The following is a 72089-nucleotide window of genomic DNA, read 5'->3' on the forward strand; positions in this document are numbered from 1 at the left end:
CAAGAGAGCCAGTTTAAGGGCGGAGAAGAAGGAAGGAAAGGAAAGTCTCTGAAGCAAAATTGCAGCGCCGCGGTTTTAAAGCGCACCTGTGCATACGAACCAATATACTTGGCCGTTCTAAGCCAGCTCTTTGGCATTGTAAGCCTGCATCTGCATGAACAAAAACGCTTCCCTTTACTGAGCCCAGGCTCAAAGTGAGTAAGATTCCGTGAGTAGAAGTAGGATCTTCATGAACCATGTCAGTGCCGTGGTTACCATTCGGTAAGCGTTGAAATGTTCACCTGATTGACCACTGATACGGTTCAATCATTCCCTCAGTGCAGAAACCGAAGGCAGCGTTTTTCCAGCAAATCCAGAAACAAGTTGGAATCGTGGTGGGAGGCATCGCCCCCGGACCTTTGCAGGACGACTTTTTCGACCACGTAGAGCATGGGAGTCACGTGATACTCTACGAGCGCTACTTTCAAGACGCCACACTGGTCAGACGTTTCATCCGGCGTGGTCGCTGTCAGTTCAAGCGAGCGTGCCAGAGCCTCAGCCTGCAGCCCTTGAGCATGCTTATGCGGAAAGGCCTGAAACCAGAACTGAAAAGGACCATACCAACTCTGCATGTTAACGTGGTGACATCCACTACCACCGTACATTTTTCCTTTTAACTAGCGCAATGACATCCCTCATCCCGGTGGTACTAAAGGGCTTTAGAAGTAACACACTCAAGGTGCTTCTGTATGCTAAGCGGACCTTTGCGTACCCGAGATATAGCGTCTGAGAAACTGCAGAAGTGCAGAACTTTTGTCCTTTTGGAGGGCAGCTCTTAGGCGCCCGTTCCTGCTGCGAGCGTCGGCGTAGGCGTAATCGAGTGAATGAGCACAGCGAAGGATGAGAGTGGTGTTTTCAAAATTTAGACCCCCCCGCCCCCCATACTCCTCGAAATAGCTACTAGCACTAGATACCTTAATGCAAAAGTAATAATAATAATAAGCAACCGCCAAGGAACGAGACAAACACATGCCTGCCGCCCTGCTTACTAAAACGGTACTTTCGCAGTCTGCATATTCTTTCGTACACCGTTGTTTTGATATATATTGAGGCTATACTTAAAGAAACATCTAGTCCAAGATCTTGCTCGAAAACGCCCTTTCAGTGTACTCCAGCATGAGGGCTGTCCAGTATCGAAAGTACAAATAACTTAGAGACTATCTTAAGATATTCATTATCTTGTATCTCAATCACGATAGATTCGCAAATGCATGTATCAGTATCTGTAGTTTCGATACATCAGTTCGGTTATCGCGTGTCTTAAGACACAAGCTGCACTTATCATATAATCCACGCATTTGCCCAGAGTCACTGAGGGCTACCATATATAAGCAATTAAAGCTTATTCTAAGATGCGGAAATTTTACGTATACTCGTTTATCAGATAGCAAACCGCTACGAGGGGCCGAACCTTATAACGGTTCGGTTGGGGAACCGTACCTTTGGCCTCACCTGATTGGCCAAAATTTTGGTTACGTCACAGGTCGTCAGAGGCAGTGGGGCGGTATCGCAGTTTATGAATACGTCACGCATTGTCAATCATCTTCAAAGCGAACCGGTCGTAGGAACCGGTGAAGGGGTAGTCCGCTTTGGGTTCCGTTGCTGTGGCTTGGCTGTTGGCTTGCGATCCTGGCCGCGCGTACCGGTTGCGCGACCCCGGAGACACGTGGGAGTAGCGCGCGCGTGCGTTGGTTGCTTCGGAGGGTATTACTTGCCTTCGTCGCCTGCTTGGCGTTGCTCTTTCGGTGTCGACCACGGCTGGAAGTGAGATACGCGTTCGAAGAAGGGATGAATAATGAGTTGCACCACCCTTGCCGGCCTTCTAAGTAGACCTTTTGCAGGCTACGCTATCAAATGAAGGAGACTCGGGTCCAGTGGTCATTCCACGCAGAGGAAGAAATATTGCGCGCTGCGGTTCATCGCCACCGGTTTGCAGCTCCCAGAGGTCGGTCGGACGCGAAGCATTGATCGGAAAGGCCGAGATCTCTGCTGCCAACACTGTCCACAAAGTTGCTCTCACAATCACTGTTTTGGCCGGTAGAAGGGCTGGGTCAGCTTTCCCGTGACCTCCGCTTCAAAGCCAATGCCAAGGAGATATTTGCATGGCGAGATCGAATTCCCCGTGCTATCGCCAGCGTGAATAGCTCGCAGATCGCCGTTCAGCAATCGGAAGGGTTCAACCTAGTCTGGTTCAGCGCTTCCTTCGTTCGGCTGATAAAACTGTACAGTCAGGATGGTAAGATATTGTGGAGATCTCTTATTTGGCTGCCCTTCTTCCTCTAGTTCGGTAGTGCCACACTTTGTTCCTCAATTTGACTGCACAGCGCGCACCGTCAGCACCACACTCTTCGATTTTACTTCGCGCAGGCAATGCCGGGCTCGTATATCGTAATGTTCAATTTCAAGTTCCATTGCTTCTATCACGCGACGCGCTGTGGAGCAGATCGCAGGGATAGCGGCAGCGCAGCGGCGAGCGAGTCATGTCGGAGCCGATGACGAAGGGGAAGAAAGAAGGAAATGATAGAGTCGGCTAGTAAAGGTGTCCCTAAGAGCCAGTTCACGGTTATGTCGCGCTCGCTACTTAGGAAGTGGTGGCAGTGCGTTCCTGTTGCGTGCATCGTGCGAGCTCCTGGTAGCAGACGACATATAGCGCTGCTCTCTGCCAACTCATTTACGCTAGCGATACCGCCTGTCGGCTGAGAATGAAAAAGAATGACATTAATAAAATACTTCTGCATTGCGTAAACGCCTGGCATCACACGTTTATACTTCAGAACTTGGCGTATAATATTTAATTTATATTTTTCATTAATTTAGCAAGCTAAAACAATCTGCAATTCCTTGATTAGCTCGTCGTATAATGACGTACACTTGAGAGGTGGCACCCTCTCATATATTGGTCGCGTCCTCCCCTTCTTGCACCGCCGGCTTGGGAGTGGCACATCTAGTGACGTAAGCGGCGAAGCGAACGGTTCGTATTCCGAACCGTTATAAAATTCGGTCCCAGGAACCTAAACAACAAACACAGTATCAGGCGAGACTCCACTTCTTTGAACTTTAACGAATTTCTTTATTTATTTATTTATTTGTACATACTGCAGCCCCTATATGGGGCTATCGCAGGAGTGGGTTATACAAAAAAAAAGTCATACAAAAAACCAAGTAAACAATAACATTAAAAATTCACAAGAAATAAGGCAGATGACACAAATGAAACTCAAAATAGCAGCAACACTGAGAATCCGTACAAAAACGAGAATGAGTAAATACACTGTAACAACAAGAAAATACATAAAATCAGGTGTGGTTAACTTTTAACAGGAAATCGTTTAATGTCAGTGACCTAATTGTTCCGGGAATTAAGTTCCAGAATTTAATGGTACGTGGGAAAAAGCTGTGGAAAAAGCCCACCTCGACTTTCTTGGGGAAATAAGGGGTTGTGCGGCGGTAGCATTTCAGAATTGAGAGATAGAGTAACCGAGAGCTAAAAGCAATCGTCACTAGTCTTGAGAAAAATACGTGATCAATCAGCTAAAGTGTGGCCAATGCGACTATTAATTACCTGTTTTGCTTCAAGTGCAGAATAAAGGTCAGCCAGCGCTCAAATCGCAGCCTTGCACTATAAATTGTGTGCGTGGAAGCAGTTTTGAGGAATAGGGACTGCAATATATCTCGTGGATTGCATTGCTGTTCCACTTAACGGTTTTATAGATACTTCATATTCGACACTGCGGAAACATATCGTCCAGAAGAGCAGATCATTTTTAGCGTCCTTCCAGTGAAGTGAGCGAGCGTAGATCCAGCTGCTGCTAATTAACCACGCAGACGCTCTGCAATATAATTCCGAGATGAAAAAGCGGGCGCTAAACAGCCGAACGATGTTTTATTGCACTTTGCTTGCTCGCCTCGTTGTCCCCGTAGCCGCTGTCGCACATCTTTCTGCTAGACAGCAGTTACGTTGTTCGTAGTCACATGAGCTAAATAGACATTTGTTTCCCGATAATTTCACGGTTGCCGCCTGAAACTTGGCGGGATACTTTCCATCTAAAATGATCTGGATACCATGAACCAGAACAACATGGCTGCCTTCACGATTGGCCGGCCACGTGATAGGGTGACAGGGGAAGTGCGGAGCGTGCTTTCACCATAGGGTCAGCGCACCGACTGCGAAACGTCAGTATTCTTTCAGTAGTCGCCAATCACCTAGGTGCATTCACCTTTCCTCTACAATTTTTAAACCTCAAGGTGTTGTGCACGGTAATTATACTTACTCGCTAAGCTCTTCATAATTGATTTCACATGCTAAGATGACTTTCTGAGTATTTTTGCTACGGAATAGCGTCATTCCGTGCCAGTTCATCTTATCATTATTTCTATTAGGCGTGCATACATAAAGATTACCTTAGACAAAAAAAATAGGGCTAGCTGGAAAGTTCACCAGGAAGGGCACAACGTCTACCTTCTTTGGAAGGAAGTCGGTACACAAAGGATAACGCGTAAATCTAGAAGAGAGGTAAGGAGGAAGTAATAAGTAAAGAAGATACTCTAGAATAACATGTATCCTTATCTCGAATAATATTGAGCCACAACAGTGATAAGGATGTCAAGACTACAAGTTGAAGTCCAAATGTGTCGCCTTTAAAAATGATAGACTGGCTCTGTGAGCTTTATTACGTCCAGACGCACGATTAGGAATTTTGGGCTTTTTCTACGTCTACAGCTGGTCTTTCTGGCGAAAAAATATTCTGGACACATGAAAGCGATTTAATTTCCACAAAGCAGTGGAAATTATTCACAGACATGCACACAAGGGCCACATTGCATTATCTGCCGAACCATTCAAGATATGACATTTCGCTTTTAAAGAGGGTCACAGAAGTATGATTAACGCAGTTTTTTCCTCCCTTCTTTATATGGAATGCTTCCAAATGAAAGCAGTGAGAAACCACCTTTGAGAAAAGCTGTTTCCAAAAATCGAGTGTGACGTGCATGACTGTCATTCTTATTGTTTTAATAACTGGTCATTAGGGGTTCGCTAAAAGACACTCGTGGATTGTTTTTCTTCCTTTCAGATGAAGTTAAACATGGCTGAATTGAAGCTTTTTTGGAAAATTACTCGAAACGGCCGCAGTGGCGCAGTGGCTTTGGTGTATTGCTGCTGAGCCCGAAGGCACGCTATTGAATCCCGGCCGCGGTGGCCGCATTTCGATGGGGCCGAAACGCAAAAACGCCCATGTACCGCCCATCGGGTGTACGTGAGAAAACACCTGGTGTTAAAATCGTTCAGGGATCTCCCCACACAGGTGCGCCTCTTATTTATATGTTGGTTTTGGCACGTAACACCCCAGAATTCATTTGAACATTTTCCAGAAAAGAATGGTCGTGTAAGAGAGCCTGAGCTCACTTCTGTAGAACTGCCCTAGGTACGAAGTTTGTTTGCACCTACATATTGCACACCGGCGCCCAAAGAAAGAGAACCGTAATTTGGAAAAAGAAGATGCCCTTTTGGGCTATGTTCGGAAAGCAGCAACGCACAGAGGTGTTCCATAGAAAAGATGCACCGATAAGCGGATAGCATACTCAGGGATATTACCTTTCGGCATAGAAATTTTCATAATCAGATTTCTTTTGTTCTAACAAAAAAAAAATTACAACTTGAGCCCCATCATTGCAATATTTTGGTTCACATACAGTTCGTCGTCTTCATAGTCATAATCATCATGAGTTTATTTTTATGTACCCTGCAGGACGAAGGCCTCTCCCTGTGATCTCCAATTACCCCTGCCTTACGCTAGCTGATTCCAATTTGTGCATGAAAATTTGATAATTTCATCACCCCAGCTACTTTCCTGCCGCCCCAGGTTGCGCTTCCCTTCCCTTGTCACCAATTCTGTAATTCTAATAGTCCAGTGGTTATCTTCCTTACGCATTACCTGGCCTAGCCAGCTCCACGTTAGACCGCCGCCAGTCTTGGGTTGAGCGTCGGCGTCCCTCGGCGTAACCACGCGAACGTGCTCATGCCACTGCTCCCGTGTACGCTGTCGTCGCCTTCCACAGCTGGTTCCGATGCCGCTCGTATGCGGCATCGTATGCGTATCGTATGCACGCTGCGGTGTGAAAAGTCACGGAAGCGCTGTTCCGTTTCATTACATGCTCCAGCCCACATGACCTTTCGTGACGAAATGAACGATGAATGATTCATTGCGTGTGCGTCCGTGCATTGTGTGAACTTCTCTCCTTATCTTGCAGTCCCCTTTCCCAATGCAGAGCCGCCAACGAGACTCAGCGCTTTGATCTCACCTAGACCAGGAAATGGGTAAGCGCGTGTGATTTAACATTTCACGATGTGTCACAAGAAGGTACCGAACGAGAAAAAAGGGGGTTAACCGAGGGGCCCAACTTTTATAAGTCATATAATAAGAAACCAACAAACACTGACACCAAGGACAACATAGGGGAAATTACGTGTGCTTAATCAATGAAATAAAGAAACGATAAATTAATGCATGGAAATGAGAGTGGATGAAGAAAAAACTTGCCGTAGGTGGGGAACGATTTCACAACCTTCGCATTTCGCGTGCGATGCTCTACCAATTGAGATACCGCGGCGCCGTTTCCCCATCAACTTTCTTGGGTATTCATGTTTCCTAGTAGAACCCTGAGAGTGTTAGCCAGCGCCACCACTCACAGACCTTGGCGGCGGACGTGGAACATCGTTTCTGCCGCAGGTGTCACGAGAACGTGTTCTTTTGGGTGAAGGCAACCGGTCTATAAACCCACACACTTTCTGCCGCAGGCGTTACGAGAACGTGATCCTTTTGAATGAAGGCAACCGGTCAATAAACCCACACATGTGTGGGTTTAATGACCGGTTGCCTTCACCCGGAAAGATCACGTTCTCATGACACCTGTGGCAGAAAACATTTTGTACGTCCGCCGCCAAGGTCTGTGAGTGGTGGAGCTGGCTAACAATCCCAGGGTTCTACTAGGGAACATGAATACCCAAGAAAGTGGATGGGGAAACAGTGCCGCGGTAGCTCAATTGGTAGAGCATCGCACGCGAAATGCGAAGGTTGTGGGATCGTTCCCCACCTGCGGCAAGTTGTTTCTTCATCCACTTTCATTTCCATGCATTAATTTATCGTTTCTTTATTTCATTTATGGAGTACAAGTAATTTCCCCTATGTTGTCCTTGGTGTCAGTGTTTGTTGGCTTCTCAAGAAGGTACCATGACACACAGTGAAAAGAATAGGCGATAGTGGAAAGTTTTGTCCAGTTCCATTGGTAACGGGAAAAGACAGACTTAGTAGTCGTGCTCACACGCTTTTTGCGGGCGTTCTAATATTGACACAAAACTCGTAGAAAAATTTAACTGGCGCAGTAACCCAAATAAGTAACAGTGTTCCACATGATCAAATGCTCTTGACTAGTCCAGTGAAACCAAAACACCCGGCGATGCCAGTTGGAACGCCGTACGTGAAAATATCTGTAATCGGAGAAAGAGATGTGAAGATCGACCTGCCGACGGCACTGCAAGTTTTGACTAAACTTACATTATTCGGCAACACTATGCTTAATCGCTTTGCAAAAAGATTGGCAATTAACCTGTAGTCTGCATTTTGGAGTGTTATCGGGCGCCATGAGTGCAGATTTGATGGAACACTGCCAAGCTACAACAGTCTTATGACGCCACCTTCCCGGTAAGAATGGGGCTGGAGACCAGCTACAAGGAAGGCATCACCACAGAAAGCAGGAGACCTTTGATTGTAGCGAGGAAAGTGATCAAATCTTGCTTGTATAACGGCCTAGATTGGCAGCTGAAAGAGTATTCATGACTAGCGATGTTGCATAAAGCTCCTCGACAGAGGTTCGAGTACGTAACAGGTGGTGAAATTCTTCAGACTAAACTGCAATAGATGCACAGGAAATATTCCGCGAAGACATAAGAGAATATCGTCTGCCTTCGCATTTTGTGCACCGCTGTGAAGCATCATGAAGGTACTGTCTCGGAACTGGTTGTGCCCAAGCGGCAAGCACGCGCATGTGTAGTACAGCAGGATCGGCAGTCGGCCGATCTCGTACCAGAGCAATGGACGCAGCACGTGATGACTGCCGCGAATTGTACCGCGCCCTCAATTGAGTCACATAGTCAGGCACAGCAAATGTGAGAAGCTCCTTCTGTTTTGCAATACCAATAAGGTGGGGAGTATTGTTCAATTCTTCCACGAGGTGAAGCTTTCGTGCGCGGCCCTCTTGCAGCAGGAGCTCGTGTGTCGGGTTTGGAATAAATCCCAAGCCACGAGAACAGACCCAGAAGTAAATGAATCTTCAAGATATACGCGGAGGGCAGACACACACTCAGGATCACGCAACACTAACACGTCCATACGCCAAATGTCACACCATGTAATTCTCTTGTCAACATACCACCAAGCGGAGACAGGTTGATGGTCGGAAACGTGAGGCATGGGAAGAGGGAAACGCAGTAATAAGCAACTTTGTAGGTTGGGTGATAGCTCATCCTGAAAGTGTATATGTATACGAAGGTTATTTGTGCGTCGAATAAGAGTACCAGCAAACGATATCATATATTACTTTTATGCTGACCGATAAAGCAGTGCAAGTGAGCCTTCGTTCTGTCATCACAACTAACTAACTAACTAACTAACTAACTAACTAACTAACTAACTAACTAACTAACTAACTAACTAACTAACTAACTAACTAACTAACTAACTAACTAACTAACTAACTAACTAACTAACTAACTAACTAACTAACTAACTAAACTAACTAACTAACTAACTAACTAACTAACTAACTAACTAACTAAAACCTCAACACATATTTTCGCCGGGCAGGTGTCTCTAAAGCACACCTACCTGGAAATCTGCAAATGCAATAGCGCATTATATTTAACAGATTTCTTGATTTACCTGATTTTCTACATTTGATCTTTCGTTATGTGCCCCTAGATATGTACCCATTCCTAGACGAGTGGGTATGTGTCACTGTGACGCTGTGGGTGACATAATATAACGCAAAACTACATGAGAATAACGTTCTGACCTTTGCGGGACATACACCTAAACATTACATCACACTGCACGTTGCGTAGAATAAATGTAGACAAAATTGTACACATCACCGTTAGTTGTAAAGCATTTAGCCAACCGCTTCGCTAAAGCTTCCCTTCACGCAGATTCCAACATATACGTTGGATTTGTATATTTTTTACGTAAGTATGACCCTACGTTGATTGCACTGCGTACAATATTCCAAAAGTGCCTATCTGTTCCCTTGCGCAATGTAGCCACGATCCAATAGGTACAAGGGTCCACTTGAGAACACTGGTTGTTGGTTGTATCAGGTCTTCTATATGTTTCTATACTACAGTCTCTTTCTTTCTTTTTTTTTGCGTGGCGATCACTGCGGGCTATGTGAACTGACCTGCAGCAGGAGAATGTAACAATTTGCACTTATGACCCAATGTGCAATATTCGCGTACCGTAAGGACCGTAACAGGCGTGATTATGCATGACAGTACCGTATTTGTCTTAAAAATTCCGATACGAAATGATTCTTGCAGAAAATTAAGCCTGTAAGATCGCCGCTGTGCATTGCGTGAAATATTCGAGAACACAAAGCACACTTAATCTATACACCTGAAACCTCTGTGTATTCAAACAAACCATCCTAGCAAGTGCACTAAAGCACTGCAGGGTACACACTTGCAGTTGCAACATGCACTTGAACCGCAGACAAGTGCCGCTTGTGTGACCCGCGCTGCAAAGGCGATTTTAACTTCTCTGCGAGACACTGGTCTCAGTAAGATTACTTAATTTTTTTATGTGTTGTAGCGTATGTGTTAGGGGTAGTATGTTAGTGTCATGTTATGCGCGTGTTAAGTGTTTGTGTGTGTATCATCGCATTCGCGTGGAGCAGCATTCTCTAGCCGTTCCGCAAGGCAAAGCTCTCGATTTTTTCGGCAAACATGCTCTCTTCCTCAGACAGATCATTCTCTGATTAGCCTCATCTCTTCTGCTGGTTTTCTCTCTTTCCATCTGTTTGCAGTAAACCATTTTCACTTAAAACTTATTTTTCCTTTTAATCTGGCTCCTGTGCCTTACGCAACCGCTCAACGAATAGCAATAAGGAAATTATGGCTAGCCTAAAATGGTGTCAATAAATACTTAGTCCAGCAGCACGAAATTTTCTCCTGGGATAAATAGGAACTTGCTAAGTTCACCGGCTGATGCTTATGAACTTTTTTTTTTCGTATAAATTATAGCACTGTGCCTCAACCGCATGCAACGCTCACTGGGAAGCGCGATGTCTTTGGCGCTCGAGAGAGACCTCCCGTCAAACGTTTCTTGCGCTCGCTTTTCTAGAAAAACATGCCAAGTGCCAGAGGCCTGATTTCGACACATATTGAAATGCTGGATCGACTCGGTAGCCGACACACTAAGAAATTCAGTTTTCTAGATGATAATGTTTCTAGCGGACATATCAAGTGGCGACCTTTCTCCGCTCGAAGCATGGCCACGAGTGCGAATTTATGAGAAGCAAAAACATACGGAGCAAAGGCCAAGGTTCTTGGAAAGCGAGGAACAAGCAGAAATAGTAATAAAAATGAGGCACCACAAAGATGACGAACTGACCTATTCGACAGGCGCATCAAACACACACTCTTCAGGGCGGCTGAAACGCCAGGCCACGGGAAATACTGTGATTTTTCATTAAAAAAACAGTATTTTTCGAGACCTAAACACATATTTGCATAATAATAATGTTAATGTTTATTTTTATCTTCGCACTGGTAAAGGAAGCTGTAATTAAAAGGTGCATTTCGTAGGGGCAGCTCAACAAAGTAAGACATGATCATCAATAAAACGATCCGAATAAATTATAAGCGGCATAGGTCTCCATGTCAACTTTGCTGCGACGGCCTCGGCGCACATTTTACACCTCTTTTTTAAAAACAAGTCACTTGTTTTCTAGTAGCTGATCGGTCGCGCTCAACGTTTTCTGCTCGCTTACTGTGAAAACATGCCCATCAGCTCGTCGGTGTATGTCATAAAACAATGACCATTGTTTTGGCGTTGGCCAAAGAAGCTATGCAAGCTTTAACCACATTCAACTGTTTGTAAATGTCACTGATTGTAAATGTAAATGCCATGATTTCAATGCCAGGGTAGGCAAGAATCAGGCTGGAGACAAGTCAGGGGGGGTATATGGCATAGGCTCTAGGAATAGCAGGGGAGAGTTATTAGTAGAGTTTGCAGAACAGAATAAGATGCGGATAATGAATACCGTCTTCCGCAAGCGGGGCAGCCGAAAGTGGACGTGGAGGAGCCCGAATGGCTAGACTAGAAATGAAATAGGCTTTATACTCCGCGCTAACCCTGGCATCATACAAGATGTGGACGTGCTCGGCAAGGTGCGCTGCAGCGACTATAGGATGGTAAGAACTCGAATTAGCCTAGACTTGAGGAGAGAACGGAAGAAACTGGTACAAAAGAAGCCGATCAATGAGTTAGCGGTAAGAGGGAGAATAGAGGAATTCCGGATCAAGCTGCAGAACAGGTATTCGGCCTTAACTCAGGAAGAGGACCTTAGTGTTGAAGACATCAACGACAATCTTATGGGCATGAATGAGGCATGTGCAATAGAAGTCGGTAGTAACTCCGCTAGACAGGATGCCAGTAAGCTATCGCAGGAGACGAAAGATCTGATCGAGAAACGCCAATGTATGAAAGCCTCTAACCCTACAGCTAGAATAGAACTGGCAGAGCTTACCAAGTTAATCAACAAGCGTAAGACAGCTGACATGAGGACGTGCTTTATGGATAGAATTGAACATGCACTCAGGAACGGAAGAAGCCTAAAAGAAGTGAAGAAGAAACTAGGAATTGGCAAGAATCAGATGTATACGTTAAGAGACAAAGCCGGCAATATCATTACTAATATGGATGAGATAGTTCAAGTGGCCGACGAGTTCTATAGAGATTTGTACAGTACCAGTGGCACCTACGACGATAATGTGAGAGAGAATAGTGTAGAGGAATTTGAAATCCCACAATTAGGAACGCCGGGAGGAGTAGAGAAAGCCTTGGGAGCTATGCAAAGGGGGAAGGCTGCTGGGGAGGATCAGGTGACCGCAGATTTCTTGAAGGATGGTGGGCAGATTGTTTTAGAAAAACTGGCCACCCTGTATACGCAATGCCTCATGACTTCGAGCGTCCCGGAATCCTGGAAGAACGCCAGCGTAATCTTAATCCATAAGACAGGGGACGCCAAAGACTTGAAAAATTATAGACCGATCAGCTTACTGTCCGTTGCCTACAAAGTATTTACTAAGGTAATCACAAGTAGAATCAGGAACACCTTTGTCTTCTGTCAACCACAGGACCAGACAGTATTCCGTAAAGGTTACTCAACAATAGACAATATTCACACTATCAATCAGGTGATAGAGAAATGCGCGGAATATAACCAACCCTTATGTATAGCTTTCATTCATCACGAGAAAGCGTTTGATTCAGTCGAAACCTCAGCAGTCATGGAGGCATTACGGAATCAGGGTGTAGACGAGCCGTATATAAAAATACTGAAAGATATCTATAGCGGCTCCATAGCCACCGTAGTCCTCCATAAAGAAAGCAACAAAATCCCCATAAAGAATGGCGTCAGGCAGGGAGATACGATCTCTCCAATGCTATTCACAGCGTGTTTACAGGAGGTATTCAGAGACCTGGATTGGGAAGAATTGGGGATAAAAGTTAATGGAGAATACCTTAGTAACTTGCGATTGGCTGATGATATTGCTTTGCTTAGTAACTCAGGGGACCAACTGCAATCCATGCTCGCTGACCTGGAGAGGCAAAGCAGAACGGGGGGTCTAAAAATTAATCTGCAGAAAACTAAAGTAATGTTTAACAGCCTCGGAAGAGAACAGCAATTTACAATAGGCAGCGAGGCACTGGAAGTCGTAAGGGAATACGTCTACTTAGGGCAGGTAATGACCGCGGATCCGGATCATGAGACTGAAATAATCAGAAGAATACGAATGGGCTGGGCTGCGTTTGGCAGGCAATCTCAGATCATGAACAGCAGGTTGCCATTATCCCTCAAGAGAAAAGTGTATAACAGCTGTGTGTTACCGGTGCTGACGTACGGGGCAGAAACCCGGAGGCTTACGAAAAGGGTTCTACTTAAATTGAGGACGACGCAACGAGCTATGGAAAGAAGAATGATAGGCGTAACGTTAAGCGATAAGAAAAGAGCAGATTGGGTGAGAGAACAAACGCGAGTTAATGACATCTAATGCCCCGTTCACACTGAGACATTCGGCGTCTGGAGCGGTGCCCAGTTCGGCGGAACCCAGTTCGGCGGCGGCGAGATCCGCCGGAATAGCCCCTTCCGCGCCGATCGCTCCCGTACCGATTGGTCAGCGCCGCCGCGCGGCGTTGACCAATCGGGGAGCGTAGTGTTCCTGCATATATACAGGAACACTAGGGGAGCGCGAAACAGAACTTCCAAAGATGGCGGCCGAGTCTCACGTTATGTCACCGCCGTCTCTTCGGCGAATGCTTCTGCGCGTCATGCATCGCCAGAAAGGTGCTTGCCAACAGGCCGAGCAGTACTGCCTCTTCTTGCTCGGGGTTCATCATTGTCTTTCCAAGTAATGGTGGAGACGCGCAACATAACACACGAACTCGACGCGAGCGCAGACAACCGCGCAATTTCGAGCCACGCGAACATCCGGGATATCCCGCGCTTGATTGGAGGTTAGCACTTTATGGGGCAGATGGCGCTGTATGTCTTTCCGGCGGCGCGGTCCGCAAGCAGTGTGAACTACGCGATTTTCAGCGGCAGGAGAATTCCATTCGCTGTAGACGCCGGATTCCTCAGTGTGAATATACCATTAGTTGAAATCAAGAAAAAAAATGGGCATGGGCAGGACATGTAATGAGGAGGGAAGATAACCGATGGTCATTAAGGGTTACGGACTGGATTCCAAGGGAAGGGAAGCATAGCAGGGGGCGGCAGAAAGTTAGGTGGGCGGATGAGATTAAGAAGTTTGCAGGGACAACATGGCCACAATGAGTACATGACCGGGGTAGTTGGAGAAGTATGGGAGAGGCCTTTGCCCTGCAGTGGGCGTAACCAGGCTGATGATGACGATGATGATGATGATTATGATGAAATGTCACTTTATATATCCCTGAGTTTGAGAAGAAACCGAGAATAATAAGTATTTGAATTGTATGTAATAAAGCACTCAAAGCCTCCACATTGACAAGAAATGCTTTGGATTTGTTGGCAGTAAAGGGTTAAGATGCGTGCTAAGAAGGCGTGTTCCATCACTTGCCTACGCGTGAAGTGAGGGAGATGGGCCTTAAGTTATTGAGTTATTACCGCTCTACGTGTAGGAAATAAAATGTATCTCCGCCGTGTCTTCGCGTTCTTTCCCGTTTCTAGCCTACCAGAAGCTGTGGTGCAGTAGCGTGATTTCTGTCGATTCTACTTCCATCAATATGTCATCGTGCTGAACATTCGCAACGGTGTTATCGTTCCCCGCTATCATATGAGCCAAGTATCGCAGGTGTAACCTCAAATATTTTCCGCGCTGTAGCGGGCTCCCAGTGCATCACTATTTGCTGTTTCATAACGTTCTACAAATTTATTTATTTTTCGTTTTACTCCCCTGAATGCGCTTTAACGAATTCTCGGGACTCGCCTACCACGTCTAAGGATCACGTTCCTTGTGGCATTTAAAGACGCGCGCCCACTTGCGACGTCTATATTTTTTTAGTAAGTGTTCAGGTGGTACGTGGACAATGTTTAACGTCACGAAGACTATGCGAGACAACCTATACAGGGTTTTTCTGCGAAGACTTGAACTATTATTCAAAAATAGCTGCTGCGAAATCAAAGGATGGTTCCTTTGGAGACATGCGTTAGTGGCGGATACCACGTGATGACAGGTGATACGTGGTAATTAGTCACTAACTAATAAAAATTCAATACTTAACTTTTTATCCTTTAGTTTCAACGAGCCCGTCGTAATTGAGAAATTACAGCGAGCCCTCCGCAGAAGCCGCATCAACTTTTTGATCTGTAGAAATTTGATTAGCCGCAGAACTGTGGCACGACGAATTTCGGCTATCAGATCGCGCCAAACCGAACCAGAGACGCTGCAGCGAGCACGAGGCCGCGACCCTCGAGGCGTGCACACGACACGCTTACCAGCAATCCCACCCACATACCGGTCACGCAGGCGCATTCAAACGACGCACCCACAGTCACCTGCGTACTAAGTGGGAAAAGCTTCACTCGCCACGCTTGGCACGACTCCGTGAAACAGCGGGCCAAGGCACACACAAGGGAGATACACAAAACGGAACACCGCCCCCCCCCATACATACGCACACCTAGCTCCTGCATCTCTGGGAGGCTCGCCATGACCTCCGTAAAGGGAGGAAATGTAATAAACTCAACCGTAAGCTCCGACAATGCATAAATCTACTCAACGAGGAGATAATAGCCTATTCTAAGCATCTCATGCGTGTAACCTGGCATGACACATGTGACAACCTTAACGACACCTTTTACCTGGCTACTTCATGGCGCCTCATGATCGAGGGCTCTAATCTAACCTGGACAGACAAACACAGAAACGAACAACAAGCTGAGGAAGCTCCTCGACAGCTACGACTCTCGAAAGTAACTTTTCACAAAACTCAGAGACACCCAGATAGCTACAGCATCTCATCCACGATACGTGGCTTTACACAGGACCAGAACCAGACGACCCTGCTATCACAGACCCTCGCTGAGTTCAAACAAGGTATCGCAGAAACCAAGGCCAACAAACCCCATGTCTAGATCAAATAAATATAGTCCAACTCTGGAATCTCCCAGACAGAGACTTCAATTTCTTCTTGCAAGAAATGAACAGGGTACGGTACACGGGTCAAGTGCCACCACAATGGAAAACGGCAACCGCTATCTTCATACCAAAGCCTGGCAAACCCCAAACCATCACCTACCTTCGGCCCATTTTCCTGACATCGTGCGTTGGAAAACTCATGCAACGTATAGCTCTGAATCCGATTCGCACTCATCTAGGCAGGAACAGCTACCTACCCCATTCTATAATGGTTTACTGGAAACACATCTCCACCCATGACCCTCGGCTGCAGTCGCACGAGGGCATCAACAAAGTGCACCTCCATTCAAGGCGATTCTCGCCATCGACCTCAAGAAGACGTTTGATAACGGGGTGCATGACGCCATGCTGCGAGAGATTGAGACTACGCAGTGCGGTTCTAGGTTCTACAATTACGTCAGAGACTTCTTGAGGAAACGTATATAGTTACACACAAAACGTAAGAAATGCGCGCACATTGGTGCACGAATACGCAGCATCCACGTAGTGAATCGCGAACGCGCACATTATTCGGTTGTTGCACACAGGCACTGGACGCGCACGTGTTCTTTGCAGTCCGTGTCACACTATGCACGTTCAGCACACACGTTCAGCACACTTTACGTGCAAACAAACACAATGTCAACTGCGTAAATGCTTAGCAGCAACATAACTGGAGAACCATAGACAAAGTGCAGACTTACAATGTTGGTGCCTCAAATAGCACACCATGAACGCTGAAATTAACTGACAAGCGCAACACGTAAAATAAGTGCGCAGTATCGGAGTTAGCAGCGCGGCGCGATCCACGATGCTTATCTTCCCATCAGTATCAGGCCACGTGACACTCGCTAGCAACTGGCGAATTCTCCCGATTCTATTCTTTTTTGAGTATTTCACGCTTCGTATGTGGTCAGAGTGATGCTGCGACCGCGTTTTCAATGAGATCAGCCCGCCGTGAAGGGTAGATGATAGGGTGACAAAGAAACGGAAGGCATCGCTCTAGAAAATTGCGACCTAGGTGTTCACGGCTCTACGTCCATTCTTATTTCGTTCATTAGCTTGAACTGCTGAGAAAACCAAGTGCTCAAAAAAGAGAAAGAGCAGTGGTAGACTAGGCAACCCTTTGCAGCAACGTGGCACTGCGCCGCCTGACTTTTCAAGCATCGGGTTGTCTTAGTGAATTTAGTTTAAGGAGGTCGTTATTATTATTACTTTTCCCAGTGTGTAAAACTCGCAGCACTTGTTACAGTGTGTCTGCTTGCTGATGCGATATGTTGAAAACCGTATTGAGGGCGCTGCTACTTCTACAATGACGGAAAGATGGAGTCTTTGCAAATGAAGTAGCATATAGTTAGCCAAAAGTGCATGCATCGCATGGATGAAAAACTCCAGGAAATGTGGCCAGACACCGAAAGAACGTTTTTGTTTTCATTTTTACTCCGGGAATGAAAAAAATCGGAGCGTCCCGGTTCAACTGCGGCTCCAGTCATGCTCTGATGGCGCTAAAGGTGTGCATTGTGTGAGGAAACTTCACGCGACGTGTAGATAATGAATAAACATTGCATGCATAAGGAAGACGGTGAGCGGTATGTGCGCGGCATTGCATACGCATTGAGGGATGACTTTATTTGCCCCTTTGGGGCTCAGCGATAGCCTACGAATGTACTGACGCTCGGGAAACACGGATGCGTATGGATTACTTCAGCGTCCGTGTTCTCGGTGAGCGCGGAAACATCATGGAGGGCGAAGAAGGAAGCAGCGCACAAACTTGCCGCCGGAAGCGATAGAAACCGAAATAGGCGTTGGCGGCTACTCGAAGGATGACGCTACCTAAAAAAAGCGTAAGCTGATGAAGGGCTTTAGCTCTGCTCCAGCAGGACACATGACTATGAAAGAATGTTCACTAGTGTTGCCACTTAAAAAGCGCGTGAGGCATATCGTGCGCAGAATTTAATACTGAACTCTACAGCGGTCACTTATAGCGTAATAATGACTGGGTAGAAAGAGCACTGCGCTGACACGGTCACCAACGGCAACAAATGTTTGGAGAAAAGAAATACGCTACGCAGTACGTCCGGAGATCCTCTATTGCTGATGCCCGAACAACAAGAAATGCCTGCGGGATCCTTTCCACTAAAGGTGAAGAGCAGTGCTCAAACTTGTCAGCTATAGTTGATGTGGGTTACACTATCTCAGGTAAACCATGTTTTTTTATACACGATGTCAAAAGTTTACCGGGAGCTAGATCTGAGAATAAAAATTGAATATTTCGCAGACTGGAATTCAGATTTGTTGTATGGTAAGTGCTAGTCTTGACAACCAATATCAGGCTGTACTATGTTATTGCCTGCTAGTAAAAACTGGGCTGTAGTTTGGCTTCCTCGTGGAATCCGCTTCCGGTAAATTTTTGATGCCGGCTGCAGATAAGAGAATCAGCAATAGGGATTTACGGCTCAGCGAGCCAGCGGGCCCAGTGTAGACGCCAGTGCGCATGCGCGGTACAACATACGCTGTGGCTGAGCTATAACTATCTAATATTTCATGCTTGCACGTTCGAGGCGTCGAGGGGTTTCGCGTTAGGGGTAGATCTGCCGCCACGCGTGGTGGGAGGAAAGAACAATTGACAGCCGAAAAACGGGCCCACCTTGTGGAAAATGATATCCTTGGGGTCCTTGGCACTAGTTCTTTTGAATGTCAATAGATATCTCCACAAAATATGATTTTCCGCCGAGAATCATAAGAAAATGCGGAGCTGAGGCGACGTGAATCTGCACTCCGTGGCTTCTTCTTCTCTTTCCAGGAGCTATTTTCCGGAGTGTTATTTCTACAATAATAACTACGTGTGTTTGTGGTCTCCTGTCCAACTGCCCTGTTCAATAAGCAGTTGCGAGTTCTTTTTTTTGCAATTTCTAGTGAAGTTTTCGAAAGGGAAACTATGCTTTTACAGGTGATATTCACTTCAACGTGTTGCCGTAGCCTTACGTGTGCGAACATTCCAATGCTGGCACCCATTTACGATAAAACTAGTCAATGGCATTTTGTATCTCACAGGGAGACCACAAAATCCTGGCTACTAACTCCAAAACTCGCGCGCGTACAGCAGCACGTGCGCCCCCATGCATTGCGGGACGCATGTGCCGCTCGTTAGCGTGGGTTTCTTTACTTCGTCATAAAAAATAATCAAATGAAAGAGTTTAATAAAATATGAACTTCAATGTTAAGCAGTAAATAGGCTGTACTTAATAACCGCAGACTCACTTATAGTAATGTACACTGCATCAAGAGCACCAAGATTTCACCGCCAGGCCACGCAACTTTCTAGTTTTTGAGACTTTCTTTGCCAATTTAAAATTATAATTCCTACTTAAATGGCGAACAGCGTGCTGGATGCTATCACAATAACTCATGGTCATTTCATTTTTGTGAACGTCTCACATCACATGATGGCCAGTTGTCAGTCCTTTTAAGCACTGACCGGCTTCAATTCCACACATGCAACTTCTGCCCTAATGTAACTATCTGTATAAACCAGCAAGCTTACGGCATTACGCTGGCTCTAAATTTATTTGATGCACCAGCAGCAGGCTTTCATAACGGATGCCGCGATCTTACCGCTTTCGTTGCTCCTAAATAATGGATTTGTGCGATGCGTGAAGCTCTGCCTTCAACGTGTACGCCATTTCCAGCTGCGCCCTCCGAAGTCCCTGCAGTGATGTCACCACTAGTGCAGTCTCGCACAATACCCTCGCACTGTTTCTCGGAGGGCTTGCTGACAATTCCTGACTGATCACATTCCGCGATATTTTCACTTTTAGTAAACGAGCGTTAGGAGCTGCGTTCCATTGGATTGAAGAGTGTTCAGCACGACTGCTCGACCAGTCATACTTTAACAGCTATAGTTGGCCCAAAAATGACCAATTTGGAAAACCGCTTTATCTTTCACTCTGCATTCCAAGAGGCTTTTGGGTCATTTAAACATAATCAACGCAACACGCATTCAACATCCCTAAGCTTGCTAGGATATTTGCTGTTTTACTTTTTATGTAGAGAGAATACCATCCATTATTTTTAAACTTTAATGGTGGGGCTAGTCTTTTCATTACATCGTAATTATGGCGGTATAAAGACGGCAGTATGCATAGTTGCGAGCCAGAAATGCTTCATAAGCGTTTTCCTCCGACACATATATTGCACTTGGAATCGAGATTCTCACAGGTGGGCATTCACTTTCATCGCATGCGCAGGCAAGCATAATGATACCGCAATAATGATCGATATGTTTAGCGTTGCGTTCGTTGGCGAGATTGTTTGTTTTGCGTCCATAAATGCCGTGAAAACGCCTTGTCAGCGAGGGCACCCGGGCAGCTGTATTTTTGGAACGGGGACACATCAGTCGTAGCGCGACGTGTGCGAGCGAGATATATTAAGATCTATACATAGATCATATATTAAGATATATACATAGATATGTTGATTTTAAATCGTGAGGCAGAAGGCACGACACAATAATTGTGCAAACTGTCTCTGTGTCGTCGTCCGTTAGCATGATATGGCCGAAGCTGCTCGCAATATTGCGTCACATTTACTGGCCAACGGACCAGGTACACTTTTGGCTATGACACATATAGTACTTTCAATTCCCAAAGTAGTCTCCTGTTACGGTTATCCACGTGCGTGAAGGAAGATCGCTATTTAAAGTTATTGCGCAGTAATATATGCGCTATTTGTCGGTTCTTCATATTGTCTACCGTGTTGCCGTTCCACCTTTATACTATATCCGAATGTAGACTAGACGATTACGAGCGCCATAAAGGCTAGCCACATACTCAAAGACCTCGCGCACTACGCCTGACACTTTTATTTATTTCATTACCTTCAACGCCCGAAGCCGTTACAGAAGGGAGCGGAAAAAAATACACAATTGTTGTGATTGTTGGCGGCTTGTATATACAAATAATGATTGTCCTTACTTACATTCAAGAGTTGTGTGACTGCCACGGACATCCATAAGGAATGCTAAATAATAAATTATGGGATTTTACGTGCCAAAACCACGATCTGGGGGAATTCCATGATCCGTAGTGGGGAATTCCGGAATAAGTCGGACCACCTCATGTTCAATTATGTGCATCTGAACCTACGTAAACGGGCGTTTTTGCATTTCACACCTACCGAAATACGGCTGCCGTGGCTGGGATTCGATCCCGCGACCTCCGTGGTCAGCAGCCAAACACCATAGCCACTAAGCAACTACAGCGGGTAAGAAATTTTGGCAGTTCGAGGAAGGTGACAGTCGGCACGTGAAAGAATTTGTTCCCATCCTCATTGCGCGAGAATCGGTATGAGCCGTGGAAGAATGACACCGTAGAGTGCATTGTATTTAATGTGATGGAGTCCGCGTCCAAAATTTGAGACCCGAATCACACTGTAACGGCTGACGACCAGGCATCTCGCTTATATGTGCAGCTGCCTGACAGCTGCCGGGCGCTGGCCTCGGCCACCAGGACCTACTTGACCTCTCTTCAACACTTGCCGACATTCTCGCCTTATTTCGCACCATCGGGTTTCAGATGAACTGCGTCAACAGCCAATTTATTCGTCCCGAAATTTCGCCGCCCTGTCACCGTTAAGTTTTTTTTTTTATTTTGAGGTGATCTTTTATATTAAAGCTAGTGCTGTCCTTAGAGTTCCAACTGTTTCACCTGTCACAAAATGCCCGTATTTTTGTCGGCCTCTGTTCATATTTTGGGGGATTTTTAATGGCCGCTGAAACCATAGCACGGCCGCCTGACCACGCTGCTAGAGAAGTCATTTTATTTTCCTGAGGTCTTGTGCATGTTTCTGCCTTACTGCCCTTCATCAACGTCCTGATTTCCCTGTCACTTGAATCCCGTTTTGACGACCACGATCCCACGGAAGTTGGCAATTATGTAATGGCCATGCAGTGATTGAAGCATGTGATTAAAGCCGTTCAAATAAATTCTACCGTGGACACGAGAGCCGCTTCTGCTCACTGCGAATAAAAATATTGCAATAATGAGCACCATTCTTAAGGATATACATTCACAGTCTAAACAATTATGCGGATCCCACGCACTGCGCGAATTGATGTAAGCGAAGCTTTCTGTGTCGTGTGTTTTGATTGACGTTAATTAGCGGTAATGCCGACGGCGAATGTATGATTTCTTCAGCGTATATATGTAGTGCAATACGAGAGCAGTGAGTTTATGGCCCCAAATGTTACCGTGCGATGTTTGTCTGCGTAGTACACAACATACAGAGAGCGGTGTTTGCTTGAGGAGTTGTTGTGCGCTATTGTTTGTTACTTACGAGAGGGTTGAACATTGTCATTTCTTCACATGGCACATCGCATGACGACAGACGTGTTGGCAGAATTATGGTACTCTACGTGCCAAAACACTATCGGATTATGAGGCACGCCGTAGTGGCGTACTCCGGTTTAACTTTGATACCCTGGTGTTCCATAGTGTGCTCCTAAATCAAAGTGCACGACCGTTTTTGTCTTTCGTTCCCATCGAAGTCCGGCTCCCGCGGCAGGAATCGAACCGGTGACCTCGCGCCATGCAATAGTCGTCAAGCTACCGCGACGGGCACAGAAGTGTTGATTTGACGTGCGACCGCTTCAGTAGTGTCGCCTTACCCTACGGTGATTAATTGCTGCTTTGCGTCTGCACGCCCTACGTCAGTTGTCCACATGACAAATTTGCATGGTGTTTATTTTTGAGGAATAGCAGGTACGTGCAGTACCGTGAGTTTAGTTTGCCCGCAACCGCTGTCGTGTCTGTAGTAGTAGCGTTTCGTTATCTTCTCACGCCGCCTTTTTCCTGCCGTGTATCTACCCGCTGTATGAGAACTGCGAGCGAAGAATGGCAAGGCTGTGAGTCACTCGTTTCGCGATTACCCCGGTTATACCCATTCTCCTCCTCTTCTCTCTGCCCGCTCTGCACCATTCTATCTACCTCTCCTCAGGGCTTGCATGTTAGGATAAGGGTAAGTGCGTTGACGTTCAATATGGCTATCCTCAAGTACTTTTCGCGGTCTTCGCTCACCGCTTTCTCCCCAGTGTCATCTATTACATTACTCGCTCGTGCGAGTAATGACCTTAATAAAGTATCGACCTTAATATAAATAAAGTAACGACCTTAACAAAGTATCGTTTACACGCTAGTTGACATGCTGTTCATGTACATTTCCGCAGATCAGCGGGATAGGAACGTGGCCCTGTCTTTGTTGACATATCGGTCTACAGCCTCGCTCAACCACACCGCTCATTATTCATCACTTTTTTTTTTTGTCGACAGGAGCATGCTGTATTTCCTCGGAATATACTTTCGGCTTTAGGTGTGAGCTTGCACGCCCGCTTATTCGGTTACGCTGACGGCGGCCGTTGTCGTCAGGCAGCCTCATTCCGAGCGTCGCCGTCACCAGAGAGCACAGAAGGCTGTCTTCACAAACAAGGCACAGGGATTAGAGCCCATGTATTTGCAGCATTCTGTATTTGGGAGCTGTGCACGCTAACCATTACGCTACCGCCTCCTCTACCAATGTATATTTTTCTTGTTTGATAGGTTTAATCCAAAAACGCTCATTCCTAACTTTAAAAGCAGCAACAGCTTCATATCCGCGACTAATTTGAACGATCATTTACACAAATAGTGCTTTTTTTTTAAGAAATGGCATAAGGACACCATATTTCGAGGTCATGTCGTTGTCAATACGGGCCGGCACCACGTACCCAGAAAAGGGAATCACACTGCCGTGCAGGATGCACGACGCAGGTTACTGATTGATGAAAACAAAATACGACTGGTTTTCAGTTTTCGCAACTTACTACACACACAAAGCGCCCGTCACCATGACACATTCGTTTTCGACAACAGCGACACACAATGGTGGACTGATATACTTCTTAAAGGGGTTTAATTTTATTTTTCATCGCGGAACCGCAAGCGCAGGAAGCGCCGTGCGTAAACCGAGGCTACGTACTGTATAGTCGCGCTCTTTTTCCTCTATCAATATGGCCGCCGCCGGCTTCACGCGCTCCCATAGGCGGCGGCTCGGTCTGGCACCCTAGAAGTTTAAGTATATAACCTCCTTGCGTAGAAACTATACCACGGTTGCTAATAGATTGTTGGCTTGGATATGTTCGGCACGAGGCCCAAGACGGCACCCTGTCCATTAACACGTTCTTAAGTTTCCGTTCGCGTCTCTGCCTTGAAGGGACGCGCACCGTAACATGCTGCAAAGGTTCTAGCGTTGAGCGTGTGTAAGTCGAGAACCGCTGTTCTAAACTCTCTGTTCTCTAACTTGTGCAGTAAACCCATGTTTATCATATTCCCGCAATAGCAACAGTCACGAGTATGGCAACCGTAACCGCAAGCGTGATGGCATGGTCGTAATTTGTCGCGCGACAGCGCATTGGTTATCCACAGAGCCTGCCACTGAGGAATACGCGGCGAGGTAAGGCCGATGAATAACTGATTGCCAAGACACGTTTAATACGAAGAACGCCGGGTGCCTATACTACCGCAAAGGACGAATGCTGGGTGGTGACTCCAATCATTTCCTCGCCACATCACATATCTACATTGGAATTCAACTGCTTTCACCAACTCTGGCTCATCTTCTCTCGACCCTAAACTGCGACATCGCCTGCCACCCGGACTCCAGCTTTTCCTGTCTTTGTCCTCTGCTTCTTTCCCCATGTGGTGAGGCGTGCTTCCAGCGATATTTGCTCCTCCTTTCTTTATATAAATGAAGGCATTCATTAATTCCTAAATTTCTGCAGAAAATATCGTGTCTTCAGCTTCATAACCACCCTGTCTCTCACCTGGACTCTCCCATTGCAAAACTATGTTGCTGTGTTGCAAACTAGTTGGGCCTCGCGTATGCAATTTTCTAGGAATGGCCAGCAGAGCGGCGTGCAATTTTCGGTGGGCGCCGAGACAGTATACATATATAGAGCACCTTCTGTGCCATTTCCACGCTCAGCGCTTTACTCCGTGAGCTACTATTAGCCGCTAGGGCGAAGTACGATATCAAAGTCACCTAGCTGTGCTGGTCACGGACAGCTCTCTTCGGATTCGATATGCGTCGATATAAAATATACATTTCTTTTCTAAGCCTAAGTGACAGCAATATAGGTGATGTGAGTTACGGTAGCTCGTTGGTTTGGACTGACGACGCTCTTAATGCAGCACTTTCGTCTTACGCCTGTTTTCGAACGGGAATAAAAGGCAGGAGGGTAACACACCTTCCTGAAATGAAACATTCGGAACAACTCTTTGTTTGACGGTTGGACATATGTCAAGGGCCGCCGATATGCACCACCTGCAAGTCGGTATCAGCTTGCAAAGGGGAACTCAGATGAAACGTTGTCAAGCGGATAGGCTTTTAATTATCATAAGGATATTCTTTATTGAAATTTACAGCCTTGCCATAGATGTAAGCTGACTAATAAGCATTTCAATTTTCTTTCTTCTTAAGACCTCCTGCTAATATAAAGTTGCTGTACTTTAAAACCTCCTAAATTAAAAAGGAAGTTATGAACAATAAATTATAGCGTTAAATGTACGCGCACGCAACAAAAGCCCCAGTCAACTTCCCAGTATTTACTCAGTAAAAGTGTAGCACGTCTTTACAGTCACGTTGTAGTGATCTGAAGAACACAGCAGTTCCAAAAAGTGAATCACGAATCTAAGTCATTATAAGGCGAGCTTGCGTTGAAAAAAATAGCGCTCAAATCATGACGGCTGCGCGCAAAGTAGTGCTTCCTCTGAATCTAATCTACGGATCAAGGCATCGGTTCATTTCATTGGAATGCTCGTAGATTGCAACGCAAACTCGGGTGCTTAAATGTGATCGAGAATATACGCCAGTGGCAATGGTGTTGGGCTGCTGAGCACGAGGTCGCGGGATCGAATCCTGGTCACGGCGGCAGCATTTCGATGGAGGCGAAATGCGAAAACACCCGTCTATACAGATTTGCGTGCTCGTTAAAGATCACGGTTATATTGCGCTTAGTTTTACACTGCTGAGGTTTCCACAGAATCAAACGCTTTCTCGTAATCAATGAAAGCTATATATAAGGGTTGGTTATATTCCGCACATTTCTCTATCACCTGATTGATAGTGTGAATATGGTCTATGGTTGAGTAGCCTTTACGGAATCCTGCCTGGTCATTACGGAATCAGGGTGTAGACGAGCCGTATGTAAAAATACTGAAAGATATCTATAGCGGCTCCACAGCCACCGTAGTCCTCCATAAAGCAAGCAACAAAATCCCAATAAAGAAAGGCGTCAGGCAGGGAGATACGATTTCTCCAATGCTATTCACAGCGTGTTTACAGGAGGTATTCAGAGACCTGGATTGGGAAGAATTGGGGATAAATGTTAATGGAGAATACCTTAGTAACTTGGGATTCGCTGATGATATTGCCTTGCTTAGTAACTCAGGGGACCAATTGCAATGCATGCTCACTGACCTGGAGAGGCAAAGCAGAAGAGTTGGTCTAAAAATTAATCTGCAGAAAACTAAAGTAATGTTTAACAGCCTCGGAAGAGAACAGCAATTTACAATAGGCAGCGAGGCACTGGAAGTCGTAAGGGAATACATCTACTTAGGGCAGGTAGTGACGGCGGATCCGGATCATGAGACGGAAATAATCAGAAGAATAAGAATGGGCTGGGGTGCGTTTGGCAGGCATTCTTAGATCATGAACAGCAGGTTGCCAAGAGAAAAGTATATAATAGCTGTGTCTTACCAGTACTCACCTACGGGGCAGAAACCTGGAGGCTTACGAAAAGGGTTCTACTCAAATTGAGGACGACGCAACGAGCTATGGAAAGAAGAATGATAGGTGTAACGTTAAGGGATAAGAAAAGAGCAGATTGGGTGAGGGAACAAATGCGAGTTAATGACATCTTAGTTGAAATCAAGAAAAAGAAATGGGCATGGGCAGGACACGTAATGAGGAGGGAAGATAACCGATGGTCATTAAGGTTTCGGACTGGATCCCAAGGGAAGGGAAGCGTAGCAGGGGGCGGCAGAGGGTTAGGTGGGCGGATGAGATTAAGAAGTTTGCAGGGACGGCATGGCCACAATTAGTACATGACCGGGGTTGTTGGAGAAGTATGGGAGAGGCATTTGCCCTGCAGTGGGCGTAACCAGGCTGATGATGATGATGATGATGATGATGATGATGATGAGTTTTACACTGACGATATTAAGTGAAGGACAGGACGTGGACGGACGTAGCACTACGTCCGTCCACGTCCTGTGGACTGCGGTAACAACTTGAACACAACTTGAACGGTAACACACTGCGGTGACAACTTGAAGCATTGTTCTTTCTGTGATAATGAACCAACTAGCCCGTCAGTCCATCCTTGCAAGCCTGTAAAGTCAATCTGACCGCACCTAGCCTTTTGTGATGTCATGAATAGTATGGCCCCGTGAGCATGTTCCTTGTGGCCAGTGCGCTTTCGATATTTATTGACGCTGTTTTTTCGAAGGCAAGCAGTCTGAAGTTTTAATGTCGATATAGCAGCGAACGTGTGCCGCCGAAAGCTTGCTTGGTCGCAGAAACGATGCATGACTCATTGATGGTGCAGATTTAGCGCAGCTCTGGCATCAAGACAATACGCTGGCGCCGAGGGAAGGAAGTTACGAAAATGAACAGCTTGGTAGCTGCTCACGGAGCCGTGCCGATGGTGACAGTGCCACCGGGACGAAATCTGGGGCATTGAGGCTGAGGGCTTTCGTTTCTTTTTTTTTTTTTTTACGGCAAAGCTGTTAAGGATTACTTTCCCCACTGCCGTGTCCGCGCGTAGAACAACTTCCCGAAGTTAGTGCAATGCCGGGCCGACCCACGGGGGAGATGCAGTTCGCCACTAAGGGGCCCACATACACAGCTTCGCTGGTCATATTTCTTCCCAGAGTGGAAGGGAACTGAGTTTCTTTTGCGTTGATTTCGCTTTCAGAAAGTGATAATGATATAAATGCAATGTCATTCATTCTTGTCTCGTAGATTTAAATATGGGTTTAAATAAACTCTATATAGCATTCATACCCATGAGTAGATCTAAGCGGGGAAGTGCTCGCTAGCTCTCGTGCTCGCTCGCACAAACGCAAACACAGAGAGATGTTACATGTTCGTCCGCATTCATGTTTACACGCGCCCACACCTGCACAAACACACAAAAATGTACGCACGCACGCACACGGAACTGGGCCCGTATTCTGAAACGTTCGCTTTCCGCGAAACTATCGCCTTGGCCACGCCTCCGCCAACGGCGCGTCCTGCTTGGCTCATTTAGCAAAACCGGAAAATAAACAGCACCATCTAGTAGTTCCGGCCTACGTCATTTTAACCTCATGGTGTGATGGGTGCTCTCGACATATATTGAATAAATTAACTCGTCCTTTGGCGCCTTTTGGCGTTCGGTTGGTAGTGGAGTGTACTAGAGATAAGATAGGTGGTAGTTTATAGTAGTCTTTTTAGTGGCGTCTTACACGCGCTGTTTCACGGCGATATCTGTTGATTCATTTAAAATAAAGCATTTCGCATTTTCTTATTTTTTTGTTTACATAAAGCAGCCGTAACCAACCGTAGTCAGTGCGCAGAACCCTTACTGCGGCCACTACACTCGAAAACAACAAACCCGAGCCGCTTTGCACTCGCACAGTGCGATCCCTCAGTGTTGGTAGTGCACGCTGACGTCGCGGGTAAGCAGTCGCTTGATTTATGGAAGGTGACTATCGCGGCGGCGAAATTATCGCGGAAGGCGATCGTTTCAGAATACGGTCCCTGCACGCACAAACAAACACACGCATGGTCGCACGCACATACACGCACTCGTGCTTACGCATATTCAAATACTGAGACACAAACAGGCGCGCACACGCAAATGGGAGTACACACGCACGCAAGCTCAAGGCGAGCACACCCATATACACTCCGTCTCCTTCTCTGCTGCCTTGCAAAACATGCGTGGGCAAACAGACTAAATGACAATCGCTCTGCAATTACCGTTCAAACTCCAGCTGTAATATATCGCTTTATGGCTTAAATTTGGCACCTCCTCAAGTCAATATGCGCTCTGCTGAGGAGGTGCAAAACCATTTGCTCCTGTCGTGTGACATAACCGCCCATCGCCGACCAAAACGCTGCTTTAACGCACCACCAATGTTCCGACTAAGTGCTATAAATATGTATGTTACAAGGTACTACCTTCTTGGCGCAGACAGTTGCAACTTGTTGATACTCGGCTACTATACAGAAATAACTTTTTTTTAAAGTCTTGCCCATTCAGTTACGCATGTGCCTTGGCGTGAATTTCCACAGGATGGTGAAGGTGCTTTGTCCAGAATTCCTGATTATGTCCATGCTACAAGGCACGATAGCTTTCTTTTTATGTAGCACAAAGGGATGCGCATGTTTGTTCTTATGTTGTCAAGGAATAAAATCTGTGACTAAAAGCAATTAACAAATAAGCAACGAATTGATATGTTTTAAGAAGTAAACATTGAAAATATAATATTTGAAGAGCACCACTGTAAAAACCAATACTGCAACCAAATCTTCAGTTTTGTGTTTTGGCCACCTACGTGTCGGTAAAAAAGCCTCACGCAGCAGGGTATTGAACCGTTGCCAGCACGACACGGGACGATAGGTGCGAGTGACTAAACGACTCGGCCGTGGCTTCCAAGGCCTCCGCAAGTGATACGCTCGGGTTTTTATAGATACCACGTGAACTTGCGTGACGGTATTTCAAAAATTGCTTTTGGGAAAAAATTTAAATCACGGGGTTTCACGTGCCAAAACCACTTTCTGATTATGGGGCACGCCATGATGGATGACTCCAGAAATTTAGTCTACCTGGGGTTCTTTAACGTGCACGTAAATCTAAGTACACGGGTGTGCTCACATTTCGGCCCCATCAAAATGCGGCCGCCGTGGCCGGGATTCAATGCCGCGACCTCGTGCTCAGCAGCCCAACACTATAGCCACTGAGCAACCATGGCGGGTTGCTTTTGGGAACAGTGTTATGCCATGTATAGAGAGTCGAGATAGGTATTAATCGAAAGCTGAGTCTCCGGACTAGACATGCTGTAGCGGGTATTATGATAGCCGCAGTTTTTTCGCAGCTATATCGTTTCTGTCTTGAAAATCTAGCAGAAATTTTTGTCGTTTTCATAGGCTTCAATTGCTGAATCTTTAACCGATCTCGGAACAAATTCTTGCTTGCCACAGCGTGATCACTGCATTTGGCTCTTGTGGAATGTCTTCCAGGACATGTCTGCCATGTGGCTTTTTAATAATCGACCTGCAGCTTTTGTTATTCGCGAACAGCCCGTTCGTTCCATTGAAAACGCGCTAGCGTCGTGCCGGGGCCACTTGGGGGCGTTAGTTGGTACGTGTCTAGAAAAGCTGGATATGGCGATCCCGTGGGGGCTCGATGTGATAAGAAAGCCGACGTCGAGACGGAGCGTGGCACGGCCAACGCTCGGCAGTCGAAACGGCGATAAATGAGCGGAATCCGCTGCGGTTATACATGTCCCGCTGACCTTCAGCTTCAACTCGCGCTGGACACTTGACGCCTATCTGCCGTCAAAGGCCGCAGTCGGATGCCGGCGCACAGCTGATGGGGGTCAGGCGAACTTTGGAAGGTGAGGGTATCAGCGCAAGTTGACGAGGGCAGAACGCGCGGGGCCCCGTCGCGCGATTTTCCTGACCTTGCCAGACAGGCAATATTTTTGAAGCATACATGAGCGGTTCAGCTTGTCAGCGGTGTTTTGCTTTTTCAAATGAATCTTCTAAAGCAAAGTACTCTTTTAAAGTGAAGCTTTCTTTTCCTCTTCCTTCGACTTTTCCACTGCTGCTGCTACTGCTAGTGCTGTCGCTATCTTGCACGCCGCGTCGGGAGGTAGTTCATTTATAGCGCGTATATGCATGGAACGAGCGTCGCATAGAGCAAAGCGGAGAAACTCGTTTGGCCCTTTTCATAGATGGATGGATGGATGGATGGATGGATGGATGGATGGATGGATGGATGGATGGATGGATGCTATGAGCGCCCCCTTTAGAATGGAGTGGTGGGTTTCGCCACCAAGCTCTCGTTATTAGGTGTATTGTGTAATGTCGTAGCTATACTAAAAAAAATACCTAGATGTATTCTCCTCACCAAACTTTGTGAACCCCTATTGGGAACTTTGCTTTCCTACGCCTGCGTTGAATGTCGTTTGATTCCCTACTTTTCTTCTATCAATATTCCAATCGCCTCTCACTAATCTATACTGCGGACATGTTTGCTTTCCCCATACTCTCGCTGAACCCAAGAGCTTCAAGAAAGCCATGGGTGCCTGAATGAACGACTGGCCAGATATCTTCACATTCTAATAAAACATGCTCCATCATTTCTCTAGCTTTACCGCAGCAAACACATGCTTCTTCTTCCTGGTTGTATCTCGCTTTATTAGTGCATGTTCTAAGGCATCCTGATCACAATTCCAAAAATGAAGAGCTTGCTTTGAGTTATCATAAATTGTTTCTTTCCTGATTTCGTTTTTTTTCCTTTCAAGCGGTTGCTCACAGCAGGTTTATTTCTCATTGCCGCCATCCATGAAATTGTCTCAGCGTCTCTGGCTTTGCGTTTGATGTTCTTTCTTGCCATGTTGCTTTTCATACCGGTCGCACGCTTGCTGGTTCCTGTACAAATATCTGAACACTTTCCCAGCCCATTTAGTTTCTTCCATATTCCTCAGTCGTTTTCAATAATCAATTTTACTCTGACCTTCCCTCACTTCGAAACTTGTCCAGCCCATATCACCCTGTACAGCTTCATTTGTAGTTTTCCCGAGAGCGCCCAATGCGAGGCGTCCCACTCACCTTAGGTTGCCATTGAGTCCTGATTGTACCCCTGATTTAAAGCAAAGAACCGCATCTGCAAATGTACGTCCTGAAACCATTATACCTTTCCACGAACCCCGTGGCTCATCGTACCTATTCCATCCACATAGCGCATGAGTTTGGTTATGACCGCATTTCTCTTCCCTCTTGCTGTTATTGTTTTTCCCGTGCTTCCATATATCTGTTGCCTTCGTTTGTCCTTATACCAAAGTATTTATATTCTTTTACCAGATGTACTTCCAGGCCCTTTTTAGAAACTGACTGTTCACTGCGTTCATTGAATGCCATAACACCTGATTTTAAACGCGAAATTTCAGACCTAAGTTATCACCTTCCTGTCCACAGATATTAGCCAGGCGTTGCATATCACTTTGCTTATTAGTTAGCAACACAATGTCGTCTGCATAAAATAAACCTGGAAGCTGCTGCTCTGCTATTGTACCCGCCTGTTTGTAAGTGAAGTTAGTTAATTTGGGTTTAATGGCGCAAAACCAAGTAAGGCCATGCTGCGCCAGCCACAAGATATTAAGAAATGAAAAGTTAAAACCTCGAAAGATGCGTTAGTTATAGTGTGTGCAAAAAACTGGTTTCTTCTAAAGAGCTCAACAAGCCAGTGAAGGGCACTTGCAGTTTATCTCCGAGTATTAAGGCGGGGTGTAAAGGTATTTGTAAGTTGTAGAGATTGTGTAAAGCTTCCGTCTCTGTGTTTCAGTGTTGGGACATGCCATAATAATGTGCATTACTGTGATTGGCTCAAGGCATTTCTCGCAAGTTGGCGGGTTTTCGTTTTGAAGTATAAGATTGTGTGTCAGGTGTGTATGCCCTATTCGAAGTCGACATAGGATCACCTCATAGAAGCGTTGCTGGTGACTGCACGACTTCCACTCACCAAGCAGGGGTTTTATTGTGTGTAACATGTTATTTATGCAAGAGTCCCATTTAAGTTGCCACTTTGATGTCAGGGCCTTATGAATCGCTCGGATACTGTCTTGGTATGGAAGTGTTGTTTGTGTTATACTTTTGGGCGCTGCCATGAACGCGCATCTATCTGCTGCTTCATTCCCTGGTATCCCAACATGGCTTGGGACCCAGCAGAATCGTAAGGTTCTTCCGTATTTATTATAGACCAACATGTTTAGGATATCGCCAAGTATGGGTTCAGACGCATAGTTAAGGTTTAGAGCTCTGAGTGCGCTGAACGAATCGGCATATATGATAGCATTCATCTGCTTGTCGCTGGTAATTTTTTTTACTGCCGTCCATATCGCAAAAACTTCGGCGGTAAATATTGAAGAAAAATTACTTATCCGAATGCCATTTTGCCAATTTTTCGTTATTATTCCGACACCTACGTATTCTTGTGTTTTGGAGCCGTCAGTGTGAAATTCCGTGTAATCTTTATATTTTTCTTGAATAGCTCGGCACTCTTGTATTATGTGTTCTTGTGGAATGTCTTTTTTCTTTATATATGTTAGTGTCCAGTCACATAGCCGTGAAAAGTTGTATGATGGGGGCAATCTTGGTGGCCTTTCAGCAACCTGCAGGACCTCATGAGGGACTTCATAAGTCTTACAGTATTCTTTGTGTCTTAAGGTCAGTGGGTTTGTTTGTATAGTGTATCCGTGATTTGCACTGTGTTACGATGCACATATGTAGCACATATGTTGTGGTGATGACCAAATTCTCAGTATGTAGGAAAGTGTAAATAGTGCTCTGCGGTGTTGTAAGGATGGCTCATTGCAGTCAACGTATAAACTTTCGACAGGTGATGTTCTACAGGCACCGCTCGCCAGTCGTAGGCCAAGATTGTGAACTGGATCAAGTCGCTTAATGCAGGACTGCCTAGCTGCACCATATACTACACTACCGTAGTCGAGGATGCTACGCACAAGAGGCCGGTAGACACGTAATAGACATGTTCAGTCAGATCCCCAGTGCTTGTGCGATAAAACCTTGAGGATATTTAGTGCTTTATTTGCTTTTATTTTAGTTGCGTTAATGTGAGCAAGGAAATTCGGTTTTGTGTCAAACATTACGCCTAAAAATTTGTAGTCTTCCTTGAACGGCGTTGTACCATACAATGTGAGAACTGGAGTGCAGTGTAACCCTCGCTTCTGTGAAAAGAGAACTGTACAGTTTTATGTGTTGAAAAACAGAAACCATTTTTCTCAGCCCATTGTGTGAGATTAATTATCGCTATGCGTAGTTGGTCTTTCGCAGGTGGGTAGATTTGAAGCGCGGCAAGCCACTTGCAAATCGTCGATATATAATGAGTGCATAACAGAGGATGGGACGATATTATTAACAGAGTTCATTTTGACTATGAAAAATGTCGTGCTTAGAATGCAACCTTGTGGGACGCCATTTTCTTGTGTAAATGTGCGGGAAAGTATTGTGCCGAGACGTACTTGAAACGTTCTATTTGACATGAAATCACATAGACAATTGAGCATTCTGCCACGAATCCCCAGGTCAGCAGAGGTCACTCAAGGTTCCATATCGCCACATCGTGTCACACGCTTTTTCTAAATCGAAGAAAATCGTGAGACAGTATCGTTTGTGTATAAACGCGTCACGTATTTCCTGTTCTAGTCGCACGAGATGGTCAGTGGCGGAGCAGCCCTTTTTGTATCCGCACTGGTGCATGTCTATTAAGTGTTTTGTTTCAAGGATGGATGTGAGTCTGATGTTTATGATGCTCTCATTGGATTTGGCTAGACAGCTTGTTAATGCAATGGGTCTGTAGCTGCTAGGAGATGTTGCAGGTTTACCAGATTTTAGAAAAGGCAGTACTATCGCATTTTCCAATCTGTGGGCATTACCCGAGACTCCTATATCTTATTGAAAAATTTAAGAACTGCCCCTACCGATGCTTGAGATAGGTGTGCCAGCATTGGGTAGCGGACACGGTCAAGATCTTTTGCTGTTTTTGTACCGGCAGAGATGTCTGTTCAATTCATGTATAGTGAGGGGGTTATTACACATTTCAGCTGAAGCCCCAGTGGTGGGCAGTCTCTGTTTCTCCAACGATTCTTTATATTGAAAAATGAATTTGAATAGTTTGCTGAGCTGGATATGTTATAAAAGTGTTCACCTAATAAGTTGGCCTGGTCCTGTAGTGTTGTTTGTGTGCCTGGATATGTAAGTAGCGGTATTGTGTATGATGAGTACTCTCCTGTAAATTTCCTCACTTGGTCCCACATTCGTTTTCATGTGAGTGTACTATTGATTGAAGATATGTATTTTTGCCTTGATAATTTCTCCGCATTTCTTCGAATAAATCGTGCTTTGGCTTTGGCCTGTTTTAACTTTAGAAGATTGTTATAAGTGGGGTACCTCCGTAGGATTCCCCAGACCTTATTTTGTTTTTTTTTTGGCTTCTGTACATTCGTTTGTCCCCCAAGGATTAAGCTTTTTGCGCACAATACTGGATGACTGGGGTATTGTCTTTTCTGCCGCTGAGATTATAACTTCAGGGATTTTTCGATTAAGTTCATCAATACTAAGCTCTAGCGAAAAGACATTTTCCAGTTTCGCGTTCTGCATAAAAACCTTCTAGTCAGCGATCTGTAATTTCCATCGGCGTGGTCTAGTTACTAAGGTTTGTGGTGATGATAGGAGTTTGATGAGTAAGTGATCGCTACCATATGACGTGTCGAGAGCTTCCCATTCAAAATTAGTAGAAAGAGAGGGCGAACAAAGAGCTAAATCTAAACAACTAAAAATGCGGGAAGTCGGTGAGAAATAAGTTGGCGCACCTGAGTTTAAAAGACACATGCCATTTGACAGAACAAAATCCTCAACGAGTTGCCCTCTTTGGTGAGTTTTGACACTGCCCCAAAGAGTACAATGAGCATTAAAATCTCCTACTAAAACAAATGGCTTCGGTAACTGATCTGTGAGATTTTCTAAGTCTTTAATATTAAAATGTGTGTGGGGTGGAATATATACTGAGCAAATGGTGATGGTTTTGTAGGATAGAATGGTGATAGCTACGGCCTCTAAAGATGTATTCAATTGGACATTTCGGGTAGGAGTGCCGCCCTGCACGACTATAGCCACTCCACCTGACAAACGGCTGGAACATTCGCGGTCCCTTCGGACAATGGTGAAGCCTCTAAGGAATTGAGTGTGTTTAGGGCCTAAGTTTGTTTCCTGTAGGCTAAATGCGACTGACGAAAACTTATTTATTAGATCTTTAATGTCACCTAAATTGTGAATCAGTCCTCTACAATTCCAATGCATGATAAAAGCCATAGTGGCAGAATTGAGAATGTTAATTTATATATGTGTACTAAGCAACAGGAGGTGACATTTGTTAGCGGAAATGTACTATTGAAAGAACGGTAGCCGTTCAGGTAACCGGTACCTTTGTTCGCATAGTTATTGTGAGCTTGTCTTTCTTAGTGCGCTCCAGAGAGCGCTGATCTTTTGGCGTCGATGACTCCGGAGTTTTTGTGTCGACCTCTATAGCCTTCTCTGAGGCGCTAGATGGTGGAGAACGAGGCGCTGAGACACGCGTCTCAGGTCTGGGAGTTAGATTTAGCCTGGGGCCCTGTGAAACCGGGGTCTGCAGGCCCATAGTTGATGATGATGATGGAGCAGCACTGGCTGCTGCCACCAAGGGGGCGGATGGAGCTACTACTGGGCCACTGACTGCGGTATCTGTAGACTCCTGAGACCACTGCGGTGCTGCCCCCTGCCGCACCGCACTGGCGTAGGTTGTTTGAGATAAGTGGGCTAACTTTGCTTGCTTCATAGAAGCAAATCTAATCTTTCACCGTAAGTGCAATTATCTCTTTTGCTTTCTTCCAGCAAGGGCAAGATCGTGAATACGCTGGATGATCTCCTTTGCAGTTCGTAGAGTGTGGAGAAGCATTGCAGTTCTCCGATTTATGGTCATTGGCACTACACTTTGCACACGTCGATTTACCTCTGCATGATTGCGATGCATTTGCGAACCTCTGGCACTTGAAACACCGCCTCGGGTTTGGGATATACGGTCTTACGTTGATCTTCAGATAGCCTGCATCAAGTGTAGTAGGTACAGTACTGGTACCGAAGGTAAGTAGAACATGTTTGGTCTGGATTTGCTAGTCATTTCTTCGGAGAGTTATTCTTTGAACTTTGATTACATTTTGTTCTTGGAAACCTTCCAGGAGTTCTTCATCGCGCAGGTTTAAGACATCTTCTGACATTACGCCCCTGCTTGTGTTGAGAGAACGGTGTGCTGAGATTGTTACTTTGATGTCACCGACACTGGCGAGATCAGCGAGCTTTTCTACTTGGTCTTTGGTTTTGAGTGCAAGGAGGAGGTCCCCACTTGACATCTTTGAAACCTAGTATTGTTTTCCTATTTTTTCTACTAGGCATTTCGCTACTAGGAATGAGGATAATTTTCTCATTGGCAGAGATCATTCACTGTGCATCACATGGTAGCGTGGGAATGTTTCTACGTTGCTTTTTAGAGTGAAATCAAAAATTGCTTCGGTGCGCCCTTTTTTGTTAGGGCGATCTGGAAGGGGGGATGCATTTGCCATATTATTCTCAGAATATTCAGCGGCGATGGTAGCCACCCACCACCGAGCCCAACAAGGGGATGCTACGAGGTTAGGAACATACCTGTACACGTCAGCTATACAACGCCGCTATAACCTAATATTTGTACCCAAGGCTGGGTAGATCCACACGGTTAACCCTTGCTGCCTGGAAAATGAGAAATAAAATGAAGTGAGTAGAAGACAGGAAAGATTCAAAGTGAGAGAGAAAGACGAAGAGTGCAGAGGGGGACAGGAAGAGGCAACTACCGATTTCCCCCGGGTGGGTCAGTCCGGGGGGTGCCGTCTACGGGAAGCGGAGACCAAAAAGGTGTGTTGCCGCCACTGAGGGGCCGTAAAGGTCAAAACACCCGGCATTGGCTCAGTCCCCAGGATCCCTATTTTCCCGGACACAGCTAAGCCGCACACGGTTAAACGCGGGAGGGTCCAACCCTCGTTTGCTCGGGTACGTGGTGTCGCAACACACCCAAGGCCTGCTGACGCAGACGCCCCTGCGGGGTGTTTGTAAGTGAAAGTAAACCCGATATTGCTTCTATCAAGCCACCCTTCCATCCTCACCATGTTCATCATAAACAGGAGCGAGGATAGAGGGCACCTCTGTCTCAGTTTCTTGTTGATATCAACTTGCTTCTCACTCTTCATCCCTTCTCTTTCTACGCAAACCGTAATTTTTAGCTAAATATCTTTCAAAAGCGATATAAAGTGATTGCCTATGCCTTCCCCTTCCAGAATATCCCACACTATGTTGCGGTCCACCGCGTGTGCCACAATTCCCTCACGAGCTTTGTGGGCGTCGTCACATTAGCCTCTTGACGGCTATTTTTTGTATTCCCCTTAATTGCATTATTAATGAAGCTTAATTAACCAACATCGGAAGCAACAAAGTTAGGGAAAAAATTCAAATTAGAAAGTTGTAGAGCGCTTTGCAAAAGGTCAGATTAAACAGTTTCCAACTTTCTATCTGTCAGCCATTATTGTTTTCCCGCTTACTGCACATGCCCGCGAAATACGAAAAAATACCACGTGACATGCTTGCTTGCGCGCCGTGGTTTCAGCGCTCTCAAACGCTCAGCATACAAACGAACATAGCATTTAGCAGGGCGTGCGGCCGCTGCGCCTGCTTATCGCTATCAAGAGCCGTCGCGAGGGAAGAACATCAGTGGCGTAAATCGCACAGCCAACGCCTGTGTCACTGCCCTGTCCCCTTTTAACCACAGCATGCCCTGGAAGATGCTATGTTTCTTTGTGCGAGAAATGTTTGGGAGCGCTGCAATCACGACGTGGAAGGGGGCATGTCACGTCGTATTATTTTGTAATGCGCGGGCACATGTGCAGAAGTTACTGAAATAAAAAGGCGAATCTGTATCAATACTTAAAAGCGAAAAACAAGCCATACGTAATAATTCTACAATAAACGAATGGTCTCGCCAGGCTATCAGGGTAAGAACCCATTTGCAATGCCGTAGGAGAAACCAGGGATCTTACCACCCTAGTCAGGAGAGACCATATAGTTGTACATGATACACGAGTCACAGACATAGACAACATACTAATTGAAAATATATCATCAAGGAAGACAAAGAAGGTATATTTATTCTCAACGTATACAGCAGTCCAAAGTTCAAGAGACACAGATGCTTAACACTAGTCAAACGCACGTTGTTAAGACGCCTGTTTCTCGAACCTTGACCGGCGTTACTATTGGGTAGCGTGGCGTTGTCGGCGGGCTGCAGGCGTTTGGTAGACCATGGCGACCAGACAAGGGCAAGACAATTTCTAGTGCAAAACTTGCACTGTTTATTCAATGGTTGGCAGAGGAAAAAAAGAAGAGAATTATTGAATTGAAAAAGTACATTGCGGGGCCCCTTAATTAAGCCAACTAAAATTGTAAGCGGGGTCTTGCTCACGTCAACGTCCCGTGACATGCAATGAGTCCCTTCGGTGCTTGGCGGCCGCTCCCGCTTTCCTAGGCTACGTTACACTGCTTGCCTGCGCGGGGATCGTAGGCGGCTGATCCTTTCTTCTAGGCGACGTCGGCTCGCGGAAAGGGCCTCCCCTACAGTCGTACAGTTCGCGGAAAGGGTCTTTCCTAGAGTCACATAGTTTGTGAAAAGGGCTCTCCGCTTGGTCGCACACACACAAAGGGGCCTGTAAACACTGCGGGCCGCCCGCCAGACCGGCAACCACTCGAGACAACCATAGCAAATTAGGAATCCATCCTCCGTTTTGGTTGAGCCTGGTCTTCGAGCATCTTTTTTTGCCCGGGGTGTTCTCCGGCGGGGGAGGAAGATCCCAACGCGTAGGGGCCAGCAGCCACTGGGTGAGGGATCGGCGTTTCAGCAGCAGAATTTCCCTCCGGGGTGACGAACCTTGGTTCGTAGCTGATTGATTCCTGGGAGTCGTTCATCAGTCTTCGTGGCGCTCTTGTATGTCTTGTCTGCCTGGTCCGGTACAGTGAAACTTGACTTGCAAACCAGTCTCACAACTTTTCGTCTTCTGTTTGGGCAAGCAATCGCCCCAGAACAGTGCCGGACGCACAACCACAAGGCAAGCGAGCACAAGGTCACCCTCCCCCAAGACACACGAGGCTTTACAAAAAAAAAAAGAAAACCCGCTACTGCTTTCCCATCCCTTTCGCGCGTCCCCCCCCCCCCTCCTTAAACACTAAAAACAGCCATTTCGTGAAAACGTTAATACGTGGTTATTAAAATGAGCTATAAATCAAGTACAACTTCACGATAAAAATTGGCATGAAAAAAATACAAACGTAAAGGTGCCACGGAAATCAGAGTGAGCATGAGTCTTTCGCTAGTCTAGGGGCAACGACTCAGACCATCAGCATTGCCGTTAAGCTTACCCTTCTTAAAGCGAATATCGAAGGTGTACTGTTGAAGAGCCAAGCTCCAGCGCAAAAGACGGCCGTTTTTTGTAGACATGGCCTGCGGCTATGGGAAGGGACAGTGGTCAGTCTCTATGGTGAACCTTGAACCAGCGATATAGCAAACTAGCTTCTGCACCACCCATACCACGCAGGCGCATTCCTTTTCTGATACACTGTATGCTTCCTCGCGAACTGAAAGCTTTCTACTGGCGTACCGTACAGGGTGTTCATTTTCGTCATCTCTCTTTTGACAAAGCACCACCCTTATACCTCTGTCGCTAGCATCACACTGATGAATGAATGGCTTAGAGTAGCCGAGCGCGTTCAACACTGGCTGACTCGTTAGTGCTTTCTTCAGCAAACTAAAAGCTTTTACTTTTGCGTCATCCCACTGTACCCTTGCGGTTCTGTTTTTTGAGATGATTTCTTAAAGTACTTGCAATCTCGTAATAACGCGGTATATGTCTTTCGTAATAACCTGCCAAACGAAGGAATGACCTGATGTCTCGCTTGGTGCGTGGTTGCGGGAAATTGTCTATTAGCGGCGAGAATTTGGAGTGGCGCCCTTTCGCGAGTGACGTCACGGCGAGGACGCCGCTCGCTCCGGCTCACTCGATGGCTGCGCGCGCTCGTTGCCTTCGTGTATGCTTGGGGCATGGGTGGCTCGAGCCATAGTTATTGATAGGTATGTCGGCTTCTTTTTGCTGTCATGCCTGAACCAGTGTTCCTTCTTGAAAAGCGCGTGAGTCGAGAAAGTTTGCGGCTTGGATATCGCAAACTATGTAGCATTGAAGGGCTCTACTGGTTTTGCAATGCATATATGTGTGGTGTACGTCTGTCCATAAATTTTGCGTAAAAAAACAATGTCTGCAAATTCAATACGCGAAGTTGTGTACGATCCTTCGCTAAATACGTAACATTCCCTTAGTGCTTAGCTATGAAAGACATTTTACATGGAAGAAAAATCTTGGTATTTGGTGTCAACGTGTTGTCCGTGTTAGAAAGACATTGCCCATGCGAAGCTCTCATCATGATTTGTATTACTCTGGTGAGTTGTTCTAGTCAAGTATGGGCACCTTATTAATGCGTAAAAGAAAGAGTAGGTGCGCATTTCGTATGAAAAAGTTTGCTACTACTTTCACCACTCTCTGAAACAAGCCCCCATAAAACGAATTGCTCATGGCTGCTAACCCGACGGCGTGTTATATAGATTATTTACATAGTTAATTCATAAATACCATAGTAGCAATCACTTGAAAGAAAGGTTTCGTGGTTAAGGTCGAGAGCCAATGAATAGCAAGCGATGAAATGTTTCATGGAGGCCCTCATAGCCTTTATCGACAATATAGCGCAGACCTCGAACAACGTTAGCAACCGACTGTACTTATGGCGAGGCGCGCATTGTTCGCGAAACCCATAAGTGTCGTACAAGTTCGAATTGAAACCATAAAGCAGTTTTTTACAGCGCCAGTTGCAATGCCTAAACTATACTCGAGTACTGCAGCACAGCTTAGGGTGCCTAGTAAAGGAAAATTCCAGCACCTTCTGCTTTACCATGTCTCAATCCAGCGTTGTTTAACTCTACAACCAAAGAACTATTCGCCTCGTCAGTACATAAAAGAGAACCTCGCAAACCTTCGTAAGGAAGACACAACAAGCCTTACATATTTCACTTGATTTTTGACCCTCCACCGGGGAATTATACCTTCAATGTGTCCCATACTACTAATGAAAGAGGGTTCGGCTTCTCTCTGGCTGCAGCCTTACCGTCCAAAAGTCATATTTCACAAAAACATTTGGGCCGAGTGGCCTGTGTCAGATCGCCAAACAGATTCGTCATGTATATTCCTCCAGCAACAAACACCAGTAAATTGCTCAAGTAAATTGAACGTGTAGCACGGTAAGAGGAGTATACATTGGTACATTCCATTTCGTATTCTGCAAACAACTGTAAGCCTCAATTAGCTTTATTTCAAATTACAGCCATTAAACACCTGAAGAACCGCCTAATTTTGAGAAGTAGTTGAAGAAGCAAGTTGGGCTGGTTTAATGTAAACTGCAGTGTTAGTTAAGTCTCAGTGTTACTGCCGAGCGTGTGAGAAGAAATGCAAAAATTCGATATTATACCATGAACTACTCGTCGTGAGCAAACCTGTTGTAGCAGATTAAAATCAAGTGGCAAGACCTAAACTATACTCGAGTACTGCAGTTGTAGAAGTCATATATAGCCAGCGTTTGTGATATATTTGTTGCACCGCTGCTGGTATGGCATCATAACTCGATTTTTATATGCAATGTTGTTGCGGTTGTCGATCCGCGCGTGAAAAACCCGCACTGGGCTGGTCTGTGCTCCTTCGGCTGGCACTGTAGCGTTGCCTTTGAGTATTTTTGTCTTAGAAATAAGCTCTTTGAATAAATTTTCCCGAACGAAGACGTCGTAAAGATATATTTGAGACGACCGCCATAAGTATACAAACAGAGGGAACGAGAGCGAACAAATGAAAACACTGCAGAAAGCGTCCGGACACCCCCCGAACTGTATCAGACGACAAACGCGAGTACTTGCCCTGACGTCACACGAGCTGCGCTCGCAGCGCCCCTGTAGTTAGTTCTCGGGGCTAATACCGGCCAATTTAACCTCGGAAGGCCGACGATGGCCTTGCTCTATTAGATGACCTAGATAAGCTACCTCCGCGCACCCTAGTTGGCATTTGGGAGCCTTGACAGTCAAGTTAGCCTCTCGTAGACGACACAACACGGTTAGCAAGAGTTGCATATGGTCCGCCCATGATGAAGAAAGGATTGCTATGTCATCAAGATACGGAAGTGCCAAGTCCTCGATTCCCCGTAGCACCTGGTCCATAAGGCTAGAGAAACAATAGGGAGCATTCTTCAATCCAACGCTCACGACTTTCGGCCGAAAGGTTCTCATCGGGGAAATAAACGCCGCAAGCCTGCTTGCCCTGTCGATCAAATGGTACTTGCCAGTACCCTCTGACTAAATCGAGCGTGGAGATGAAATTAGCACTGCTAACTCTCTCAAGCCTTTCCTCGATATGTGGTATTGGATAAGTCTGGTCCTTTGTGATTAAGTTGAGCCGGCGGTAGTCGATACATGACCGCGGCTCCTTTCCTGGGGCCTCAACCAAGATAACAGGCAAGATATAATCACTCTATCCTGGCTAGATTACACCAGCCTCTAACATCTTGTTTATTTCCGCGGCCTTGACTTGACGTCGACGAGCTGAAACACGATAAGCTTTTGACTAGGTTAACTCGATAACGTGAATGATCGCAGGGGTCGTGCCAGGTGTGTCTGAAAATATGTCTTTAAATTCAAACACGAGTTCACTCACTTTGGCCCTATGATTGAGATTCAACTCCGCCTGCTCTACTAGCTTGTCAATGAATGTCTGAATGTCTTGTGCCCTTGTGAACGTGAATGTCTTGTGCCCTTGTGCCCCCGTTATTGATGTTAACTCCCTAAAGTCGACAGGCATCTCCTCAGGTTGGTTAAGCGACATGTTCACAATGGCCTCCCTCTGCTGGTAGGGTTTAAGGAGATTTCCGTGGTACTCTTTTGGTGTCCTTCGTTTTCCCGGTACCATGATTACGTAGTTTGTTTCAGCTAATTTAGGAATTATGACAACCGGTCCTTCCCATTGAACTTGTAGTTTGGTTTTAAATGAGGTTTTCAGGATCATTAACTTTTCCCCAACTTCATAGCTTTGCGTTCCAGCCGTCTTGTCATAGTATCGTTTAGCATTGCTTTGGGCCCCGCGCATTTCCTGCCCTGCTAATTCTTGAGATGTGTGCAGTCGGTCCAACAGCTCCAGCAGGTATGCTACAACTGAAGCATCGTTCACCCGGCCTTCCCAGGCTTATCGAACAATGCGAAGAGGGGACCGGAGGTAGCGACCGTAAACGAGCTCGGAAGGTGAAAAACCTGTTGACTCGTGCGGTGCAGTTCGAAGCTCGAACATTGCTGCATGCAAGCAAACCTCGCAATCGGCTTTGTGCTCATAACAAAGGGCTCGCAAAAGCCATTTCATGACTGAGTGGACTTTCTCTACCGCGTTTAACTGCGGGTGGTACACTCAGCTGTTAGTTAGTTTGGGTTTAATGGCACAAAGGCAACTAAGGCCATGCTGCGCCAGTCACAAGACCAAATAAAACGGAAGGTTAGAGGAGGTAAACCGGTTTTTTCTAAAAACTCGGACAGGTTAGCAAATGGCACTAGGGGGTCATCTGCTAGTAATAGGGCAGGGTGTAATGAAGTGTGCAAATTATACAGGCTGTGTAAAAACCTCCGTCTCAGTGTTTCGCTGTGTGGACATGTTATTAGGATGTGCATGACTGTAAGAGCTTCATTGCATTTTTCGCAAGTTGGCGGGTTTTCTTTTCGGAGAAGGAAATTGTGCGTCAGATGTGTGTGTCCAATTCGTAGTTGACACACGATCCCCTCGTAGAACCGTTGCTGGTGACTGCATGATTTCCACTCGCGAATTACAGGTTTAATTTGATGTAGCTTGTTGCTTAAACAGTGGTCCCAATCGAGTTGACATTTTGACGTCAAGGCCTTCCGAATCGCATTGACACTGTCTTTATATGGAAGCGCTGTTTTTGAATGTTTTTGTACGCTGCCATTGATGCGCATCTATCCGTGGCTTCGTTACCCAATTTCCCAACATGGCTTGTCACACAGCAAAACCTAATTGATCTGCCATGTTTGTTTGACAGTAATGTGTTCAAAATATCGCCTAACAAGGGTTCACTTTGGGATTTCATGTGTAGAGCCTTCAGTCGCTTAATGAATCTGTGTATATGATAGTGTTTTCAAGTTTGTCAGCAATGATCTTTTGAACTACCCTCCATATTGCGTACACTTCGTCTGTGTAGACTGAGGCATGCTGAGGTAGACGAATACTTGTTTCCCAATTTTCTGTTACGGCCACCACACCCACGTGTATTTTTTTTTCGTTTTAGAGCCATCAGTATAAAATTCCATGCAATTTATATACTTGTCTTGAAGAGCGTGGAATTCTTGTATGATGTGTTCATTTGGTGTGTCTCTTTTCTTTAAATGCGTTAGTGTCCAGTCACATAACGCTATGAAATCACACCACGGGGGTAAACGTTCTGGCTTTCTGGTAACTTGGAGGACTTCCCGAGGGATGTCATAATCCCGACAGTATTCCTCGTATCGCAGGATAAGTGGGCTAATCATGTTTGGTTTATTTGTATAATGTAAGCGTGAGCTGCACTGTGTGACGATGTTGTAGCATATGTGTTGTGGTGAGGATCGGATTCTGAGTGTGTAGGAAAAAGTTAGTAGCGCTCTGCGATGCTTTAAAAAAGGCTCATTACATTCAGCTTGTAAGCTCTGGATAGGTGATGTTCTGTAAGCGCCGCATGCCAGTCGTAGTCGTAGGTTATGCACTGGATCAAGTCGTCGGACGTAAGATAGTCTGGCTGAAGCATATGTGATGCTACCGTAGTCTAATATGCTACGCACCAAAGTGCGGTAGATGTGTACCATGCATTTACGGTCAGAGCCCCACCGTTTTCGGGCGAGGATTTTTAGGATGTTAGGTGCATTGTTCGCTTTGATTTTAATACTATTTATGTGCGCGAGAAACTTCAACTTTTTATCAAACAGAACACCCAGAAACTTGTGTTCTTGTTTCACGGGTACTGTGGCATCCTATAGTTTAAGGATGGGATCTGCTTGTAGGCCTCTTTTTTGTCTAAAGACAACACTACTAGTTTTTTCACTTGAGAAGCGAAAGCCGTTTTCAGATGCCCACTGCGTTAGTTTGTTTAATGTAATTTGAATTTGTCGTTCGCAGGTTGCCGTGTTTGATGCACGAGACGCAATTTGTAGATCATCCACATATAGTGAGTGCATTACGGAAGATGGAATTACATTATTGAGCGAGTTCATTTTCACCTCAAACAATGTTGTGCTTAATACGCATCCCTTAGGTACTCCGTTTTCTTGAATAAATACGCAGGACAGCACCGTCTCCAAACGCACTTGGAATGTTCGATCGGACATCAAATCAGCTAGACATTTAAGCATTCTGCCGCGGATCTCTAAATCCGCTAGGTCCCTTAAAATATCAAACCTCCATGTTGTGTCGTACGGCTTTTCTTATCGGCTGTTCTTATAGGACTTATCAAGACAGGTTGTGAGTGCTATAGGTCGGTAGCTGGTAGCTGTTGGAGGATGCTTTCCAGCTTTCAAGAAAGGGATTATAATTGCTTTTTTCTACTCATTCGGCATTTTTCCTGCTTCCCAGATTATGTTGAAAAAGCGGAACAATGTCTTAACTGCTTTTGGAGATGGGTGTGCGAGCATTGTGTAATGTACTCTGTCCGGACCTGGCGCTGTCTTTTTGCCAATAGTGAGTATTGTGTTTATTTCCGGAAGTGTTAAGGGGGCATTATATGATCTCTCGGAACTTCCTATTGTCGAAAGGTTTTGCTTTTCTGCTGATTGTTTATATTTTTGAAATTCAGTGAAATAGTTTATTGAGCTTGATGTGTTATGAAAATGCTGCCCTAATATGTCTGCTTGTTCCTTTAAATTCGTTTGTCTACCTAGAGGTGAGAGTATGGAAATCGTATAAGGAGAGTACTCGCGTCTAAAAACTTACGAAGCTGATCCCACATTCTTTTGGATGTTATTGAGCTATTGATGGAGGATCGATACATTTTCCAAGACTGTCTTTCGGCTTGCCTACGCGTGTACCTGGCTGTCGCCTTTGCTTTCTTAAAATACAGAAGATTATGTTGTGTTGGGTATCGCCGAGAGGTACCCCACGCTTTGTTTTGTGCTTTTTTTAGTTTGAGGACATTCATTCGCCCACCAGGGTTTTAGTTTTTTCCTTAAGAAACCGGAAGATTGCGGGATCGTCTGTTCTGCTGCAGCAAATATAGAGGCAATAATCTTTTCATTCATTTCGTCTATCGTTTCATAATCTGATATGTCATCCAGACTGGCCTTCTCGCGGAAGAGAGGCCAGTCTGCTAGATGAGGTTTTCAACGGGGTGATCTTAATGGTACTGTAGGGAAAGGAGATGATTTTTTAATAATGCCGGCCATATGATCACTACCATAAGGATTGGTAATAACACTCCATTTAAAATCGATCAAGAGAGATGGAGTGCACAGCGCCAAATCTAGACAATTCATAGCTCCTGTGCTTGGGGAGCAGTAGCTAGGTTGCTACACGAGTGTTTAAAATGCATAGTTCGTTAGTCAGGATAAAATCTTCAAATGTTTGTCCCCTGGTGTCAGTTGTTTTGCTACCCCATAATATGTTATGAGCGTCAAAATCACCTGCTATTAAAAAAGGTTTAGGTAGCTGGTTAAAAACTAACTCCAGATCTCTTACAGTAAAATGTGAATCTGGTGGAATGTACATTGAACAAATGGTAATGGTTTTATGTGCTAAAACCGTGACAGCAACGGCTTTTAAGTGAGTATCAATGGCAACTTCTTTAGCTGCAATGCCGCTCTGTAGAACTTTAACTACACCGCCCGAAAGCCGGTTCGCCTGAGTACGGTCGCGCCGTACAACAGTGAAGCCTTTTAAAATGTCTTTGTGGTTTTCGCCTAAGTTTGTTTCTTGTAAGCACAAGGCCACAGAAGAGAAGTTACTTAATATGTCTTTGATGTCACCTAAGTTGTGTAAAAGCCCTCTACAATTCCAATGGATAATAAAATCCATCTTGAAATTGAAAGGTCAGAAATGGCACTACTTAAATGTAAGAGGTGGGATTATAGGTGACATGGATTAAAAGATGCTTATACAAATGAGCGATAACCTTTAGGCTATCACTTTCTTATTTTGAGTGGTTATAGGGATTTTGTCCCTCTTACTGCGCTAGAGAGAGCGCTTGTCCTTCGGTGTCAATGACACCGGGGTTTTTTTGTCGGCCTCTATCACTCTCTCTGAGGCGCTGGAGGACCGAGAGTTAGGCGCCGAGACACGTGCCTCGGGCCTTGGGGTTCGTTTGAGTTTAGGGCCCTGCGGGACTGGTGTCTGCAGGGCCGTCGAAGAGGGTGGAGCAGTACTGACTGCTTCCAAAACGGGGGCGGGAGGAGTCACTGCGGCACCACAATGATTTCCTTTTCCTGTTTCCAGCATGGGCAAGACCGCGAGTAGACTGGATGGTCTCCTTTGCAGTTAACACAAAATGGTGAAGAGGTGCAACTCTCAGATTGGTGATCGATGGAGCTGCATTTAGCACAAGTTGTTTGCCCTCAGCATGCATGTGAAGCACGTCCAAACCTTTGACACATGAAACATCGTCTGGGGTTTGGGATATATGGTCTCACATTGAGTTTAACATAACCTGCATCGAGTGAAGTAGGCATTACGCTTGTTCCAAAAGTTAGTATAACATGTGTGGTGGGGATTTCTTGGTCGTTTCTGCGGATTACTATTTTTTGTACCTTAGTCACATTTTGTTCCTGGAAACCTTCCAGCAGTTCCTCATCACTTAAGCCAATAAAGTCTTTAGATATTACTCCCCTGCTTGTATTAAGTGTTCTGTGAGCTGAAACTGTCACTGTCGCGGCGCCAATACTGGTAAGTTCAGAGAGCTTCTCTGCTTGATCTTTATCATTCACTTCTAGGAGGAGGTCCCTGCTAGACATTTTGGATGCTTTGTATATCGGTCCGATTTTATCGCTAAGGCATTTGGCAACAAGGAATGGAGATAGCTTTCTTACTGGCATGTTCGTTTCGCTGTGGATTACATAGTACTTAGGGAAAGATGGAGCATTGCTTCGAAAGGAGAATTGGAATGGTACTTCGGTGCGGCATCCCTTCAGACGCCGATTATAAACAACAGAGGCTTGCGCTGCCATAGGAAAATGGTACACTCAGCTATGAATGATTTTATTACCGCACGTTTCCAGAAAGGTAGAGGTCAGTGCGCTCATAAAGACGAATCCTTTATCTGACTGGATTTCTGTGGGAAACCCCACTTGCGCGAAGATAGACAAAAGCGCGTTGACAATCTCCAGCGTGCTTAGTTCTTTGAGGGGCACCGCCTCTGGGAATATCGTTGCGGGGCTTAGTACAGTGAGAATATACCGATAGCCGCACTGCGTTGCAGGAAGTGGCCCCATTGTGCCTATTATTAGCCGGCGAAACGGCTCCGTGATAATGGGAACAAGTTTCATTGGCCCTGTAGCCTTATTTCCGGGCTTGCCTACGCGTTGACATGTGTCGCAGCTTCTCACGAATGCTTCCACTTCCCGAAAGCAGCCTGGCCAGTGAAATTCCTGCAGTAAGCGGTCTTTTTTTTCCCGAATGTCCAGATGCCCTGTCCAAAAGCTCCCGCGGACCAGGTGCAGGAGCTACTCACGATAGGGATGCGGCACCACGAGTTGGTCGAATTGCACTCCCTTTTGACTGGTGTACTTTCTATAGAGGACGCCTGCCCTCTTGAGGAACTTTACGTTGTTTGGCCACACGATCTTTCGCGTCTCGCCTTAGGTTCCGCAGGGTGGACTCTTTTTCCTGTTCAGCAATCAATGTGGCAGGGCTTACATCCAATAACTTTCTTCTGCATTCTGCCTCTCGAGACATTTCAGGCGCCGATGCTTTTCAGACCTCATCATTAGCTAGTGTAATTTCCTCAATATCCCCAATAGGGCTGTCCTGTTTGGTGCTGGTTGACGAATCCTTCCTCAAACCTTTTTCCTACACCACTGGATATTCGTACACTGCCTTTGCGGCGAGCTCCCTTGCCTTGGAACGAGAGAGGGCTTGCGCTGTTCCCTCATATAACCCGATTCCCCTGCGTCGCAGAGAGAGAGAGACAACTTCATGTAGTCGCCTGCAGAACGACACCATGACTAAATGGGAAAGTCCTTCGAGCCAGGTGGTGGAACTGTGTAAGTTCGTTGAACGTCGTCATGTGGTCCTTGGCACTACACCACGTTGGACGGTCGGTTGCAGCGGCGGGATTGGTTAGCGCTCGCGCCACTGCGTGTGCCGCCGTCTCGTTGTGGTTATCGTGCTTCTCAGACGCATCGTTGCCCGCGTGCGCCGGGAACCACTTGATTCTAACATACCGATTCTGTCGTTGCAGGTCAGCCGAGCACAGAACGCGCACAGCCTCACCACACACTTTGCCCTTTGCATAATTCCGCACTGCACTTCGGGAATCGCACAACACCGTCTGGCACCCGGGGTCGGCGATGGCCAGGGCAATGGCCACCTCCTCCGCCTGACACGCCTCGCGGACCCGTAAGCTCTCCGCTGCCCTCGTCGCGCCGGACGACGCCTCGATGACGGTAGCTACGAACGCCGCGCAGTCTCCCTGGTATTCTGCCGCATCCACGAACCTTGCGTGCTCGTCCTTGGCGCGAAAGTCGATGAGGGCCTTGGCCCTCGCCGCTCTTCTCTACTTGTTATACTCCGGGTTCATGTTTCTCGGGATGAGGTCCACCCGAATCCGGCGCCGAGTTCCGTCCGGGACAGAAACGCCGTTACTCGCCGCTTTCGCTCCGGGCGTGAAGCCCAAGTATTGAAGTATGCGCCTGCTGGCTTCAGTCATAGAGAGCCGCTCCATCTGGGTGGTCCGTTGCGCTTCCGCAATTTTGTCGAGAGTATTGTGAACCCCCAGGCTCAGGAGCTTGTTGGTGTTCGTACACTCGAATAGTCCTGCGTCGTAGCTAATCCTCAGATTTGTTAGAAAACAATTATGGATGCTGTGGCGGGAGATGCACCGAGATGGTGGCTTCAATGTCCATTACTCCAAAAGGGCCTTCGATACGAATCTTTGCCACAGGGAGACAAACACTGGATACCTCTACAGCTTGCCTTATCCAAGCACATTCTCCCGTGAACAGGCCTTCCTCCACGCCCGACGGGTACACCATGTCCATTGTGGCCTCCGAGTCGCGAAGCAGCCGACACGGTTTTTCGTTTACAACGGCGTCTCGCATGTACGGTTCCAGAAATTTCAGATTTTTCCTCGTTACTAGTTAGTGACATCAACACTAGTTTGGGATTTTTGCACCTCACTGAGATATGTCCCGTTGGCTGGCATTTGTATCAAACTGCTGGTTTGTTTGCCTTGAAAGCTCTTTTCTTTTGCCTTTATGCCCTCTGCTCGGGTGACTCCTCCTTTTCCTTGCTGTTTTCGTCACTAGTTTTTCCCCGAATCCGACCTTTCCTTTGATTTATGCTGACTCGACTTTGACCATCGGTCTGGCTTCTCGGGTCTGTATTTATTCATCTCCTTCTTAGGAACTTCGTTGCCTTCGAACGCACGGTGAGTTACGTACTCCTCAGTGAGATCGGTCGCTCTTGTTATAGTGTCCACGCCTGGCCTATCCTGAACCCAATACTTGTTGTTTTCTGGTAGCCGCTGGTAGAGCTGTTCGGCGTCGCCAAGTACACCCTCTTCTCTGAGCCATTCCTTCAGGTTTACCTCCAAGGTCTATGCGAAATCTGAGTATGACTCACTTTTGGTCTTCTCGACCTCCATGAATTTTCGCCTGAATGCTTCTGCTGATAATCTGTACTTTTAAGCAGATTCGCTTTGAGTTTATTGAAGTCCTCTGCTTCTTCTTTCCCTTTGCGGGCAATGATATCAGCTACCTCACGTGGCAGTAACGTAGGCAAGCGTTGCAGCCACGTGTTTCTTGCGAATTTTGCCTTCTCACACACGTGCTCAAACTGCACCAGAAAAAGACCTATGTCCCCTCCTACTGCGTAGGATGAAATCAAGTATGTCATTCTGCGCTCGCTTTCAGCCACCGTGGTTGCTCAGTGGCTATGGTTTTAGGCTGCTGAGGAAGAGTTCGCGAGATCGAATCTCGGCCACGGCGGGCGCATTTAGACGGGGGCGAAATGCGAAAACACCCGTGTACTTAGATTTAGGTGCACGTTAAAGAACCCCAGGTTGTCAAAATTTCCGGAGTTCGCCACTACGGCGTGCCTCATAATCAGAAAGTGGTTTTGGCACGTAAAACCCCATAATTAAATTTTTTATGCTCGCTTTCTCGAGTCTCTTTGCTAGGTTTTTCGGTGTTTTGAGCCTTCAGGAACTCAATATCTAGGCGCCTCATTTCGAGTGCGTCGCGTGCTGCCCGCTCTTCTTTTCTTCTAGGCGCTTATGCTCATCTTTTTCTTCTAGGCGCATAAGCCCTTCGTTTTCTTCTAGGTGCTTAGGCTCTTCCTCCTTATTCGCAATGCACTCTAGGCATTCCTTCAATTCATCATCGTCTACACCAATCGCTTCGATCGCCTCAATGATCTCCGGCTTTCTCTTTGATTCGGCTATTTGGAGGCCCAATCCTCTGGCCAAGCTTAACAAGTCCGGCTTCTTTACTGCCTTCAAGTTCATGGCTGCCCTTAGTGCTGCAGCTCTTCACTCTGTACCAACCTCGATGTCCTCAAAAGTTCCGTCAGCGGTTAAAGAAAAATCACTGCTTTGTAGTTCCTCCCGCACCCCCCAAGAATATGTAAAGCCAAGTGATATCTTAGTGAAGAAAAGCCGTGCACTCACCATATGCAGTCATGAATCCTGACACCTTCCTTCCGAACGTTGTCACCAGGACGAAGAGGAGACGATCTTTCAGATGTCGTCCAAAGTTGGGGTCTCCAGAGTAGCGTATCCCACCGCTGCCAACCAGTTGTTGCGACGCCTGTTTATCGAACTTCGACCGGCGTTACCATTGGGTAGCGTCGCGTTGTCGATGGGCTGCAGGTGTCCGGTAGACCATAACGACCAGGCAAGGATGAGACGATTTTTAGTGCGAAACTTGCGCTGTTTATTCAATGGTTGGTGAAGGAAAAGAAGAACATAATGAATGAATTGAAATAGTACATTGCGGGGCTCCTTAAATAGGCCCATTAAAATCGTAGGCGGTGTCTTGCTCACGTCAACGTCACCTGACATGCACTGAGTCCCTTCGGTGCTTGGCAACTGCTCCCACTTTCCTAGGCGACGTTGCACTTGCTTTCCTCCGCTGGCAGCAACCGGCGCGTCGGGGATCGTAGGCCGCTGATGCTTTCTTCTAGGCGACGTTGCCCGGACTTGCCTCCTCTGGTGGCAATCCGTGGTTCTGGGCTCGTAGGTGGCTGATCCATTCTCCCAGGTGACGTTGCACGTACTTGCCTCCTCTGGCGGCATCCCACGGAGTCTGGTCGAGGATGGGCGGCTGATCCTTTCTTCTAGGCGACGTTGGTTCACTGAAAGGGCTTTTCGTAGAGTCGGAAAGTTCTCGGAAAGGGTCTCTCTTAGAGTGGCACAGTTTGTGAAAAGAGTTTTCCCTTTGGTCGCACACACACAAATGGCCTGTAAACACTGTGGGGCGCCCGCCAGACCGGCAACCACTCTAGACAACCATAGCAAGTTAGGAATCCATCCTCCGTTTCTGTAGAGCATGGTCTGAGCATCCTTGTTGCCCGGGGTGTTACATACCAGCCGTAACAACGCTCAACATAAGGTGACCGGAAGGTGATAATAGGTGGAGACTTGAAGGGACCCTGAAACGATCTTGACGATTTTGTACAAACGTACTGAGTAGTTAGAGTAGGTCCTTGTGATCAATAATTGAAGCATCTAAGCGGTCCTCGTAAAGCGTGTAATTAATTATAAAGCTTTAAAAATGTACATCGCTGCCGATCGCAGCACACTACTCGACGGAATTTTCTGCTGCCCCTACCCATATTACGTAAATCACCCAATTGACGTCAGTAGGGCGAGTTATCCGATTGACTGCCCAGGGCGCGTGATCGGTAATTTTTCCACCTTTATGGTGAATAAAATGATCGTTGTAATAGTTAGAATGTTAGTTAGTTTATTTCCATAAAACGAAAGTAACAGAAAGAGAATGCGCACGAACAATTTCTCACTACACTTAAGCACTTCCGGCACACAGCAAGCGTCGTCTGCCTGTGTTACAATGTGCTCCGTCTTGACGAGAGCTTTGCGGTCAGTGTCGCTCTGTTTTTTCGTGAGCACCATGAATCAACTTTGTGTCTTTGTGGGCTGGAAGCGTAGCGACTGGCAATATGTCAAGGTGGGAAATCATGTCCCTCTGCAAGGCAGCAGACCAGTGGAGTGGCCGCAGCGCATCTTACTGTAGCTATCTGATCGGCGCCAGAATTTGCACGTTTGTGGCCGTTTCTTTACACCGGAGGATTACTACCACAACAGCGTTTCGGCAGAACGAGGGGACAGGGCGTGGCCGCTTGACCTTACCATTTCACGTGATGAGCAGAAGCGTAAACGTGAATGATCTGCACGGTGCAGCCACCTGGTGGCACAGAGCTCAACCAAACACAGTAGCAGTAACGAAGTGTATTCTTTCCTGCTGGTGTAAATTTTTCGCAGGAGCGTAATCGTTAGCATGCTGTTTTTATAAATGTTTAAAATGTTTTACACTTGGTTAGAGCAATATTAGCCCTTTGTTTGGCTGGTTGAGCTCTGCGCGAACAGGTCGATGAACCGTGCAGACCGATCAGCCCGCTCACGTACGTCTACGCTAAAGTTTCTTCATCAGCTTTAGTGTATGCCTCCACCCAACTGTCGAAAGACCCAGGCCGCCTGTGGTTACCGGAATACCAGACACGTTCGGTGCTGAACAGAATGCTCGCAACGCAAGCTGCTTCGATAGCTCTCGCTTGGGGTCGATTGCCAAGCAGCTGCCGGAGAGGTTGTAGAGGCTGCGCGCGCTCGCTCCTAGAGAACCGGAAGTAGACGACACGACGTGCCATCATGACGCAGAGCCAGTGAAGGCGAAGCTTAGCACGGATAACTCGGCGAACAAGATGAGGATAAAATGTATGGCTATGGAGGAAGGTAAATTGTAATCGCCTATAGCTCTCTTAATATGAGACGCTTCACAGAAGTTCTGGTGCGAGTGATTAACTTTATCTTTGCCCTACGCGTCTGCAAAATTTGTCCGAACCATTTCAGGGGCCCTTTGACGCCGTCCACACCGCGTGGTGGTAGAAGTACGTCCACACCGAAGGCGAAAATCTATGTCTCGACTCCCAACATGATGATCTGACCCTCGTCACGGACCCAGCAGTGCCCACAAGGTAAGATGACAGCGTCTGTGACGACTCCACACCAGACGTCACCTTCGCAAAGAATATACAATCAATAAGATGGCTAACTACACAGGAAGACCTGGGAAGCGACCACTCCATAATCCAAACCCAGCTCAAAGGAGGCCCCGACAAACGCAGGGCATAATCAACTCAAATTAGTTGATTGGGTGAAATTAAGGAAAATAAGGGAAGAGAGGAACAAAGAAACGATTACAGACATTGATCAGTGGACCGCCAACCTAAAGGAAGACATCTCCAAATCAACGCAAGAGACTCAGCTAGAAGCGATAGACAGCAGGCTCTCGCGCGTGTTGGAGGCCAAACAAGGGCTGCAGAAACGCTAAAAAACGCAGAAACATATCAAGAGACTAAGGAAGAAGATAACCTTACTAAACAAATGAATAGAACAATATGCGCAACAGCTCCAAAGACGACAATAGGAGGAACTATGTACGGAGACAGATGAGCAACTGAGCACGAGCAAGACTGAGTTTGTTCAAGTATCTCCTTAACCCAGAGGAAACAAAAACGGCGCACAGGCAAAACTTACACAAGATCCTATACGCATATATAGGAACAGAACAACAATTCTTGAAAGATATCGAACTCAAATACATATCACAGGCGTCACCGTGTATTCATCCCGAATACGAGGGGGAAAAAAACTCCGACCTCGATAAAGAGTTTAGCGAAGCATAAATAACAGCGGTCCTGCACGAACTCAACGCCAAATCGGCACCGGGCCTACACGCCCTTACAAACAAGACACTCAGAAACCTGGACGACACGTCCATTGGCAAACTAATAGAATATATCAACGAGTGCTGGAAACAAAGTAAAGTGCCGCAGTAATGGAAGATGGCACAAGTCATCCGAATACCAAAGCCTGGCAAACAACTACAACTCGGGAAACTAAGAACCATATCGTTAACTCCCTGCGTGGGCAAACTAATGAAGCATGTCTTTCTCGCGAGGCTCACCAACTACATAGAAGAGAATGACTTACTCCCAAACACGATGATAGGATTCCGAAGAAACCTGTCTGCGCAAGACGCCATGCTGCAACTGAAGCACGAAGTAATAGACGAACCAGGGAGATCGGCACTAAACCATACTGCACCAAATCAGCAACCTTGGCTTGGGCGAGTGGACGCACAACTATATACGAAACTTCTTAACGGACAGAGAAGCAAAAGTCACGGTAAGGGATCTGACGTCCGCGAAAGTGCCTATTGGCAGTGCAGGCACACCGCAGCGATCGGTTAAACGGCCTATGCTCTTTAACCTGGCTCTAATTATTCTTCCTAGCAAATTACGAAGAATCGAAGAAATTAACCACACTATCTATGCAGACGACATCACGCTATGGATAGATGATGGCAGTGATGGATCGATTGAGCAGAGACTACAAGAAGCAGTTGAAACAGTCGCGAAATACCTGGAAGGCACCGGTCTAACATGCTCGGCCGAAAAATCTTAGAAGTTGCTGTACAGACAAACGCTAAAGGGGAGACCTCCCAAGAACCACAACGCACAAACCTACACAGACATACAACTCATGATTCAAGATGGACCACTCATGCCCAAAGTCGAGAAGATGAAGGTGTTGGGAATGGTCATAGAAGCCAAGGGCACAAAGGGAGAAATCATTCGCAAAATCGAAGCCAAAGTTTCTCGGACGATGCGATTGATCAAGAGAATCACCAACAGGCACGAGGGAATGAAAGGAGTAATCTTCATGAGAATCATCCAGGCGTTCGTCATAAGTCAGGTCACGTATGTGGTGGCATACCACAGATGGTGCAATGTAGAAAAGAAGAATGTAGACGCCCTGATTAGGAAGGTATATATACAATTGACTGGACTCATGCTAAGCACGAGCATGGAGAAACTCCTAGAGCTGGAATTGCACAACACGTTAGAGGAGCTAATAGAAGCGCAACGTATAGAACAATACGAACGCCTCTCCAAGACGATGGTGGGTAGACACATCGTAGATAAATTAAGGATTCGCTACCACACAAGGACTTAGAGAAACGGGACATACCCAAGGAAATAAAGGCGAAACTCACGGTACCCCCATTACCCAAGAATATGCATCGTGTATACCATGAGGGCAGGAGAAAAAGCAGGGCAAAGAACATGGCGAAGAACTATGGACGGAACAGGGACGCGGTCTTTGTAGACGCTGCACGTTAGAACACAAACGCAGCTTTGTCGCAGCAGTACGTAACCACAAGAGACAACGCTGCACAAGCTTTACTATAAAGACGACACGCATCGAAACGGCGGAGGAAGCGGCCATAGCGTTAGCCATAGCACAAGCCAACGCATAATGCACAGTTTTAGAACAGCGTTTGTCACCTTACGCATGGTAAACGTAAGCACCTTTGCGGGACGTTACGGTGCGCGTCCTTTCAAGTCTTTTAGTTTACCGCACGGAAACGCAAACGTAAAGAAGACGTTATAAAACAAGGCGCCGTCTGCTGCCCCGTTCCAAACGTACCCAAGCCAAAACGATCCATTAGCAACCATCGTGCAGTTGCTATGCGGACGCGTCTCGTTAGGCAACGGGCGCCAGAGTCGCCGAACGATCTCAGTAAATGGGTGCGCTATGTGCTCATAACTAACCTTTCAGGTGAGTTTAGAGAAAGCGAAAGCTCATTACAATAGTTACTGGCGATCAACGTGGGTGAGAGCGTAGCCATCACGAGAATTTACGCTGAAGTGGGAGCCATGAGTTCCGCTATGCTCGGCAACGCTATTTCTTAGCGTCCGTAAAGATACCGAACGTTAAACTCGCAAAATAACGTACGTTGTCACAGCGCACGTAAACCACAGAAACCCAATAACGTTCAGAGCCTGCACAGTGAGGCCGACATTATTTCTTTACGTAAGCAATGCGTTTACGTTTGGTTGCGAAGGCTAAACTAAAGCTGTCTATACTATGTAATCAGCGATTCCCAGACGGCAGTACGCAACTTCGCGAAGGGCGGGATCTCAGCTGAAGTGCTAAACATACTCATAAAAGGCAAAACAACAAGGGCAGACAGATGCGTCCAAATCCTACGGATACCAGCTCATACCTTCGACTCAACGGGAGAGCACAACACTAAAGCGGCGGTACACAACGTAGCTCGAGGACTCACTTTCCGCGCTGCGTCGAACCTAGACCGCTCGACAGGGCGCTCCGGAGTATGGGAATGGGAAGACAGAATGACCTGCTTGAATGACATCACGTACCATTACAAGATGCAAAGACGCACTTCTCCCCCACCCCATCCACAACTCAGTATATCACAGGCTGTCCAGTGGCGACAACTACAAACCAAATCATACAAGAGTCCATTACTCGTCCATGCTATTTATCCAGACATGTACACAGCAGATAGATGCAAAGTGTGTGGCACCAGAGCCATGCTAGAACACATGCTATGGGAATGCCAGGGACTAATACAGGACAATGAGAGCGAAACCTCCATCGACAGGCTCCGCGCGCGATGGCAGGCCACACTGCTCAGCTCGAACCTGGAAAACCAACCCCGAGCAGTCCAACGGGCCAAGGAAGCCGCCGAGAGACAAGAACTCTTGGCCGTAACCTCGGCGGATGCCCCACCCCTTAACTCACTGAACGCGAATCGTTCTGACTCAAAATAAAGTTTTCTTATTCACTCCCTCGCGGGCGTCTGCAGTAAGTGGAAAAACACGAATTGCTTCTAGACAGAAAGTTAGAAACTGTTTTATCAGACGTTTCCCAAAGAGCAAATTTCTAATTGGAATTCTTGCCTAACTCTGTTGCTTCATAAGTTGCTTAATTAATCTTGACTAGCTATGCAATTATACGGAATACAAAAACTTGTGGGACTTATTCCATACAATAGTCAGCAATATGCATTTGGTCGCGTCGTCTTAGATTGCACCGGCATATTTTTAAACTGTGGCTAAATTTAGCTGGGGCACCCTTTATATAAAGTGAAAAGCACGGCAAAATGTATGCAAGTAGTTTAATTATGTTCTTGCTCTTAGGTTTCAAGATAATTTTGCGCTAATTTGATGCCGACCGCAGTGTAGTCTTCAAAAAGAGGAATAGCACTCACGAAATGCGTTTCGAATACCCCGGGATCTCACAGAAATACAACGTGCAACTTCAACATCCCTGTCAACATGCAATGTTACAATTCCAGCGATGAGTTTAGGCAAAAGCCCGTGCGCGGGCGCGCGAGATATATATATATATATATATATATAAACTTTATTTTGATCGGGCACGAGGAGACGTTGGATGCCCTTGATGGGCAAAAAAAGCTTTTGTTTGCATGGAGTGCAAAGCTGTTTTCACCGCAACAAACAAAAAGAGATGGTGACTTCGTTCACGTAGATGGAGACATTGCTTTCGGTATGTATATCCGTGGTATTTAAACAAAAATTTTTCCAGTTCGTAGCATATCAGTAAATAATAAGAGCCGACGTGACATGCGATATTTGAGTCTCGGGAGGATATTATACGTTCAAGCGCTGCATGAATACCAGTATAGAGAGGATACCAGTAAGCTATCACAGGAGACGAAAGATCTGATCAAGAAACGCCAATGTATGAAAGCCTCTAACCCTACAGCACGAATAGAACTGGAAGAACATTCCAAGTTAATCAACAAGCGTAAGACAGGTGACATAAGGAAGTATAATATGGATAGAATTGAACATGCTCTCAGGAACGGAGGAAGCCTAAAAGCAGTGAAGAAGAAACTAGGAATTGGCAAGAATCAGATGTATGAGTTAAGAGACAAAGCCGGCAATATCAATACTAATATGGATGAGATAGTTCAAGTGCTGAGGAGTTCTATACAGATTTATACAGTACCAGTGGCACCCACGACGATAATAGAAGAGCGAACAGTCTAGAGGAATTCGAAATTCCACAGGAAACGCCAGAAGAAGTAAAGAAAGCCTTGGGAGCTATACAAAGGGGGAAGGCAGCTGGGGAGGATCAGGTAACAGCAGATTTGTTGAAGGATGGTGGGCAGATTGTTCTAGAGAAACTGGCCACCCTGTATACGCAATGCCTCATGACCTCGAGCGTACCGGAATCTTGGAAGAACGCTAACATAATCCTAATCTATAAGAAAGGAGACGCCAAAGACTTGAAAAAATTATAGACCGATCAGCTTACTGTCAGTTGCCTACTAACTATTTACTAAGGTAATCGCAAATAGAGTCAGGAACACCTTAGACTTCTGTGAACCAAAGGACCAGGCAGGATTCCGTAAAGGCTACTCAACAATAGACCGTATTCACACTATCAATCAGGTGATAGAGAAATGTGCGGAATATAACCAACCGTTATATATAGCTTCCACTGATTACGAGAAAGCGTTTGATTCTGTCGAAACCTCAGCAGTCATGGACGCATTACGGAATCAGGGTGTAGACGAGCCGTATGTAAAAATACTGAAAGATATCTATAGCGACTCCACAGCCACCGCAGTCCTCCATAAAGAAAGCAACGAAATCCCAATAAAGAAAGGCGTCAGGCAAGGAGATACGATCTCTACAATGCTATTCACAGCGTGTTTACAGGAGGTATTCAGAGACCTGGAATGGGACGAATTGGGGATAAACGTTAATGGAGAATACCTTAGTAAATTGCAATTCGCTGATGATATTGGCTTGCTTAGTAACTCCGGGGACCAATTGCAATGCATGCTCACTGACCTGGAGAGGCGAAGCAGAAGAGTGGGTCTAAAAATTAATCTGCAGAAAACTAAAGTAATGTTTAACAGCCTCGGAAGAGAACAGCAATTTACAATAGGCAGCGAGGCACTGGAAGTCGTAAGGGAATCAGAATCAGAATCAGAATCAGAATTTATTGTTAGAATTTGGGTCAAATTACATGTATTTAGTATGCAGGAGGAGGTCCCATAGTCAAAGACTGTATCGGGACATCCTGTACAAAAATAGTTATGATAATTGACATCGCAAAGCAACAGTAGCATATAATAAGGTATTATACAAGCAACAGGAAATGAACGTTAACAGAGCAAAATACAGAATTCATTACAAATAATAACAAGGTTTAGCTTATCTTACAGTAACATAAAAAATTGCATGTGAAACATATACCAGTAGTTTATTTACAAGAACAAAAAGAAACAAAAAGGCAAAAAAGCAAGAAAGAACGAAAAAAAACGGATACAGTAAATTTTCTCATTAGTTTGTCAATAATAAATGCATTTTCAGTTCCCTTTTGAATTGGTGTAAAGATCTTGTAGTTTTCATGATGAGAGGAAGAGTGTTCCATACTGATATGGAAGTGAATTCCACGGTTTGTTTACCGTAGTTAGTGCGGATTTGTGGTAAAAGAAAATTGTTATTTAACGCGAATCTGGTGGTACTATTAGTTGTCAAGTTAGATGGTGAAAATGTGATCGACGGTAGCTCATTATGTAGAAATCTGTAGAAAAATATACCGAGGTTGTATGTAGTGAGCCCGGAAATAGTAAGGATGTTATTCTCGTGTAGTAGGGAAGTGGCATTAGAAAACCATGAACTATATGTAATTATTCTGATGGCTCGGTTCTGAATTGTTTGTAAAGACTTAATATGAGTATTATAGGTGTTTCCCCAACATATGATCCCATAAGTAATGTGAGAGTGGACGAAAGAGTGGTAAAGTGAGAGCAATGCGGTACGTGTGAAGTAAGGGCGTGCTTTATTAATATGCGTATACCATGAGCTATTTTCTTTTTTATGTGAGCAATATGATTGTGATATTTCAGATTACAGTCAAGTAGAACGCCAAGGAAAGATGAACATGAACTTGGATGAAGGCAGTGGGGACCAAGACTGATAGATGGAATGGACGCTATGTTTCGCTGATGTGAAGAGAATACAACAAATTTAGTCTTAGATGCATTAATAGATAACATGTTAACGTTGCGCCACCTCCGAATATTTTCTAAGTCAGCATTTAGTTTGTTAACGAGAGATGAGATATCTTTATGAAAAGTAAATATAGTGGTATCATCAGCGTACAGAATGCATTTTGTCGAAGAAAGACAGTTAGGCAAATCATTAATGTAAACTAAAAACAGGAGTGGCCCCAGGATGGAGCCCTGAGGCACACCGATGTTAGTAGTTCGCTGTCGAGAATAAGCACTGGAAATTGAAACAATTTGAACCCGGTTATATAAGTAGCTTTTTAGTATCGAAAGGGCGGGACCGCAAAGGCCTATTGCTTCGAGCTTAGAAAATAGGATATTATGATTAATGCTATCAAATGCTTGCGTTAGATCGATGAAAACTGAGGCGGTGAGAAATCCCTCGTCAATAAATTTTTTTAGTTGGTCCGTAAGATGAATGAGTGCCAGCTCTGTGGAATACCCGGGGCGAAAACCGAACTGACATGGAGAGATGATATTAAATTTAGAGAGATATTTTGTTAGTCGTACTTCAATTAGTTTCTCAATAACTTTCCCAAAGAACGGCAGAATGGAAATAGGTCTGTAATTGTGCAGTAGTGAGTTGTCGCCTTTTTTAAAAACTGGGATAACTTTGCCACGCTTAAGTTCAGAGGGAAATAAACCAGTTCTGAATAATAAATTAACAATAAATGAAAATATGTCTGAAATTAGGTGCGAGATAAGTTTAATGTTAGCAGGGTGGACCTCATCAATTCCAGCGCTTGTCACTTTTAGGTTATTTATAACGGCAGTTATTTCTTCTGGCGTTGTGGGAAATAAAAAGAATGAATGAGGTAGACGGTTCATGTTAATGTTTTCTGCAAGTTTAGGTGGATTGTTAGGAAAGAAAAAACTACTAAAAGCCTCAGCTATTTCAGCAGGGGAATCGAGCTCTACTCCATCCTTTAAAATTATGGCTACCTGGTTTAGTCGTGTGTTATTTAAAAAGGAGTTGACAACCTCCCATTTCTTTTTAGTGTTATTACCTGCCTGTAAAATTCTTTGCTCGAAATAAAAACGTTTAGCTGTTTTTATTTTACAGTTAACAGTGTTACAGAAGTTTTTATATCTCGCACGTAAGTTCATGTTAAATGGTTGTCTTTTAGTTTTCCTATATAAGTTATCCCGTTTGCGCATTTGTGCTAATAACTGCTGTGAGAGCCATGGATTGTGAACAAATGACACATTTTTTTTGCATTTCTTTTTGGAGGTGAACTTACGGAAGTATGATGTAATTAGAGAAAAAAATTTGGAAAAAGCTTTCTGTGGGTCATGTAGTGATTTAATTTCAGACCAGTTTGTATTAGCAACAGCAGTTATGAAGCCATCTTTATCAAGAACGTCTTTAGTGTGTGAAATTGGGTAAGGTCGTACATTAGAATTGAAACGTAAAAGCAGGGGGTAATGATCACTGATGTCGATGTGCAAAACTTTTGCCTCTGGTGAATGAAGCAGGTTAGAAAAAGCATGATCAATAAGTGAGCCTGTACCACAAGAGACTTCGCGTGTGGGCACATTGATTAAGCAATCATATCCGTAGCTGTGGAATATACTAGTGTAGTTAATACAGATGGGTGATGTTTCATCGAGTAAATTAATGTTTATATCACCTATTATAACAACATTTTTATTTTCTAGAGATATGGTATGTAAAATATGATCGAGATTGGTACAGAATTCATTGACTGACGATGAGGGAGAACGGTAAATGCAGCCAAATATGAAGTTCTTGTTATCTTGAGCAAAAAGGCAGTTACTGATTTCAATCCAAACAGATTCGCACTTAGTAACGGTTAAAGATAGATCATGTCTTCTTTGATAAGCAATATTAGAAGAAACATATATAGCAGCACCACCGTGATTAGTCGTCAATCTATTGCAGTATTCCACTTTATAGTTAGGGAAGCAATACATTTTTGTCATCGTCAGATAACCAGGTTTCAGTAATGGCAATTAGTGAAAACGGATTAGTTAGTGATGCGAGAAAATTATCCATAGCGTCGAAGTGTTTACGAAGACTCCTAGCATTAAAATGAATGATGGAATGAAATCCATTTAAGAAAGAATTCAATTGATCGGTTTCCAGTGTAGAAGCCATGTTTGTTGTGTCAACTGGTTAAACAATTTATGCCTAGTCTAATTTGGTTAAGTCGGATTCGTCACGAATACGCAGAACTTTGCTGTTAGTGGTCTTCCTAGCCTTAATTACATCTACTTAGGGCAGGTAGTGACGGCGGATCCAGATCATGAGACGGAAATAATCAGAAGAATAAGAATGGGCTGGGGTGCGTTTGGCAGGCATTCTTAGATCATGAACAGCAGGTTGCCATTATCCCTCAAGAGAAAAGTATATAATAGCTGTGTCTTACCAGTACTCACCTACGGGGCAGAAACCTGGAGGCTTACGAAAAGGGTTCTACTTAAATTGAGGACGACGCAACGAGCTATGGAAAGAACAATGATGGGTGTAACGTTAAGGGATAAGAAAAGAGCAGATTGGGTGAGGGAACAAACGCGAGTTAATGACATCGTAGTTGAAATCAAGAAAAAGAAATGGGCATGGACAGGACGTGTAATGAGGAGGGAAGATAACCGATGGTCATTAAGGGTTACGGACTGGATTCCAAGGGAAGGGAAGTGTAGCAGTGGGCGGCACAAAGTTAGGTGGGCGGATGAGATTAAGAAGTTTGCAGGGACGACATGGCCACAATTAGTACATGACTGGGGTTGTTGGAGAAGTATGGGAGAGGTCCTTGCCCTGCAGTTGGCGTAACCAGGCTGATGATGATGATGATGACGTGCGCGATGACTCGTAGGTGACCTGGGGTGTAAGCGGTATGCAGTAATGTTATGCTCACGCTGTCTAACCACTCTGAATATAACCAAGTTTCATCCTGTGGTGACAGAACCCTGAAGACAGCTGCGGCACAAATCGCATTATGAATGTGTGCAACCATCGCCAGATTTACTTACTTGCGCGGGAGCACACCGTGAAAAGCAGATGCTCACTAAATAGTGCTCTCTGCATTAGTTGCTTCAGTTTTTGTGCTGTTTCCATTGCGTTAATCAGCGTTTATGTTTTGGAACAAATATGGTAACAGAAGCTCCATGCTAATACATACTCATTTTATTTTATTTCACTCGCATAATTCCCCGAGGCTGTACAGGGGTGCCGATACACGATTATGTCGAAGAAATAAAATTGAACGAACGACCTTGTGCTGTGTCATGTTGAGTGTGCAAACATGATGAGTGGTTGAATGGGTCACAGATAAAGCATGCATGTTCCGTTTTGGTTCTGATCGTTTGATGATCGGTGAGTGGGAACGCTAAAAGCTTATTTTTTTGAGGGAGCATACTTTAATTTTAGCCTTAGGAGAAACAGCTTACAAAATGCGGAGTCAATTATGTTTGGGCTATATGTGAATTCTAGCTGCGATTCCTAGTTGTTCTAACACATAGACGTTTATGTTCGTCAACTTGAGCAAGAGAATGAAAGGACAGACTGCGTTGAAATAAAAGGCTTTCGTCTTTTTCTTTCTTTTTTTTTCAATAAAACATCTTTTATCGGCGTTGAGGTTCGTGGTAATTCTGTTTCATCATTGAGAACGATATTTAGATTACAACTAAGCAGTAATTGATCACTGGTACAGAAGTGGCTTGAGTAAGCGAAATACAATAATTAGCAAATAAAGTGATGCGAACTGGCTCCCTGCAACAATAAAATCGTATATAATAAGGATATTGATGCCCCAAGAACGCTCCTGTTTGGGACGCCAGAAGTCGCCCGTAGCCGGCGAACTGCATGCAGTTACGTAAATACGTGGTTACCCGAGTGATCATGAATGCGGAAAAACGTATAGGCTCAATACGTGATCAGTTCAGCACGAGAAATGAAGTACTAAACTTTGCTGTAACTTCACCTGTATTCATCGAGTGAAAAATAACAACCGTTACTAATCCTGTCATTAGTGGAAAAGCCCTTTAAAATCGCGCTGGTGAGGGAATGAGAATTCTCCCCTCATTTAAGAAGTTAAGGAATATTTCGCAGTGGTAATGCTCCAGCAGCTTACGTTTCATTGGTGACGTCTTACTGGTCAGGTCTTATGAGTTAGTCATTAGTACTGAAGGATAAGGCTAGTTCGACACGTGCTGTTCGCTAATCCGATGAAACGTTATGAGTCGATATAGATGTACAAAAACTGTCAAGAAGTTTAGGCAGTATTTCTGCATAACGTTGAGAAAAATAATGTTTGGAGTATTATCAGGGTTGGACCTTGTTTTTAGGCGTGGTAGCAAGTGTAACAAACGCTAGGTTCTGAAACAAAATCAGAATGCAAACGAAATTCCGAATTTTTAGAAAGAATGCTATCCTGTGTTTATTGAGATATCGAAATTTTTCGTCTTGGATAATGATGCCCAGAACTCTGAGGTGCGGTTCGAATAAAACTGGACAACGTGTGTTGAAAATAATAGGGCTAATCGGTATGCAAAGCCCGACCATTGAGAATGATGTATTCCGGGAGCTCAGAAGTGAGGTAGTAAAGATTCACCGTACAAAAGCTCACCACACGAAAGCACAACGAGCAGAAGCTGAACCTTTCTTTTCATAACAGACGTGGACCAAAGTTCACCGGCGGAATGTTTCATTATGCAGGAATTCAGCAGGCGAAACATATACAGTGCGTTTCACGCAACTTGAACCGAGGATTTTAAAGAAGAGGTTAACTGCAACTGATGAAACCAACGACATAGGGTTTGCCGTCTTGTGACGCTCTGTAGAGCATTTTTTTATATTCCGCTTGATTAGTTAATTCACTAAGATGAATGATGCAAAATTTTTAAAATTCACTTTAGTGTCAAGTGCATTTCGTTGCGTTGTAGAGGGGGTCCAGAAACGCCCGATCCAACATTTTTCTGGCAACGTACTATCGGCCAAAAATGTTACCGGACCACGGCTTAGGTGGCCGGAGCGGCTGCGGGGCCACACCGGGGCGCTGCTATCTCGCTCCACGCGCTGACCTCGAGAGTGCCCCGAGTGACGCCAGACTTCGCCCTCACTGTCTCGCAGGGCTTCATCACGCTTGATAAATTGCTACTGCGCCGTTCGTTTGCTCTGCTGCTGACCGTTGCGACGAAGGGGACCGTGCATCGCGGGTAGTCTAGCACATGGCGCTGTGGTGCAGTAAATTTTGGAGTCCTTACGGAGCTTTTCTGGCGGATGGACGTTCTTTTCAGGGCTCCGTGTCGGTGACGAAATCATAAGTTTCTGTGCATGCTTTGAGCTTGCTTCTGTTTTTGATTTGCTGATTTTTGTAGCCTTTAAATAATTATGGGGTAGTTTTCCCTTTTCCTTTTTATCTCCCTCTTTTTTTCGTGTGCGCGGGTGTGGTTCGTGTACATTTGGTTTTGCAGGATAGTCAAGCGTCTTTCCCGCCACGTGCTTCAACATGGGCAACCGGGTGGGACGTTGAGCCTTTATAGCCTTTAAATAGTAGCTTGGAAGTGGCAAGAATACTAGCTATTAATGGTTTTTGTGTGTGTGTTGGTAGGAAGGTGAGAGCGTGGCCGCGTGGTTGAACACGTGCGAAAACGTGTCATACCTTAAGTCTCTGCAGGATTGATTGCTCTTGAATGACTTTGCGACATTTTGAGGATTTAGATCCTGTGCGTATCGGTTTTTGCTAGAAGGCACGTGTTCTGCATTATTATAGTAATATAGTAATATAGTATTTGCAGTAGAAAGAACCGGGCTATACATGGAAAAAGAAAAGCCGGGAAAGCGTGAAGTGTGTGCGGGGTGCCTCAAGGCAGATGAGGGGACGGATGAGGGTGGAGAGGGAACCGACTCAACTGGCACACACTGTGATGTCGATGCGAGGCTAAAGAAAATGGAGGCTTTTCAGGAAGAGGTTGTGAAACAGGTGGAAGAGCTCAAAAATAAGATAGATAGGGACCGTGATGCACGGAAGCTAGCGGAAAAAAGACGAAGCAGCCGAGGAAACGCTGACCAGGGTCGCCATTGTGAACGAGAATGGTCGTGACAATGGAACGCTGTCCCCCGACGTGACAGGAGAGGGAGTGCCAGCAAAGTACGTGGAATGCAGGCAACGTGGTAAGGGGTTAGCTGGAAAGAGCGGCACCTACCTTGAGGCCACCATGCGTAAAAAGCAGGAGCGCATGGATCAACGCCCCTTGTTAAGTCCGAATCACGCGGAAAAGGACAAAGGGAAGCAGGGAGAGGTAGGAGAGAGTGAAATGGTGATTATCGCCGGGGATTCACACCTGGCTAGGTGCTCAGAAGCAATGGTGGAGAGGGTGAAAGGCGATAAAAGAGTGGCGGTAGGGATATTTCCGAGGCGGACGCTGGGTTCTGTCATGGAGCGAGCAAAAGCAAAGCTCGCGGAAAATACCCACATGCGCAACCTTGTCATAGTAGCAGGTGGACGACTTGCGCGAGCTGTCCCCTCAGGTGCAGATCGTGATGTGTACGGTGCCGGAGGTGCCTGTACGTGACAGTCACGTACAAAGAGGCGTAGTGGCCGCTAATGAGGCGATACGGAAAATGAGCCGAGAGAAAGGCTTCAAGGTTGTCAAAGTAAACATGGGAGTGAGAAGGTGTGGTGGTTTTCAACGAGACGGGGTCCACTCCAATTGCAGGCTTGCACGAGAAGTGGGCTGGCGACTTGCGGGTCGCACTGTTGCTTTTTTAGCGGGCCCACGGGTGCTCAGGAGGCCACAGTAACTAGTAATCAGGAAATTCCTCTAAGGGAACCGAAGTATAGCATTGCCATCAATAACAGAAAAAGGAGGAAAGGAAGAAGGAGAGCTTTCCATGCAATAGGCTACAAAAATATGCAGGGCGGCAGAAGAAAGGAAAGTGTACAGAGATTGAGGAGAAGTTCAATAGAGAACAAGTAGGTTTCTATGAGGTTACAGAAACGCACCTCGGAGACTCGGAAGAGCCGCCAGTGATTGAGAATTATGTTTGGGAAGGGTGCAACATAACTAAGTCGGAAACGAAGGGAGGGGGAGTCGGAATGCTCATTCATCAGGGAGCCAAATTGAAAAGAGTAAAATGTCAAGAATACCTTTGATTATCAGGTACCATGAGTGGGAAAAAAACTTGGCTGGGCGTTAAGTATTTGCGGACCGGAAATAATTGCACAGAGAAGAATGAAAGGTTAGTGGAATGCATAAGTGCTGATATGAAGGGTTTCGGGAATGATGCTGAAATTATCCTAATAGGTGACATGAATGCCCACATAAAGGCTTTAGATGGCTATACCGAGAACAACCGGAAGTCAATGCTTGACCTTTGTGAGCAACATAACCTCGTTATCGTGAATACAGGGCCTAAGTGTGAAGGGAAGATCACGTGGGAAGTGGGAAAACGGTAGTCCACCATTGATTTCTGTCTGATGACAGAAGGAATTCATGATAAGTTGAGAGAAATGGGCATTGATGAGCAAGGATATAGCAGCATAGGGAGAGACCATAAACACAAAATTTTGGAAATGGGATATATAGTTGGGAAAGAGAGCAAGGAGTACAATATGGCCAGTTCAAATTTGAACGCTGAAATAATTACAAATGTAGCCACTAGAGTGGAGGAAGAACTTGGCAAATGGCCAAGAGTGGGAATATAGTGAGCTTCTAAGTGCAACAACGACAGAAATACTAAAAGAGAAACAACATGTTCGTTAGAAAGGAAAAAAAAGTAACCGAAAAGATGGTGGAACAGGGAGACACGACAAGCAATCGCCGAACGACAGAAAGCATCCCGAGAGCACGGGCAGACAGACAAGGCGCAGTTGCCGCAGGATGAAGTAGCGAATAAATTCGAACTATACCGGGAGAAAAAGTCGATGGTTCAAATACTGGTGCAAGCAAAGATAAAAGGTGAATGTGAACGTTCGTTGTCAGAAATTCGTGAGAAAAAGGAGGCCGCACCTGGAATATTTTCTAACCAAATAAAATTATTAGGCAGAAAGTCAACAAAAATACGACAACATACCCTAGACGAAGATGGAAAGAAACTGGAAGGGGAAGCGGCAATAAATTACATCCGAAAAATAACAGCCGAATCTTTCCAACACAATGACGAGGTTGTATATGAAGTAAAAAGGAGTATGAAGAGACCCAGGTGGGAAAGGAGCTGGTGCTGTCAAACTTAAACTGTAAGAAAGCCGATGAGAAAATTCCTAAGCGCACAGCGACAGGGCTAGACGAGGTTCCCGTTAGGATAATTAATGAACTAGGACCAAAAAGTAGGGAAGCTCTGGTGAAAGCAGTGGAAAAAACTTTAAAAGATAGACAAATACCAGAGCGTTGGCGACAAAGTAGAATGAATTTCTTATACAAAAGTTAGAAGGAGAAAGACAGAATTCACTCGTATAGACCGTTGAACATTAAATCGGTAACATACAGGCTAGCAATGAAGGCAATAAAATCAAAGCTGCAAGCATGGGAAGAGAATAATGACATTTTTGTAGAACGTAAGAATGGCTTCAGAATAGGTAGACGTTTGGATGATAACTTATTTGTTCTTACTCAGTGTATTGAAATATCAAAAGTAGAAATCAGACCGTTATATGTGGCCTTTTAGGCATTACAGGAGCCTATGAAAACGTAGAACGCAACATTTTGTGGGATATTCTGGAAGGGGAAGGCTTAGGTGACAATTCTCTACAGCTTTTGAGAGAGATTTACCTAGAAAATACCGATTGCGTTGAATGGGAAGGGATGAGCAGCGCGGAGAAAGTTGATATCAACAAGGGACTGAGGCAGGGGTACCCTTTATCCCCACCGCTGTTTATGATGTACATGGTGAACATGGAGAGGGTAGTAGAAGGAAGCAATATCGGTTTCAATCTCTCATACAAACAGGCGAGTACAGTAGTAGAGCAGCAGCTCCCAGGTTTATTTAATGCGGATGACATTGTGTTGCTAGCTAACACGCAAAGTGATTTGCAACATCTGGCTAATATCTGTGGAGAGGAAGGCAACAATTTACGTTTGAATGGATATATGGAAACACAGGAAAAAACAATAGCAGTGAAGGGGAAGAGAAATGCAGCCATAATGAAGCACAGAGCGCTATGGGGATACAATAGGTACGAGGTGCTCCCGGGTATGTGGAAAGGTGTAATGGTTCCAAGAATTACTTTTGGAAATGCGGTTGTTTGCTTTAAATCAGGGGCACAATCAGGACTCGATGGGAACTGAAGGTCAGTGGGACGCCTTGCAGTGGGCGCTCATGGGCAGACTACAAATGAAGTTGTGCAGGGTGATATGGGCTGGACTAGTTTTCACTAGATGGAAGCTCACAGTAAAATTGATTATGAAGAAAGACTGAGGAACATGGGAGAATGCAAAGGGGCTGGGAAAGTGTTGAGGTATCTGTACAGGAAAAACATTGATTCACAGTGGAGGAAAAGAACTAGGAAGCTTATCAACAAAAATGCGGCCTGTAGCATGGGCAACAAAGCAACAAAGAAGCTCAAGCGGAAAGTTATAAAGACTGAAATAAATCATGGGTGGTGGCAATTGAAAAGAAACCTGTCATGAGCAACTACTTAAGAGGAAAAAATGAAATCGGGAAAGAAGCAATTTATGATAACTCAAAAGGAAGCTCATTACTTTCCGAAGCGAGATCGAGATGGCTTAGAACACGCACCCATAGAG

This window comes from Dermacentor albipictus, unplaced genomic scaffold (assembly GCF_038994185.2).
Source record: "Dermacentor albipictus isolate Rhodes 1998 colony unplaced genomic scaffold, USDA_Dalb.pri_finalv2 scaffold_13, whole genome shotgun sequence".
NCBI classification, from domain to species: Eukaryota; Metazoa; Arthropoda; class Arachnida; order Ixodida; family Ixodidae; genus Dermacentor; species Dermacentor albipictus.